The sequence below is a fragment of the Perognathus longimembris genome, chromosome 21, assembly GCF_023159225.1.
Source record: "Perognathus longimembris pacificus isolate PPM17 chromosome 21, ASM2315922v1, whole genome shotgun sequence".
NCBI classification, from domain to species: domain Eukaryota; kingdom Metazoa; phylum Chordata; class Mammalia; order Rodentia; family Heteromyidae; genus Perognathus; species Perognathus longimembris.
The window spans coordinates 32182516-32254604 of NC_063181.1; the positions used below are offsets into that span (position 1 = coordinate 32182516).

Sequence of the window (72089 nt, forward strand, 5' to 3'; positions counted from 1 at the left end):
GTACCTGGATGTCTGTGTGGTTTCTGGCAAAATATAATAATTCTAACAATTCCAATATTTAATTCAGGAACATTTACATTTGAGAAAACAGAGACCCCAAAAAAGGCATGTTGAATAAGGCTTTTCAGGTAGATAGTTTAAGTAATGTTTCAAAGAATGTTAAAATTGTGTGACAGTCTGCTTTCTGTCATCATAACTACCTAAAACAGTGAGCTTAGCAGGAGGAATTCTTTCATGGCTTGCGGGTTTGGAAGTTTCGTCCTGTGGTTGGTTGGCCCTGTGGCTTTGGGCCTATAGCAAGGCAGTAAATCACTCAGGAGCATGTGATAGAGCAAAGCTGCCTACCTGTGGTCAGGAATGAAACAGAAGGAGAGCAGGGTCTCAGGCCTCTAATTCACTGCAAAAGCACAGCTTCAATGACCAGCAGACCTCCTGGTAGGTCCCACCTGTTAAAAATATCCACCACCCCTGAAGAACACCCACCTGAGAGCAAGACTTTACCATGAAGCCCTTTGAGGGACATGGAAGGTCCATGCTGCAGCAAAGTCCTAAGTCAATAAATGAAAAATATTTCACAGGAACCCATGAACTTCATCTGAAAGTAGAATTGATAGGAAGATTAAAAATAAGCTATTTACCAGAAAAATGGCTTTACTTGAAAAGAAATAGTTGTTTTAGACATTCCACATCACCTGTTTTATATTGCTTTTTGCATGTCAGATTGTTTGTCCGATTAGCATGATTTATTTGGATGATTATCTTAACATTTTAAGAGAAACTGGTCCTCTGGTGTTGGAAATGCTTTGTTAATGTAATGTGTCAGAATCATAAACATCACAGGAGATTGTTTGGTTTCTATGCAACCATAGGAAAACTTAACTTCCTCTATTGTTTCTTGCAGAAAAGATTGTGGGGAAGGGTTAGACCTGAGGACAGAAACAGATGTAAACAATACGAAGGAGGAAAACCTATTCCACACCCAAGTGAAAAGAAAGCTAAGCTAACATTCTAACTACAACCAAAATGATCAGTCACCTTCATAGTACAGAGTCCCTGAAAGGGTCTGTCATTTAGTAAGGTCTGGTTTCTGGACATTTCTCTTTAAAACTCACTGTCCATTCCACCAAATACGGTTAATCATACTTCTTTGTGACTCAGGCTTTTGTCGGTGAAGCTCAGGACTTAAATTTAGAGCATATAAAACATGCAAATGATAAAATCTTTTCACATATGAAGAACTCTTAAATAACTAGATACAGATATAGCTAAAAATGGGTAGACTGCATATAAACAAATAACTTACAAAAGGAGAAACGCAACTAGCTAAATAACGTTTTAGAAAATTGTTCACCCTTATTAGCCATCAAGGAAACATGACAGATATGGTATTTAGAGATTTTTATTTCCCCAAGTGGCAAGGGTAGAAAAATAACAATATCCCCCCTTGGAGAACACTTAGCATCTTCTTACCTTGCAGAGATAACTGGATAGCAATATGTCATCTTTAAAATTTTACATATCTAAAACAGAAATACCACTTTTAAGAATTTATGTCCAGGGGCTGGGAATATGGCCTAGTGGCAAGAGCGCTTGCCTCCTACACGTGAAGCTCTGTTCGATTCCCCCGCACCACATATATGGAAAACGGCCAGCAGGGGCGCTGTGGCTCAGGTGGCAGAGTGCTAGCCTTGAGCGGGAAGAAGCCAGGGACAGTGCTCAGGCCCTGAGTCCAAGGCCCAGGACTGGCCAAAAAAAACAAAACAAAACAAAAAAATTTATGTCCCATACTGGTGATTTATGCCTGTAATCCTTGCTGCTCAGGAGGCTGAAATCTGAGGATTGCAATTCAAAGCCATCCCAAACAGGAAAGTCTGTGGGACTCTTAACCAGCAAAAAGCCAGAAGTGAAGCTGTGATTTAAGTGATAGAGTGTCACCCTTGATAGAAAAATCTATAAGGGACTGGGCTCACACCCTAAGTCCAAGCCCAAGCATACTGGCACACACACACACACACACACACACACACACACGAATGTATATTGTATAAAAGATATACAAAGATCAAAAATATTGTTGAGAAGAGATCTTCTGCATTGAGAATTTGGAAACAGTCTAACTTTCTTACTTTCTGGGACTTGCTAAATAATAGGATGTGTTTATGCTGGAAATGTATTATTCAGTGATTTGCATGGTATTTCCAGGGAACAGCCAGCATATGGAAGTATGCCTATGATATATGAAGTATAAAAGGAAGGTTTCTAAAATGAAGTAAAATTTTGGTTATAAAAATCATTTGCGTAGAAAATATGGAAATGCAAACTAAAACTTTAATACCAGATGTCTCTAGGTATGGAAATATGTTTGACTTTTATACTTTTCTTTGTTCTTTATATTATTTTTCTACTTTTATGTGGAACATGAGTTATTGTAAGAGTCAGGGAAGTTAGTGAATGATATTTAACCAAAAGAGAGGAGGGTCTGATAGGTGTATTTCATCATCATAATGCAATAATGTTTTGTTCTATTTTTGAAAGAGTATGTTTGCCATAGTCACATGTTAGTCAGCAAGTAGGATTTGTTTCATCAGCATAGGCCCAGATGTCATACAGAAGTGGGGACCTTGATAGTTTAGTTTGGGATGAAAAAGAGCACCACATTTCTAGAGGCCTGACTTGCCTCTAGGAACTGATGCCTGTGCACTCTTGCTGCTGTCTTGAGGCTGTGTAAGAAGCATCAGGAAAGACACCATTTCTGTTCAGGCACAAGTACAGAGCTCACACTGATGTTGCAGTATTTCTCTCATTTCATTTTAGCAGCACACACAATAATTTTACAAAGAAATCCATTTAACTCATTTAATAATTTCACAAAGAAACTCTCATGTAAACAAAGTTTTCATAGGAACTTGGTATGCAAGTACAGTTGAACACAGACTTACACAAATACGTTCCCTATACAGATGAAGTAAGTTTCCAACATACACACACAAAGCTACAACCTAACCACCTAGAGATAATTCTGTTGTATTTCGTTTTTCTCTTGTATCTGTACATGTAAAGTGTACAAAATAATAGTTTTGGTTATAACATTTTCCTCCATGCATATAATGGACTTTGATGATAGTCATCCCTATATCTTTTCCCGCCACTTTACACTGATTCACATTCACTTTCATATCCTTATATTTTTATAAAAATATCAAAATCATCCACATGAGAGAAAACATCTAATATTTATCTTTCTGAGTCTGGCTTATTTCACTTGAACTACAGTTTCATTCATTTTTCTGCAAAATACATTTCCTTCTCTTTTGCGGTTGAATAATGGTTCTCCATTGTATAACTAAGGTGTGTACTCTTTATTCATTACCGGTGATCACTAGGCTGATTTCAAAACTTAGCTATTGTGAACAGTGATGTAATAAAGATGAGTGTGCAGGTGGCTTTACTGTATGCAGAATTCCTTCGGTATATATCTAAGTGTGGGGGAGCAGTATCTTTTGTGTGGCTTTGTCGCTCATATTTGTTCAGAATGGTTTTGTCTACTATTTTTTTTATTTTATGCTACCATATTAATTCTAGGATTTTTTTTATTGTTTCCGGGGAGAATATCATTGGAACTTTGAGAGGGATTGCATAGAATCTAAATATTGTTTTTGTAATATAGTCATTTTCACATTAGCCTTTTGTTGATTTGTATGGAAGGCCTTTCCATCTAATAATGTCTTCAGTATTTTAGAGTTTACACTATAGAGGTCTTTCATCTCTCTAGTTAGGTCTATTTCTAAGTAATTTTTTAGGTTATTGTTAATGGAATGATTTTCATTATTTCTTTCTTATCTTGTTCATTTTTGATGTATGGAAAAGCTACTGTGTGTGTGTGTGTGTGTGTGTGTGTGTGTGTGTGTTCATCTTGTATCTTGATAATTTGTTGAAAATGTTTACCAGATTTAGAAGTTTTCTGGTGAGCTTTTAGTATCTTTTTAATATAGGATCATCATCTGCAAATAGGGTTATCTGGTTCCTTCTTTTCTATTGGTATACAGTTTCTTTCTTTCTTCTACCTGGTTGCTGAGACTGAGAATTCCAGCATCATATTAAATATGGGAGTAAAAAAATATTATTCCTTATTTTAGAGGAAATCCTTTCCATTTTCCTCAGTCAGTGCAATATTGAGTATACATTTGTACTGAACAGCCTTTGTAAATTTGTGGCATGATCTTTCTCTTCCTGATTCTAACAGTCATAGAATTTTAATTGTAATGGAAACTCAAAATACTTTGAATAAAAGGAAAAGCCAGGCATCAGTGGCTCATAACTATAATCCTAACCATGCAATAAGCTGAGGTTTAAAGATTGCAACTTGATGTCAGCTTGGGTACCAAAATTCACAAGACTCTTATCTTGAATTAACCCAGCAAAAAGCCAGAAGTTGAGTTGTGGCTCAAGAGGTAGAGCACCAGCATTAAACAAAAGTGCCGAGAAATAGCACCCCTAGCCTGAGGTCAAACTCTAGTACCAGAACACACATTAGCACACATGCACGTACAGAGAGAGAGAGAGAGAGAGAGAGAGAGAGAGAGAGAGAGAGAGAGAGAGGAAGAAGAAGAAAAGGAAGAAGAAGAAGAAGAAGAAGAAGAAGAAGAAGAAGAAGAAGAAGAAGAAGAAGAAGAAGCCAAAGATCTAGAGTCTCTATAATCGTGGTAACTAAAATGCACTTAATTTTTATTTGTATTACAATTTTTGTCAGTAGTGGGTTTGAACTCAAGGCTTCTTGCTTGCTAGGCAGGAACTCTACTATTTGAGCCCTTATTTTGTTATTTTAGCATCTATTTACGTACTTTTCTTACAGCATGGATATCAGTACTACCCATGTATAAGTATACATATGGACAATAATAGGCTTGACAGGTTTAATCTGTTCTTTCCCCTTTCCTTTGGCACAGGGCTCTATGATCAAAGAGTATGAGAACGAAGATAAGAAAAAAAAAAACTGGAACGCAAGATATCTAGTCAATCACTGGATTTGCTTTGCTGCTCTCCTGTGGAGTTTATGGCTCGGGAGAGGGTGATGAAGAAACTGTTGTTATTAGCAACAAGCTGATATGTTGAAAGATGGAAGGATCTAGCCTTCCAGTGACCCGCTCACTTCTTACCCTCACGAAGAATCTTTCATATGACTTACCAAGGGAAGACTTATGGGCTCCAGACTGGAGATTTCATAAACTGCCCAATGTTTATAAAACAAGCCTATTCCAGATAAATGACTTTGGACATCTTGTCTCCTACCCACAAGGCAGTGAGAAGTGCAGTCCAGTCATCTGAAGAGGGTGTAAATGATTGACACTCAGGTGCTCATTGCTGTGATACATGTCTTGGTTTTGTTGTCAGTGTTGCTCGCATGCATCATTCCAGGTGAAACCTTTCTGCAAGACTTGAGACTTAAGAGTGCTAGGTTGGGAAAGGATGGCTGTGAATTTCTTGCTAACTTTAGTGTGTCATTAATGTTTGGAAAGTTAGAATTATGTGGGAAGCTCATCCTTGAATGCTAGAGCAGGCAGGCACCAGGAGAAAGTTCTGAGAAATGGCTTGCAGTGGTGGAGACGTCTGTGTGTTTTCATCAGGACAGTTTCCTACAAAAGATCTGAGCCTTAAAGGTAGGTCATATTTATCCAGACATGTATAAAAGGTATCATGTAGCTGTTTGTGTCCAGAGAATTCCAAGAGAGATGAAAATCAAATTTGAAGACACAGAGCACAGGAAAAAGGGAAGAAAACATCAGGACATTCTTCTATTTGATGACTGTAGAGATACTTTTCAAGGTCTTCTGCTCCTGGTGCCTTAGGAGCTGGGGGTGGATGCCTTTCATTTGCTCCTCTAGGCTTATTCCTCCACTCATCTCCACCTTCTTAGAGCCTCGGGAAGCACATGCAGGGTTGCATGAAAGGTTCTTCTGCTTGCCTCATTGATTCGGCTTCTTCATTGGGACAGGAAGTGGAAAGTGAGTTTGTGTGTGTGCTCCCCTGCCAGTGGTTGCTGCGGCAGATGCCAAAGGCTACAGGTCATTAAGGCTGTGCCATGCACTTTAGTTCGGGATAGAGGAGACATCCATGATCCAGGTAGTTCAGACCAGAATGGTAAGGTCTTCCCCCTCCCCCATTAGCATGTTAGGCTTCCCCAAATGTGCTCAGACCTTTTAAAAGTAATTTTCTAGAATGGGAGAGAACTGCGATCTGGTATTTGGAAGCTGGGGCAGCACAGGAAAAGAGGGGGAGACAGAGAGAAAGAGAGAGAAGGAGAGAGAAACAGAGACAGAGACAGAAAAGTTAGCTGGAAATTGATTGAGGTGGTTATTGACCAAGTGCAACCCAACACAAAAGGGCCTCATGGCGGAAAGCGTTATGTGCAGATGTCCATCCAAGCCCAAGAAGAGAACAATGACAGAAAGGACACAATGGTAGTCCAAGGTTCCGAGCGGCTTCACATCTTAATCTGTAGTCAGTTTATAGCTACACAAAACAGGCAGGCCTAGAATTCTATCCTCCTGTGTATTAGAAACTCTTTATTCTTTTTCCTGGCCATACATATTTTACAAAGTGTTTTGCATGCATCATTCATTTCACAATTAAACAAGTAGGAAGAAAAAAATGAGCTGTGATAAAAAGTATCAAAGGGAAATTTTGTTAGTATGAAAGTCAATGTGTTTTGCACACTATTTTCAGTTAATTTCTTACTAGACTTATGAGGTAGAAATATTTATCCTGGACCAAGAGTAGTGGTAATCTTTTGTAAATCTAGTACTTACGAGGTGAAGACAGATTTAAGTTCAAGGCTAACCTGGGCTATATAGCAAGACCTTGTTACAAACAAACAAATAAATATCACTTCAGATAATCCTAGGCATATGGAGAATTGGCAGATCTTGACTATTTTTATGAAACTATTAATCAGGAAATATATATATATATGTATATATAACAGAATGGTACATCACTTTGCAAAATACCTTTACTTGGTATTCTTAAATAAGTGTGTGATCCAAAAGCTTTTCAAAACTAATAATTGTGTCAGGCAATGGTAGTTCATGCCTTTAATCTTAGCTACTCAGGAGGCTAAGATATGAGGATCACAGTTCAAAGCCACCATGAGCAGAAAAGTCTGTGAGACTCATCTCCAAATAACCAGCAAAAAGTCACAGGTGAAACTGTGATACCGTGTCAAATCTTGAAAGACAGGGTCCAGGCTCCAAGTTCAAGCCTTTATACTATCACAAAAGAACAAACAAAATCCCTAATAAATCTAGAATGAAACTGATTACTTTTTTTTTTCTCTTTTAGAGGCTAGGGCTGTTCTTCTTCCCTAGTTAAAGTTCAAAGGGCACATCTTTGTTTGAAACCCAGGGAAAAAATGTTAATAAATTCTCCACCTTCACTTGCTACTAATTACGAAGTTTCTTTAATAGTTCAGCGGTAAAGTAATAGAGCCCTGCTCACCTTTACTATTAATGACACCTCTGAGGTAATGATCATAAGTATATATATGCTTATAAATGTGTGTATATATATGTATGTATGTATACATGTATATATATATGTATGAGGAAATTGGAGATGACATTTGTCTATCTTACACTAGCTGAAGCCACTGACGCCTTTACTTAGACCCCGCTCCATGGATGACTTTTTGGCACCAGAGGACTAGAACCTCCAGTCACAGATCACAAGGAGGCCTCCATTTTCAGAACACATGTTTGGGTAGAGTCATGAAGTGCGATTACGCATGCACAGCCCTCATCTCCCATCACCTTTCCTCTACTGCAGACCCTGCTTTTCTATCCCACAAACACCCCTCAGCTATGTCTGCAGGGGGGCAGCTTGGAGATTGGGTGTCCCCCTGCCCCCCCACCTCCTGTGTGGCCACCCTGTGAGTAAACTCTTCTGCAAAACTTACTGCTTCAGGGGTTGGCACACAGAACAAGCTTGGTTCAGTAATCCTATCATCTTCCAAAAGTCTTTAATCATTAACAGGATATTTTAAAATTCAGTTAATGCAAAGCCAAAAACCATTGCCAGCTTGTGAAATAACCTTAAAAAATCTTTAAAATATTTACCATAATTTTATCAGTCTGGCTTTCAAGAGCCAAAGAACGTTTTCAATTTATCTCAGTTCCCACAGCAATAGAGCGTGCTTATGAAAACCTAAGTAAGATGAAGTTTGGCATTATCTGGTTTCTGAACAGAAAGTTCCTCAGTACATATGTGCAGAAAGTCCCCTTGAGACTGACCTAGCAATGGAGAGGAGTGTCAAGGATAAAAACAGAAAAGTGTTTATGGTGTTCGTTCCCTACTGAGAATATAAATGAGTAAAGACATTATTATTAAACCCCCTTTTGAATTGGATTTTCCTCCAACAACTCATATTTATTGCTGTTAGTTTCATTTTAAAGTCAACGTGAATTCAGATGTGAGGAAGGAAATGCTTTATTCATATGAAATTTCTACAGTGATTTATACTCAAGTGCTTCAAGGCAAAAAGAATGATGAAAGCACTTTATTCTCTCTTTAGAATTCTCTTCCACAGTTCATAAGTAAAATTCTTCTTAGTGGTTACTGACTCTAGAGCCATTCAAGGCCTTAGAAAGACCTTGGGATAGGCACTCTCCTAGACTGGGTCCCTGGTTCAGGAGTCATTCGGGCAGAAGGAGAGGAAACTGGCCAGAATAACCATAGCAAAATGCACCAGGTAAAAAGGCTGACATGATTTCTGCAGTGGGGACTGAGCTATAAAGGTGAAAAGATAATGCACTTACAGTCATCTCAACTCTAAGCATTTTTCACTTATAATGGTAGGCCATTATATGCTCTTTTTATTTATTTTATTTTTTGTGCTGGTAGTAGAGCTTGAACTCAGTACTTCATGCTTTTGCTTGGCTTTCCCACTTAAGACTGGCATTCTTATCAGATGAGGCACTGCTCCACTTCTGGCTTTTTGAGGGAAGATTCTCATGGACTTTTTCTGCCCAGGCTGGCTTTGATCTATGATCCTCAGATCTCAGCCTCCTGAGCAGCTAGGAGTACAGACATGAACCACCAGCTCCCAGCTTATAATATGTTCTTGAGAAACAGAATAGTCTAATATACGTTATACTGCAATGTTGGGGACCGTTTTGGTCTTGGTGGAAGAAGGGCACCAAGAGCGAGACGCTGCCCTTCCCCCAGCCCTGGGACAATGGGAGGGAGCCCCTCCCACCTTCCAGCCTCAACCGGAAGAGAAGCCCCCCTGCCCCTTGGGGGGTGAGCGTGTGTGTGCCACCATGATGGTTGCCCGGCCCAGAAAGGAAGTTCCAGGATCACTTGAGTGACAGCACAGTCAGCCAATCAGGCAGTCACCCCAAGTCCTTCCCCTTCCGCCTTTGTCATCCTAATAAATTTCTCTGCCCCGCCCTCTGGGGGCGGAGACATATCCCACCATAGCAGCGTGTCCCTGATGCTTTCTTTTCCGCCCCTGCTCCTGGTAACATGTGAGGGAACTGGGGGGAGGGGAGGCTTCAGCAACCTTTCCTCAACTTAGCGCAAGTCCATGAGAGTACACCTCTGGCCTTCTGCCGGTGGAAGGCAAGGCCGAGTGCTCTTTCATAGATTTTAGGGTTCAAGCATTCTCCCCGGGAGATGGGGGAGAAAGGGATCTTTCCGATCCCGACACTGCAAGAAACTTATTATTACTGCAAAAGGTAACTTAACAGATGCTTTTGCTGGTGGGTCCCCTGAATTAACTAAAAATCCCCCATGTGGATCTGAACTGTCCTCTGCTGCAATCATTGTAGGTTCCAAGAGAAGTATTTCCTAATAGGCATTTTGGAGAAAGGCAAGTGCTCAGGCAATGCCTTTTTCTTATCATATTTTAAAAAGCACCTAGAAACACAGTAGATGCTTGTTTCTGTTCTGTTCTAGTGATAAAGTGATAACAATACTCTGGAACGTTTCCAAAAACAAAAACTGAGATAAGGGCCAACCATTGTTTTAACAATGCAGACCATTCTCACACTGTGCCCTCTGTGCTCTCTATTTAAACAGAGGTCAATGTCTATACCTCAGACAACACTGAAGACATATCAAACTATCATCTTCCCAGGACTGCCATATAATGAATCTCCTTTCTCCACCCTTTTCCATGTCTCTTTGCTTGGCATCTGAGGGTGCCAGATCTAACCTGGGACTTCTGGGCTTAGGACGTGGGGTCTAAAAACCCAGAATTATTACCACTTGGATCATGTGCAGAGAAGACAAAGGAATTAGAATGAGCAAAAAGAGCTAAGAGACTAAGAAAGCTATTGAGTGAAGAGACAATCCTGCCATGAAAGCAGAGAGAAGGAAGAGGAGGAAGAGGAGCAGGAACAGGATAGTTGGTTGCTATGGAAACAGATGTTCTAAGGCTTAGATTGATGGGGGAAATCTAACATATTACCAATGTTAAGGACATGGACTTGAGAAAAAGCTCACTGCAATGGACTTAATAGGCAGTGAACATTGCACCATAGCTACTGATTTTGAAGGAAGGCTAAGGCAGGAGGCAAAATGAAGATGTTGAAGGTAGACCACAGTCAGAAATGGGTATAGGCAAGAAGGAACCAAAGGTGTGGGATACAACTGCACCTTTAGAGAAAGCAGTGTCAACTCCAAAGGAGTTTTTCTTTCTTCTATGTGTATGACATGAGATTCTATAGACCTTGGAAAAATGTTTGAGCCTGAGATTAAGAGGACATAGTCTTAAGACATTAGGTGTTCAAAGGAGCCTTGTTGGCAATTTCCAGTTTTATGTTTGTGGTTTGAAATGATGGGTTTCAAAGACCAGTTCACATGAACATAAAGAAGAAATAAGAAAAGTCAAAAGAGATTTTTGTTCTCAAATGTATTGGCAAAAACAAAAAAACAAAACAGCTGCCATCTCCCAGCCAACTTTCTTCCCACTCAGGCTGTAAGAGTAGACCAGAACCAGATGTGTTCTGACCTCAGAACCTACACGCGGGCAGGAGGCCGTCACGTGCTGTCTCGGCATAGCCACAGGTCACTGAGGCAGGCTCTCCTTCCCATGCAGGGTCTCAGCCTGGCCCCTCCTGGCCCCAAAGACCTCTGCTACATGTTTACAAAGAACTGGTTACCCAGGAGGCAGGCCCTGGCTAGAGACTGATGAAGTGCCCAGTGGTCACTCTCCCTGCATGGACTTCCTCTAAGGGCAGAGTTTAAGCCACTTAGGGAGTCTGTACATCACTTGGGCCCTTTTCCATTTTCTCATCATTGGAAGAAATGGAAATGTGTCTCTAGAATATCAACTGTCACAACCCAGAAAAAGCAAACCAATTTTATGAGCATTGATGTTTATGTTTGCCTGGTGTTTTTTTTTTTTTTCAACAAGTCATGAGTTAAAATATTTAAAAAAACAAAAAACTCCTGCTACTTCCCCTGTGGTTCAGCTCTACTATCCATTCTATCACTACTTGGAATGTTAGCTTTTAAGTTCAGATCTGACATTTTTCTTAATTTGTTTCTATTGCTCCTTTTAGACCACCCTGAAAGTACTTTTCTTTTACTTTCTGAACTTTTCCTCTTTTATAGACACACACAGATACATACACATGCTTAGCCACAACAACTTCTTGCCCTGACCCTGCTCCAACTCTATCTATCCCATTACGTTTGTTAATCTGTGGCTATCTGTGACATTGTCTGTATCATTGTCCCTTTGTCTGTCTCTGACTTTCTCATAAACACATACACATAGACACTACAATTCTCTCTGTCTCTGTCTCTCTCTTTCTCTCTCCCCTCTTTCTCCTGATCTAACAGAAATTAGGAAATGTTTCGTTTTCCCCTTCAAGTTTCAATCCAACAAATTGTACTGCTCACAAATTGGCATTAAGGACTATTTCATCTTGTTTTAGCTGGAATAAAGGGTTCCTGTGGAAAATGAAAGAGTTTTTAAAAATTCAGACATAACCATCCAGATATAATGACCCTCAATTATCCATTATCCCTTCATGCATATTTAGAAAAATGGATATGTACATGTATTCTTATGATTTTTATAAAATGGCTTATAAAATATTAAATTAGCAGCTTTTTTACTCCATATGCCAGAAATATCTTCATGGTCAAAATGTATCATTCCATCTTCATTTTAATAGTTGTATTATAAGACATGATAAATGAAAGGATATGTCCCGGCCATCCCAGAGAACCATGCGGAGATAATCACAAGCAGGAGAAGGTTCATGAGGAGGTTTATTAGTGGGGCCATAGTTCCCATGGGACAGGGAGCTACATGGCGTCCGCACCTTATCCAGGTGGCAGCTTCTCTCTCTGGGAATAAAAGGGAAGTAGGTAGGTAGTGAGTAGGAGTGGCTCATAGGTAGGGGTGGATCTGGGGGCTAGTGGGAGGAGCTGAGGACCTGAGGCTAGGGAAATGCTAACAATAAACGTGCTGTCATTTTTAACTAACCTCCCAGTGGTAGTAATCAGGTTACTGTGATCTTTTGAATTTTGCTTTTCATTCAAACGTCAAGAAATCTTTTAATGTTTACTTTTTCCTGTTCACTCACTTTCTGTCAGTAGGGAGCACATCTCCTCACTTTGATATGCCCAATCCCCACTGGCTAAATAGCTTGCATTGGGTCTGAATGTAGGAAGAGCTTTCCAGGAAACCACATTTTCTGTGCTCCAACCAATGAGATAAGAGCATGAGTGCAGCATGTATGGATTTTGGGTCAACAAACAGAAGTGTGCTTCAACAGAGCTATATTAAGTAAGTAAAATAGATGAAAAGTGTGTCGCAAGTAGTATACCACGCCGAGTATTGTGTACGCACTCTAGAAGCTGCTGCCAGAGGATAATGAGTTCAAGGCTGGCCTGGGATACAGCGGCAGACCTTGATTCCAAAAAGAAATGGTTTAGCAAAATAATTGCTAAAAACAAAAAAGCATGATTACATTGTAATTAGGGACAGAACTGCTTCATGAAGGGATGAATTCCTAGCTCTTGACGATGCTGGTGGTGAGGCTGGAGGAATAGTTTCAGCAGTTACCAGCCATGTTGCTGTTAGGGGAAATTTGAGAAGGCTGACCTCTTCTTTTGCTATTTCTGTTATTTTGAATTGCCTAAGATTTCAAAAGTGCAGCTAGTATCAACTTGACCCTTAACTTCACCAAGTCTTTGTCCCGAAAAGATATTTTCCAAAGAGACTTTTGAAAATTTGAACCTTGCCAGATTTTTAACAAATTTTACAGAGGGAGACAGTTGGTGGCAAGGGGCCTTTCATGACTTCCACTTAGATGGGAATTTTCTAGTTTCTACTCACAAGTTCCAAATTCAAATGTCACAAATTTGATTAACCGTCTTTACCCTCTTCCCTAGTACCCACTCAGTTTCAGCCCATGACGTTTGCTAGGTTAAGGTTGCTGGATGAACACAGAAGCAATAGCATTGAGAAGAAACTTGAGCATTCCAGTATTCTATTATATCCCCAGCTGAACAGCAAGATAAGATAGAATACAGAGAGCACCAAGACATATGGAAATGAACAAGCTGCCAATCACAAGGGGGTGGGGAGGGCATGTGGATGGTATTTTAACAGCCACTTTCTCATAGGAGCTTCAGGTGCAGCTGTACTGCCAAGAGGCAGAGGGACCCAGAGCAGCTACCTACACTCGGGTCTCCACCGCAGCATTCTCAGCCCATCTCATCCAAGTAGCTAATAGGAAATGCCACTGCCCACCTAGCAAGAAAGGTGCATTGCTGCAGCATGAACACCCGTGCCTGAACACTTACAGGGTCTTAAGACTTTAATAAACAAAGAGCAGTCTCGGATAAGACGCACACTGCATATATTCTCCTCATGGACTACTTGCTCAGCCCTCTGCTTGTCTGAGGACTACTCAGTCCATTGGGATAATATGCTAAAATAAAAATAAAATAATGTATGTGCTGGTGCTTTGAAGAGGAAGACTGTTTAGTTGCCTTTTCTGTCCTTTGAAGTCATAAGGCATGGGGAAGAGCTTAGGAAAGGAAAGGAATTCCAAGAACAAAAGCAGTTTTCATTTGCCTGGAGCTCTTATCTTTGTTGTTTTTTTAAAGTGTGTGATTCTCTTTTCAAAATATTTACAATGGTTCCATGTAGCCTAAGGCTGATGCTTTTTAGTTGGAGGACATTTACCTCAAAGAATCAAGGATTCTTTGCTCAGAAGCCTGGGGTATTGAAAATTCTGTGAGATGACATCTTCCCACAACTCAGATTTTTCTGGAAGTTTTGGTAAAGGAAAATCATCATATCTGCTACAGTGCAATAAACATAAGCATTATGGAGTAGAATGAACATGTATGTATGTTTTGTTTTCACATATATATGTATGTATGTATGTATCTATCTCTATCTATCTATCTATATCTATCTCTATCTCTATCTCTATCTCTATCTATCTATCTATCTATCTATCTATCTGGCTTGGGAAAAGCTTCAGAACGTTTCCTCTTGCAATCAAGTGAGAACACAAGTATTCAAATATTCTCAACACCTTTAGAAACACATGCATGGAAATTTTTGAGGGGTACTAACTAGAAAGTAGCATAGTCACTCCATTTTTAGCCTGGTATTGAAAATCCTTCATTTCCTGGTCTCAGTATTTCTGTTTAAACTTTACCATGATTTTTACCTGAAATATGAATTCCGGATTCCAGCTGGCAAATTTTCCAGGAGTTCCAAGTCCTTTACCACGCCTCAGCCGAATTTTCCTCCTGGGTCATCCTCTCCCTTTCCTCATTTGGTTCTCAAAATTTATCTCAAGTAAGACCTTTGACACACACACACACACACACACACACACACACACATGCGTGCACACGCGCTTGCATATGCTTTCTGGTTTTTCTCTCCACTCTTCTTCCCATTCTATAGTTCTCTAGTCTTAGCTAAATTTATTTTCTATTTAAAAACACAGTTTCTTGTATTACTTAGATACATCATGTTTCCAGCTTAGAGTGAATATTTGTGCCTGACTCCTGATATGGTGTCAGGCCTGTAGTAACATTTAGTCTTTAGCATCCCCTAAGGCCCATCCATGTGTGAGAGGCTTGGTCCCCAATGTGGGAGGCCTCTCAGCTTGGGAAATGACCTTTAAGAAGTATAGCCTAGAGCTGGGTGCTGGTGGCTCACACATGTTGTAATCCTAGCAACTCAGAAGGCTGAGAGCTGAGGAGTGTAGTTCGAAGCCAACTTGAGCAGGAATGCCCATGAGACTCTTATCTCCCATTCTACCCAAAAGAGCCAAAAACGGAGGTATGGCTCAACTGGTAGAGCACTATCCTTGGGCAAAAATGCTCAGGGACAGCACCCAGGTCCTGGGTCCAAGGGCTAGAACTGATACAAGAAAGGGTTGGGGGAGCCTAGGGGAACCTAGGAGGAGGTCATATGTCACTATGGGTGTGTCCTGGAAGGAGATTCCCACTCTCACTCCCTTCTTCTCTCTCACTTCCTGGCCTTGTGGTAAGCAGCTTTCCTTTGTGTTACCCATGATGCCTTGCATCACTACAGGCCCAAAAGCAATGCAGCACACAGACACACCATGAACTGAGGCCTCCAAAACTGTGAACTGAAGTAAAGATTTTCTCTAAGTTGACTGTGACAGAAAGATGGATCATCACATGATGACAGTATTTTAAAGGTTATGAGAGCTGGATTTCTCATTGTAGAGATTTAGGAAAATGACCACCAAATAAATAATCACACAAAAAAAGAAGGAGAAGTGGAAAATCTGGATAAAGAGACAGAAGTGTGATTTTTACTGAGTGTTTGTTTGTTTTTTCAGAGATTCATGTTACATAAAGCTCTTTAAAAATTCAGTAGTGAGACAAAGAAGAAAGCATTCGAATGGCTTTCCCTGTTGCCCTTGGTACATAGATTAGGTTAGAAATGTGGAATCTTGTACGATAGAAAGGTTCTCTGTCTAGCTACTCTTTCATATTGATCAGAAAGAAGTCTAATGTTTCTTTTTCTTTATTTATTTTATCTGATTTGATGTTATTCTACCAGTCTTCTTTTCCATTTTTGAAATTTAGTTGTACAAAGGGGTTTAAAGTCAACAAATCAATTTATAAGTACAATACATCTTGATCAATGTCAACCCTTCCTCACTCCTCCCCCTCCCCCCGCCATCTCGCCTGAACCCACCCATGCCCTCGCATTATCCGGTTCCATTTTCACATATGTACATTAAATGTCAACGATAAGTCTACCCAGGAGAACAGCTCCTCCCCTTCTTCTTCACCTGCCGGAAACCAGTCATCACCTGACTGTCAATCACCTGAATGTGAGTCAGCAAAGGACCCCAGACTCTGAGGTCCCTTCCCAAACCACCCTAGTCACTCCTCCCTCCGACAGTGAGGCACTGAGATCACTTCCACATCCACTGTGGGCCCAACTTTCCCTATAGAATCTGGCTCCACACAAGTCTCTCTCTCTCTCTCTCTCTCTCTCTCTCTCTCTCTCTCTCTCTCTCTCTCTCTCTCTCTCTCTCTCCTACCTGCCTTCCCCTCTCTCTCTGTGCACCTCCATCTTTTGCAGACTGGCACTTTGCTCTCCCCCCATAAACTCTTCTGCCTGAACATGACGTGGCAGATTACTCTTGGCGAACCTTACAGTTAGGACAATATTCCCACCCTTTCTCTTTTTATTGAAGTCTAGTATTTCAAAACCAGGAGGAATCACCTCTTTAAGACCACTCTCTTCCATACCAAGCTCTAGGTTGGCCTTCATTTCTAGTGTGGGTTTATTTTTTGAATTTTACTGGTTAACATACAAAACTATAAAGCAAGGCCTACACTGACACCCTGAAGCTATCTTTATCATCGTCTCTGTTCTGCCATCACCACTGATTTATTTTCAGGTGTGCTGAGGCTCTTTTGTCATTTGTTATTTGAAGGGTTGGTAGTAGGTGAGAACTGAAAGATTATTAGTGACAATAGGAGGTGAAGCTTGTTGCTACTAGCTCATAAATCAAGAGGGCAGATGAGATAGAACTTCCTTATTTATTCCTTGTTCTTTTTAGAAGAATAACTAACTGTACACATTTAGATTATCAAAGGTATTGATATAGGAGCCTCACATTTATTAGCCTGTGTCATCCCCAGATATTAGTTGTCATAACCAGAAACTGGTGACCACTTTCTGTAAATCAGCTTCATATGTATCTTTTAGTGTTTGAATAGAGCTGATTTTGACATCCAGAGCCTATGATTCCATCTGTACACTACTGCAAAGGAGTATTTCTTAAAGGAGAAATTTACTTCCAAACAAAAATTAGTTCAGAAGTAACTTTACAATACATATAAGGGGGTTAAAAAGCTCCTACTCATTGCCAGTCCAAACTATTTCTAGGATCTGCATTGGGAATTTGTGAGTCTGTGGAAACAACACACAGTTGGAGCATTTACCTAAATCCAAATTTGAATCATCCTTGCTAGCCTAATATGACAGTTTGAAGAAGACTTGGTGTGAAGACATAGCATTAATCAATGAGAGACCATTGCTGTTCATTCACAGGTGAAGCTTTGCCAATATTGAAAGTACAAATACAAAATTTCCTCTTGTGTAACTCAGACACCAGTCATATTAGATCAGGACCACCCTCATAACGTCATTTCCCCTTGGTCACCACTGGTAAGCACTTATCTCCAAATATGCTCATCTTTTGAGGGACCTGGGGTTAGGATTATAACATATGAGTGGAGAGAGGAGGGACATATTACAGCACATAATATGACTTTCTAAACTGATATCCTATTAGCAACTGGAAAATTAAGATTACCATAGGAGAGTGGACCAGGCAGGCTAAACAAAACTGTTTGAAGATTTTGTGATGGATGCTGAAGCCATGAACAGCTTGCTCCAAAAGAAAGAGAAGAAAGGGAGAAAAAAAACAAATAAGAGTATTTGTCAGATGAAACTTTCCCAGTGACTGAATCTAGGTGGGTCTAGGAAGTAGCAGAGTGAATGAAGTCATTTCTCAGGTGAGAAACACTGACTATTTAAGGAGCTTCCCATCTCTGATCTCTGCGGAGTGGAGTTGAAGATAGTGACTCAACTGACCGACACCATTTTGAATTCCAGGCAAAGACTCATGTGGCATTTAAATTGTGAGTTCTCTGCTGTGATAGGGTGTGGTAGGTTTATGGTTGTCATTTTCATTCTTTCTGGGAACAAGTTTGTCACTCTCCAGTGACACATTTCATTGCTCACAGTTGAGCCTACTGTAGTAATATTTGGTACATATTTAATATTATCTTTAAGTACTTTTATTAAGGTGTTTCAATTCAACATGTCAGTTTATGAGTATAATGCACCTTCTTCAATATCATGACAAAAGAAACTTGTGTCTCTCCAATTCCCTTGTGTTGAACTGCATTAGAAGGGCTGGGTCTATGTGGTAGAACTACATTAATAGTGTTCTCAGAGAAATGAACTCTAGGATTTGTGCCCAGTAAAGGCTATTGTACTGCTGGTATTATAAAGATAAATTCAGGGAGTGCTAGATAGTCTTAGGGAAAAAGAAAACGAAAACCCACCCATATTTGCTTTTCATCCCTAAGAGAAGCCATCAGCCTCTCAGAAGCTGTGGATAAGGACTGAACATAATATCTATACCTTTTAAGGGCTTCACCTCAACACAAAGCCTTCCCATTAGTTACACACAAAGACCTTCCAAAGATTCCCCAGGCTCTTCATGATAAGACCCCCTGCTCACCTCCCCAGCTGGGCTTCCAGCACTGGATGCTCCACTTGTGACCAGCCATGCTCCGGCTCCAGCTCTCCCACCTCTGCCGTGCCCTGGCATGGAGCCCTCACTTCTGTCTGGGTCTTTATATTCACATGTTATTTTTTTCACTTACCACACTTTGGATTAGTACAAAGACTCAGCCTCTCTAGGCAGAGTGTCTACAATGAGCAGATCAATGCAGCTGTGAAGCAACATCTTGTACTACCCAGGCATACATTTCTGTATTGGTGCTTGAATGTCTTTGCAGCACCTCTTCATCTGTTTGCTTGTTGTAATAGCAGGCAGTGAGGAAAGTATCACAGGTTGTGGAGTGAGAATCCTCTGAGAATAAATTAGGCTAGCAAGCTTTCTGTCCAGAGTGGCACTGAAGAGCTGTCAGTTATAAATGTATTAAACCCAGGTTTCAGCCTCTTTTGTTTCTTAATTGAAACTGGCTGCTGTTTGAAATTGTTCCCTTTACTCTGTCTGAGCCCTCCTCGATTGTCTTTCTTTTGCCCCGTAAGTCCTATTCTTCAAACCTGTGCATCACACATTGCATATATAACTCTTATAGATCTATCCTTGCACCCCATGGTTTCACCTGCTCAAACCTGAGTTCTCAGGAGTTCTCAACTTCTCACTAATATGGCCTCAAGGACACAGTGACGAAGGATGGCCAGCACAACACTCAACATGCCAAGACCCAATACAGGAATCTCTTTGTCTCCATCTCTATCTCTATCTCTCTCTCTCTCTCTCTCTCTCTCTCTCTCTCTCTCTCTCTCTCTCTCTCTGTATGTATATTATAATACAGACCATATATTATATAATATGTTTTTATATTGACCTTGCTCAAATTCAGTTTGCTTGCTCATGTGGTGCTCTAGCACTTGATACACACATCTGGCCCTGATTTTTGCTGGTTAATTGGAGTAACAGTCTCACAGAATCTTCTGTTTGGGGTGGTGGTGAACTGAGATTCTCAGATCTCGACCTCCTCAGTAACTAGGGGGACAGTGTGCCTGAGTCACCGCACCTGTGTTTTGGATCTTTCTGAATTTTGATGCATAAGAGAATTTTTTTAGTATTATAGTTTACTCCTAATTGCTGAGTGTATTTGTCACAATAGCTGTTCCAGTGTACTTATTTACTTTCTTTGTCCTTTTTTGGTTGTACTGGGATTTGAACTCAGAGCCTCATGCTTACCAAACATATGCTCTATTGCTTGAGCCATAACTCTCTTTTTTCTTTAGTTGTTATTAAAGTTGACTGAACTGGCTTCAGACCAAGATCCTCCTACCTAAAGACCCCTACACACCTGTGACCACAGACAAGCAAAACCATACCCCCGTACTTGTTGAGATAGGATCTTGCTAACGTTTTGCCCTTTCTTCTAGTCTATCCAAGCCACTATCCTGCAGATTACTACCTCCTGAGAAGCTGGAATGACAGAGTGAACCACCACATTTGGACCTCAGATATATTGATTTTTCTAAGAAAATGTTTTCTGTAAATGTGAAATCTGCACTGTACAGCCGCGTATGTCACAAATTACAACTACATCTTATTTTCTACTGAATGGTGTGAAATATCAGGGAACCCTGCTACTCCATGCATACAAATTATTTAGATGAATCTCAGTATTCCACAATCCAATGTCTAGAAGACTTCTTGAGATGATGAAACAGGGATAGAGGGAGATCTGTACCCTAACATTAACTTGCAAAAAAAGGCTCAGATACTGGGATAAGAAACATGTTAGGCAAACATATTTCAGTGCTGAAAATCTCTTCTCCTAAATTACTTCACAATCTGAAATTGAGGCCAACTGGTAGCTCAAGGTTGTAATCCATAGCTACTCAGGAGTCTGAGATCTAAGGATTGTGATTTGAAGCCAGCCACAGCAAAAAAAAAAAAAAAAAAAAAAAGTCCATGATCCCTTTATTCAAATTAACTAGCACAAATCTGAAAGTGAAAGTGTGACTAAAGTGGTAGAGCATCCACCTTGAGTGAAAAAGCCAAGTGCCAGGCCCTGAGTTCGGGCATCAGTCCCACACACTCAGATACAACACATCTGAAATGTAGTGCCCTTCCTTAAGAGGGACAATAAAAATGTGACTGGTAATAAAACAGCAGGATTCAGTTTTGCCTTTCTTCAAAGAGAAATAATTTCTCTTTTAGCTTGATAGCCATGGATAAACCATGACATTTTCATTCCTGACAATATGACAGGTACATTTGAGCTTCACGTTATGAGGTTTTGAATGTTGCATACATTATGTTGAAAAATGTTCTAAGTTACTACCACCAGGCACTGCTGATTGGGTGCAAATGGATGAGACTTATCATTGAGACTTGCACGTCAAGATCCCTTTGCCAAACCATGCCCTGTCACTTGGCAGTCAACCACTGCTTTGAACATACCTGTTGTCTTACATGTGGTCTTCTATACATCCAGCTATTCTAACTATCCTTGGGCTAATATAAGTTTCTTCAAAACAAAACCTTCTTTCCTAAGTAAAAAAGAAAGCAACCTACTGAGAATTTCCACACTACCACTCTCTCAATCCCTATGTCATGCTTAATCACCCAGGATGTAGAAGCAAAGTTTCACCTGACCCTGCCTATGAAACAATCACCTCACTGGACTTCACACTTCAGGAACTTATTCAAGCACAGCTGCTGATATTTCAGGCAATTTTAAAGTTTTCATATTTTATTGTTGAACTTCAAAATACAAGAATGCAAATACATGATTAGCTCATCAAATAAATTCACCAAATCAGTACTATCTCACAAAATAAAAAATCCAGAACATTTGATTTTGGAGTATGATCATGCGATATTAAGAAAAATCAGAAAGTAGCAATGCACACACTGGGAATCAGCTACTTGAGGGATAGAGGTAGGAGATTTGCAATTCAAGGACAGCCTAGGGGTAAGCACAACAGGCTATCAGAAAACAACTAAAAGTAAGAATTTGGAATGGCTTAAATGGCAAAAGGTTGACCAGGAAGAAAGAGGCCCTGAGATAAGACCTAGGTACCACCAAAGCAAACTAACAACAGAAGCAAAAAACAAATATAGAAACTTCCACAAAGAAGAGTCCAAATGGTTATATTTGTATAAAATAAATGCTGTGTGAATTTTGTCTAAGGGAATCTTTAGTCATTATTTTTACAGAGCTACTTATTTGTGATCCTCTTTCATCTTCTCTCCTCATTCTCTGGATACAGGAGGCCCCGGGAGAAAGAGTGAAACGTGCTCTCCTGATCTTCAATATTACCAGCATCTCTTGTCAGCCCCGGTAATTCGGGTAGCACTTACTGGAGCTGAGCCTTTTGTAAGTTCTTGATTCACAAATGGTAAGAAGATTTCAGTGCCTACTGTTTTGTACCATTAAGCTTTGGGAAAACGTCTTAATATAGCGATCAAAATCAGAACCCTGGAGGTTCTTTTTTATTTGTCCTCTTCAAAATAATATTTGCTCAAATGCTATTGAATAAAAGACATGTAGAGAAGCTAGAAAACTAGACCATAGAGGGAGTGGGAAGATACAAGTGCATATTCATATTCTACTTTCTTCCTAAATTGTGTCAAACCGGCCCTAGAATGAAGGAACGATGTAGAAACCACTGAGAAGATGCATCTCATTATATGGAGCTCTCTTACTTGTTTCTCTTTGGTGCATGTGTTACCAGCTCCTTCCAGGGGATACTGTGACAGCAGGGGGGGGGGGCGGGGAAGGATTACTGTAGACACACAGAGTCAAGAGAGGTAGGAAGCTCTTTGGAACAGAACAACAACAGCAAAAACGCCCAGTTTCCTCCATTCTCCATTTTTAATGAGGAAGAAAGTACTTGTTATCTTGGTGTGGTTTCAGTGTACAGATTAGAACAGATTGGCACATGCCATGGTAGATCACAGGATACCAGATAGAAGTGAAGAACACTATAGAATGGGCATTCATGCAGTCTTTGGTCAGAATTGCTGGGTAGTGTCAAATACTCAGAGTTCCATGCCTTTGCTCAAACAAAGGGTGAGACACACAACCCACACCAGCACATCCCTATGGCGTCAGACATTTGCTGCACACACCACTCAATCATATTTCCTCTGCCCAGTTACAGCTCCCATGGGGCTTTAGGCTCCCCACAAACAGTGTGGGTATTTTTTACCTTGTTGTTTATGTTGTCAGTGCTGGGGATCAAGCCCAAGACTTTGCACATGCTAGCGCTCTATCCCTAAGTCATCCTCCCAGACCTCACATTTTTGAGACAAGGTATTGTGTTGAAGCCAGCTGGCCTCCAACGCAGAGTACTTTTGCCCTCAACTCCCCAGGCCTGAGACTACAGGGGTGCCTAGAATATTTTTATTGTATAATCAAGGGAATCTGCTTGAATACTGACACAAAATAGTGACGGTTGCAATTTCTACACTGCCCTGCAAACTCCTTTATTCTCACACATGGCCAGAGAGGTCAATAGATTTTTGTCGTGTTATTTCAACCATTTGAGGAAGTGATGTTAAAAAAAAAAGCCTATATTGTCTGAAATCCCACAAATCAGCACACCCCTATAGGGTGCATTTCTAACAAGTTGGCATAGAAACCCCATACAAAACTCATATTTGAGCATTAACATAAACAGCATAGCTGTGATGAGTGAGCACGTTTACCCGCCAAGTCGCTGCTTCTAACGGAAGTTTGTAGTGGGAGAAATCAGGGTTACTCAGAGAAATGTCAGGGGTCAGAGGCATGGCTCAGTTGTCAGAGCACTAGCCAATTAGCAAAAGGGTTCAGTACCAAGTTCAAATTCCTGTCTCAGACCAAAAAGTAAAGAGAAATGTTAGATGATGTGATTGACATAGGAAATCTAAGGAGGAATTTACTTCCTGAGTGCCAGAGTGTAAGAAGTTTTCTAAAAATTGAAAGGCATGTCTGGATGGGACTTCTCCACTGGAGCAAATGAAAGACCTCCATCTGCCCAAAGCTAGAGCAATATGAGCTGGCCAGTCCATGAAATAATGCTGGATTACAGCCAGACATCTAAACTGAATATCCATGAATCTATGCATGTGTAAATGCATTACTAAAAATAAACAAATGGAGAAAACGTATAAAATATCCCATGCAGATGGATTCCACATAGATCATGTAGATGTTCTGCTCTTAAGGAAGTGTACTCTAACTATGCAAACACTAAACGCGGACTGTACATTTACAGTCACTTCTGTCCCAGAGGACGTGGCAGTAAAAGCAGGAGGTAAAGGTGTTGACAGAGGATCAGAGCAGAGCAATGTCCCAGTGGAGAAACCATCAAGTACTGGCTCAACCCAGGTGATCAGGACTGACATGACAGTCCCAAGCACTGCAGTCCTCCAGCAGGAGGAGCAGGGCACTTTGTGGTTTGCCTTCACTCTGCAGGCTTTATTCCTAAAACACATAACCTAGGTCAAGTTCCAAGAAAACCAACCAACAAATTCTACAGAAGGGACCATATACAAAATCCCTGACAACTGCTTCACCAAACAAGCACGATGATTTTTTAAAAAAGCAATGTTCTAGAATGGTCACAAGCCAAAAGGTGCCCAAAGACACATGGCTACTAAATTTTACGTATGTCCTGCATGGGACTCTGGGATATTAAAAGAATATTAGGGTAAAATTACAGAAAGTTTGAATTGAATATTGACTTTTAATTAATAATAAAGTATCCATATTGGAAAACAGCATAAAAATTTCTCAAAAAGCTCAAAGACAGAAAACCATATAATCTAGCAATTCCACTATATCCAAATAAGATGAAATTTCCTTCCTTTTCTTTTTTTTCTTTGTTCCAATACTACAGCTTGCACTCAGACTGGGTGCTTTCCCTTAGCTTGTTTGCTCAGGGCTAGTGATGTAAAGCTTGAGCCACAGCTCTACTTCCAGCTTTTGCGGCTCATTGGAGATATGATTTTTACAGACTTTCCTGCCTGGGCTGGCTTTGAAATGTGATCATCAGTTCTCAGCCTCCTAAGAAGCTAGGATTATAGGCTTGAGCACCTGGCTAGAGATGAAATCTTATACTAAAATGCTATTTGCATCCCTAGACTATGTTGGTTTTCTAGCCAATTCAGGGGGTTTAAAATCAGGGCCTCACATTTACTGGGCTGGTGTTTTACCATTTAGCCATGTTTTCAGCCTTGCTTTTTGTTGGTTATATTGGAGATGGAGTCTTATGGCCCTTTCTGACTGAACTGGGTTCCAACCATAATCCTTTGGAGCTCGGCTTCCTGAGTAGCTAGGATCCCAAGGCTAAACTACTGGTGCCTCAACAAGTTCTGTGTTTATTGCAGTATTAGTCATAGTAGCCAAAATGTAAAACCAACCCAATTCCCCCTTAGCTGTTGAAAGATAAGGAAAATGTGGTTTGTACGATGGAATACTACTTAGCCATAAAGAGGAAAAAAATTGTCATTTACAGCTACATGGATAGAATTGGGAATCCTCATTAAGTAAAACAAGCCAGATATAGAAAGCTAGTAAAACCAATAAGTAAACCATGGAGAAGTACAGATGGAATAGTGGTCACAAAAGATGTGATGAGTGCCTCATCTTTTTTTAATTTTTATTGTCAAACTGATGCACAGAGTAGTTACAGTTTCATAAGTTAGGCATTGGATACATTTCTTGTACTGTTTGTTACCTCCTCCCTCATTCCCCCCCTCCCCGATCCCCCTTTCCCTCCCCCCCCCCCCATGAGTTGTTCAGTTCATTACACCAAACAGTTTTGCAAGTATTGCTTTTGTAGTCATTTGTCTTTTTTACCCTGTGTCTCTCGATTTTGGTATTCCCTTTCATTTTCCTAGTTCTAATACCAGTATACATACGGTTTCCAATGTACTCAAATAAGATACAGAGATAGTGCAGGTACACCACAGGAAGGGGATACAAGAAGATCATCAATAATAGAAGCTACAGTTATACATAGCACATTGAAAGTAGTTACAACAGTAATAGAACAATCGTTTCCATAACATGGAGTTCATTTCACTTAGCATCATCTTATGTGTTTGTTCATAAGGGCATAGCTATTGGGCTCTTGTGATCCTCTGCTGTGACTTGCCTAAACCTGTGCTAATTATTCCCTATGAGGGATACCATAGAGTCCATGTTTCTTTGGGTCTGGCTCACTTCACTTAGTACAATTTTTTCCAAGTCCTTCCATTTCCTTACGAATGAAGCAATGTCATTCTTTCTGATAGAGGCATAAAAGTCTATTGCATATATGTACCACATTTTCCTGGTCCATTCATCTACTGAGGGGCATCTGGGTTGTCCATATTCTAGCTATGACAAATTGTGCTGCGATGAACATTGTTGTGCTGGTGGCTTTAGTGTGTTCTTATTTGTAGTCTTTTGGGTAGATGCCCAAAAGTGGGGCTGCTGGGTCATAGAGGAGCTGTATGTTTAGCCTTCTGAGGAATCTCCATACCGCTTTCCAGAGTGGCTATTGTTGTTTTGTTTTTTGTTTTTTTTTTTTTTGCCAGTCCTGGGACTCAGACTCAGGGCCTGAGCACTGTCCCTAGCTTCTTTTTGCTCAAGGCTAGCACTCTGCCACTTGAGCCATAGCACCACTTCTGGCTGTTTTCTATATATGTGGTGCTGGGGAATCGAACCCAGGGCTTCATGTATAGGAGGCAAGCACTCTTGCCACTAGGTTATATTCCCAGCCCGAGTGCCTCATCTTTAAGGTCCCTAATCTTCACCTCTAGTTGATAGCCTGTTATCTACCTCTTGGCATGTGCCCTTTAGTCTGCACACTGAAACCACCCCAAGCTAAAGAATCATGCCAGCACACAGAGGCATTGGTTAAGTTGAAGTCTTGTGAATTTCTTTCTGTTGGGGCTGGCCTCAAACTGCGATCTCGTGATCTCAACCTCCGAAGTCACCAGAATTTCAGGCTTAAGTGACTGTGTGTCAAGCCCAATTTAGCTACAATGCTTGACTGCTTTCTTACTTGACACCTGATGTCTGAAACCTTTCTTAAGAAGAACACTGTGACCTTTCAGTTATAAAACGAAAGAGGGATTGATTTAGTACAGTAGCAAGTATGATCCTTCTCTGGGGCCAGCAGTACCTCTAAGTTCTTTAGACTAAGCTCCCACCTTTCAGGATGACAGTGTGAATTCCTGGATAGCATCACTGTCCTCTATGTACTGTGTATAAGAAGGGAGGGGCAGCAAGGAAGAGAGAGGGAGAAAGGGGAGCCCTTTGTCTGACACTCTTTGGACATGGCCAACTTGGAGCCAAGGTAGGGACAGCAAGACACCATTTTCCCAAGAGCAATCTCCTCCCTGTGTTCGTGGACTTGCTGCCCCTGTGCCAGACCCCTTTCCCTGGAGTAGCTATCCTCACTCCTCTCTCACTTGCAAGGAGCCCGCAGAATATCCCCTCCCTACACCTCCCCAGCTGCTCAATCTGCCTGTCCTACAAATTTACACTCGCCTGAGAAATGAAACTTACCTGAAGTTGAAAAAAAAAACCTTTTTTGCATTTTTATGACTAAGAAATTTAAGGAGTAATACATGAACAGCATTTTCCTAGTGTGTGAGAACACTCCTCCCATTTGTATCCATCTCTCCCTGCTTCCTTTCAAAGATTGCAGCCTCAATGGACTCACTGCTGGTGCTCTACAAATGCTTCACTGGTGAACATAAGAATGAATAAACGAACCAGCAAATGAGTGCTCTGACACAGCAAATGAGAGCAGACATGAAGGAAGAAGTGCTCTGGAGAACCAAGCACCCAGGCAAGGAAGTAGGTCAGAGCAGCTTTCCTGGGTCAGCTCTTGCTATTTCCCACAGAGCTCTCAGCTTTCCTTAGATTCACTCAACTGTTTGGAAATCATCAAGGTTAAGAAAGTGAGAGAAGACATTTGTTGTTGTTCTTGTTGGCCCTGGGGCTTGAACTCTGAGGCTGGAAGCTGTCCCTGAGCTCTTCAAGGCTAGCGCTCTGCCACTTGAGCCACAGCACCACTTCCCATTTTCTTGTGGTCAATTGGAGATAAGATTCTCATGGACTTTTCCTGACCAGGCTAGCTTTGAACTGAGATACTCAGATCTCAGCCTCCTGAGTAGCTAGGATTACAGCTAGGATTGAGCCACCAGCGCAAAAGGCTTTTTTAAAAAGTCAATGTTTTCATAAACATGGAAGCCTATATTAACAGCCTATAGAGACAATAAAGGTCCTAGGAGGCAAACCTAAATAATTTTCCTTTCTCAGAGCCCAAGGGAGAAATAATCAGTGAACATCTTACTTCAATCAAATCTACATTTCCAGTAATGAGAAAGCTCACACAACTCCATTTCCTGTTTATGTAAAACTTTTAGTCCCTGGATGTAAGAAAAAAAAAATCATCTGGTTGCCTTGCTACTAAGAGTATCTCCCCAGGGCCCTGCCCTTCTAAAGCAAGATCTTTCATGTGACAGCTACCCTGTGACTCCTCTAAGTAAACTTCATGTTTTCTTGTTGTCTTGCAAATCCATAAAGGAAGGAACTTCATTTGCTTCATACTTATAGCATTTAAAAGCAGAAAGTAGCATTTTGAATCAGCCCTGGGCTCTGTGTGAATGGCCCTTGGGGCTGTCTGTGTGGGTTGGGAACTTCTGCTGTACATGGAGCCAAGACGCAGAACTACTTGCATGGCTTTGCTTGCCTGTTTTCTGGTAAATGCCCAAACTACGCATTTGTTCCAACTCTAGCCTTGTTCTGCCAACACACTGTGGCGATCGTATCACTGAAAGCGACCCCATTGTTCCTGCTGACTCCATCATTCTGTGGAAGGGGACAGCGTGTAATTATGCCTCTGGTGATAGGAGTTTTACAGCCTAAGTATTTTGCTTACTGTGCCCAGATGTGGGGCATTTTGCCAATAATGCATATTTTAAGGAATTTTAACAATTTGCTTTAAAATAATTTTATGTTCTTGTCACATTCATTTCATCATGTTCCCTCTCAATGTGCACATAAAAGTTTTTGAGCCTTTCTATGGTACTGGGGATCAATCCCAGGGCTTCACACATGCTATGCAGGCAGTCAGCTGTATACCCTGCTCTTGGTTTCTTGCAGACAGCAGCTCACTAAGTAGCACAGCTGGACTCAAACACTGGATGCTATGCTTCCCCTTCCCCAGGCTTCCATTACAGGACTTACCTTTACAAGTGACTTGATGAACTATTCGAGTGGAGGTTACAAAAAGAATGTTCTATTCCCTCGGTATACAATATAAAGCACTACAACCAACAATGTTTTTGTTTTTGCTTTTTACAAAACCAGGATCTGATTTCTAAGTTAAGAAATTGGCATTAGTACCCTTCTGTCTATTTTGGGTGGTGCTGAGGATTAAAACACAAAGGCCTCACACATGCTAGGCAAGACCTCTACCACTGAGTTATATCCATGGCTCTGCAGCTCCATTTTTCAATTTCTTTTTCTCATTCAGGATCCCATCCAAAAATTCTCAGTGCATTCGTTCTTTGTGTTATAGTAATTAAGAGTAGTTCTTTATTCTTCTTTGCCTTTATGATCTTTCTTTTTTTAAGAATAGAGCACATTTATCTTGTAGATACTATCCATGGCGGGGTGGGGGGAGGGGTCTGAAGCCTGTCTGTGGTTTAATTCACAGCTGTGTCTTCGGTGGGACCCTCATAAAAGTCCTGTCATTATCCTCAGTGCATCCTATTAGAAACCACACGCTTCCATGCCACTAATGGTCACATGAACTTTATCCACTTTGTTAAGATTTCTCACTCAATTTGATCTATTGATGAAGATTTATTTCATCATCATCACCACTGGTTCCTGACTAAAGCAATCATTGTAGTGGTTGTTGAATGCTGATAAGATTTTTAAAATTACATTTTATTGGTTTTACATAGTTGTACAAAGGAGTTGCTATCCAACAAAACAGTTTATGAACACAGTGCCTCCTGGTCAGTGTCACCCTTCCCATCATGTACCAACTCTCCTACCCCACCCCTCCCTTCAATTTGCTTAATTTTGTAGAATATATATTGAATTTTCTGACTGTAATCTCCCTACCTTTCCTCTTTGCTTACTTACCTCCTCCCCTTGATCCTATCCTTTAACTTTTGAGTACCCATTTCCTACTGTTTCCTTAGACTGTAAGTTATCCTTTCTAAGGATTTACACCGCTTGAATTCTCTGAATCTACCATGTTTCAGTTAGTACATTTGTATACACTTGCAAACCATCCCAAAGTTTTTATTTTATAAATTAATTCTAGCTTTCACATGTAAGAGAAAACATTCATTCTTTGTCTGTCTGGGCCTGACTTGTTCACTTAATATTTTTCCAGGTCCTTCTACTTCTTTGCATATGACGCAATGTCATTCTTTCTAATGGATGAATAATATTCCATTGTGTATATATACCACATTTTCTTGGTTCACTCATCTAATGAGGAGCAAATGGTGATGTTTTGAATATAGCTCATATTGCTATTCAGCAAAGAAGACTTTCCAATCTCATTGAATGATTCATTCATTTCGTTCTCATCTTCAAATCTAATGCAGATTTGGAGACTCTCATTCTAGTTAAAAGACAATTATTATTTACCAAAACTACTTTAAATTTCCTAGGAGGGACCTGTTTCAGTTGGGTTTTGTGTTATTTCAACATCTGTTGGTTAACCAATTGATTCTGACCTATGTATTCAGAGAAGGTAGGGCTTGGTTGAAGGAAGCAGTTCACTGAGGCTATGCCTTTAAATGGTGTCTTGTCCCTGGTGCTCCCTTCCTATCTCTCTTTCTGTCTCCCACACTCAGAGCTACTCTCTCCTCCTCCTCCTTTTCTCTCTGTTTTCTGGCCTCTATGAGGTAAACATCTCTGCTTCTCCATACTCTTGTCTCCATGATGCCCGCGGACCACAGAGCCACAGCAATGGAGCAGCTAACCCGAGATGGACACACCTGAAACCATGAGCCAGAGTGAACCTTTCCTGCTCAGAGTTGCTCGCTATTTGATTACAGAGACAGAAGACTAACCCAATTGCTTTCTTTTTTCGGAAAATGGTACTTTTGGATCTTGGTTCTCCAAGATCTTGAGGTAAAGGGTGAAGGTTACTATCGACAATGTCAGTGTTGCAAGAAGTTGTCTTAGGAATGAATCAGCATCAACACAGAAATCTGACCACAGAAAACAGTGACAAACATGTGGAAAGTGATCGTTACAGGTAGGAATGTGAATGCAGATGGTCATTTTCACTGAAAGAAAAACTGCAATTAATCTCAGCAATTCTGTTCTCAACATCTGCTCCGAGGAATCACTTGCTGTATCAGAAACAATACACACAATGGGATAAATTGTTCATTTACTTGATAAAATATTACAAACGTTGGAAAAGTCATTACAGAAATTACTACCAACTCATATGTGTATCTCTAAGATATATTTTTTGGTGGAAAACTTGAGTGTATATAAATAAATATATGTATTGGAAATCATATATTGCATATATTTAAAATTATATATCATAGATTGTATATAATCATAAGTATATAATTATAATTGTAATTATATATTTATGTATAATTTAAAATTTTAAATATATGTACTATATATTTATTTGGAATAATACACATATATATACATACCTTTAGCCCAAAAATGATAGATCTACAGAACCCCAAGCAAAATAAATAAAAGTAAACATTTTAAGACCTATTTATCCACATTTAGAAACATTTAAACACACCAAGGAGTTAAAGAAAATCCTAAATGAGATTTGATGGAATACTTTTTAAAACTTAAAGTGTCCTAATAAAACAGGAAGGTATTAGAGGAAGAAAATAAAATCCTGGGCTTGTAAATATTGTAATTTTTAGATCCATAATATAAATAAATTCTTGAAATTATGGTCAAGGAAAAAAAGGTGTTCATCATGTGAAAAGGAGAAAATTTTCATGGAACTCAGTAAACTAGTTTTACACTTCAAGTAAAAGAAAAATGTGCAAGAATAACCAAGACATATTTGAAAGTAAAAAGAAAAGTAATTACTGTTCTAGCAAATGTCAAGACCTACTAACTCTTAAATATTGAAACTGAGTGAAACAAGGACAAGCACTGACAGGGCCCCAGAGCTGACGACCACTGAAAGTAGAGCCCATGCACCCATCAGAGAAGCTTGGGTGGTAACTATGTACAGAACCACCCCAACACAATAAATGGTGCTAGAAAAACTGGTCCCTTATTTCCTACCTGCAACAAGCTTTAACACTTTTAGAAGACAAAGCACAAGGTAAAATATTAAACTAAGTCATAGACTGTAGGAAAAACATAAACGGCCATGAAATATAATAACTGTGTTTAGTCTCTCTAGTGAACGAGAGATAGACGAGCCAATATAAAAGTCCTTTTCACTCAGTGCCTTGGTATCAACATAGAAATCGGACCATAGAAAATACTGACATTCATGTAGGAAGTGATGCACAGATGGGAATATGAATGCAGATGGTCATTCTCATTAAAAGAATAAACTGCAATTAAGCCTCAGCATTTCTGCTTTCAACATCTGATCTGGGGAATCACTTGTAATATTCCAAGCAGTGAACACAATATTACTTGTAAATTTATTTGATAATAAGGAAATATTGGAAACACCTGAAGAGTCCATCCATCAGTATGGAAATGACTACCAATTCCTATGAAATAGTTATCATGTATCTCCAAGGCATATTGTTTGGTGGAAGAATTTTCTGAAATTTCTAATTTATGGCACTAAAAGACAACAAATGAAAATTGAATGGCATAAATGGATGCTTAGAATATATAAAAACACATTTCAAATATACTTGACATGAGATTAAAATGTCTAAATAAATGAAGGTGTATCACATACCAATAGTGTAACATCCAAGAAAAGCTTTCACTTGAACAGAAAAGGCTCCAGTGGAAAAGAGACTGAAATACTGAAATAGAAGGCTCTCAAATATCCTGGAAACTATTGATGAAATACATAGGACTATGAAACAAGTAATAGCTCCAATGAGAATGTCCACTTATGTGTGATCTATGTTATCTAGTCACCATCTGTTTTCCTCATCAACCCCTAAATGGCCTGTTGAGGTCATGGGCTCTTTTCTTCCCCAGACCCAAACCTGGCCTCTCCTCTAGGAATATCTAAAGGACAAAGATTTTTGCCTAAATTTCCAGAGACAGTAAATTTTTGAAGAAAGGCAATTCTCCTTTGGTGGTCATTTTTCAGGTGATTAGTTTTTCCGAAATCACATGAAAGAACATTTCTCTCAAGATATAAAAAATAAATTATGTGATGATAAAGACATGAGTGTCAGCCACTGTCCTTGTCTTTTGGGGGAGGGAGGTTATGGGAAGAACAGGTGAGCCAGGTAGTATAATCAATGAGCAACAAGGATAGGCAATATATGTTCTTGTACCATCCAACTATCCACCTTTCAAAAGGAGAGTCACAGTAAATGGAGCCAAAAATTCAATTATCCTGCAAGATGAGTCACAGTAATAAAGAAAATTACACACAGAAAGAGAGATTTTTGAGAAACTTGACAATGGGTTCCATGTAACAGTAATACAGAAAGCCATTTGAGATTATAATATGACATGTAAGAGGCAGGATGCTTGTTCAAGGACACTACCCATCTTTTACTAGCATCTTACTAGTAATTCCCAGCCAATAGCTACACAGGTGAAATCAAACATTCATATTTAATAATCATCATGTCAAATCTTCTAAAATTAACCTTCATGTCAAATTTTCTGAAATTAATAAATGAAGCACTGAAACTTTTCCTTTTTTAAAAAATTATTTATTTATTTATTTATTTATTGTCAAGGTGATGTACAGAGGGATTACAGTTTTATACGTAAGGCAGTGAGTACATTTCTTAACAAACTTATTGCCTCCTCCCTCATTTTTCTCCCACCTTCTTGGCTCCCCAAGTCCCTCTCCTCCCCCCACCAAGTTGTACAGTTGGTTTACAGCATATTGTCTTGTAAGTATTGCTGTTGCATTGGTTCGCCTTTTACCCCTTGTCTGTCCATTTTGGTGTTCCCCTTCCGTAGTTCCAATAAACATAATACAATACCCAGTGTACCAGCATCAGTTACAGTGACATCAGGGGTAAAACTATGGGGAAGAAAGTCAAAAGAAAAAGGTGGAATTCATATGTTACATTGAAAATAACAACAACAAGGATAAACCCCTTATTTCCAAATCTTGTAGTTAATTTCACTTAGCATCATCTTATGTGATCATATGTAAGTTGCTATTGAGCTGTTTTGAAACTTTTTAAAATTTAATTTTGTTGTCAAAAGAAACATCTATGGGCCAGTGGCTCACATCTGTAAACTTAGCCACTTAGAGGCTGAGATCTGAGCATCACAGTTTGACGCCAGCTTGGGCAGAAAAGTCAGAGAGACTCATCTACAATTACCCACCAAAAAAAGCCGGAAGTAGAGCTTTGGTTCATGTGGTAGAGCACTAGCCTTGAGCCAAATAAGCTCAATGACAGTGCCCAGGCCCTAAGTTCAAACCCCAAGACCAGCACCAAAAGAGAAAAAGAGAGAGACCGAGACAGGAAGACATCTATGGAATAACAGTAGACTGGAAGGGTGAGGAAAGAAGAGAAGGAAGTAAGAGAGGATGAGAGGGGAATAAAGGAGCAAAGGAGACTGTTAAAGTTTGACATTCACCATGGCCTCCTCACTGCAGTCAAAGAGGGCACATTCCCCAGTGCCTTCTTAGATGGGAGTCCAGGAGGGTAAGGGCTAAGAATTTCCCTAGTTTACTGTATGCCTCACTCTCCTCTTTAAGAAAAAGGGCATATGGCAGGGGAGGGGGGAGCTTTCTTCTAGTACAATATTGGGAAGTGACAGGAAAATGTGCCTTTTAATCATGAGTCTCCACTCCAACAGAGTCCATAATTGGGTCTGAAGAAGAAACTCTCTTACACATCTTCCCTCGTGAAGAAACCACACTGCATTCTACAGAGCTTGGACGTCCAGTTTGATGCCATGACTGGACCTGCGGCTGACTTCATGGTTTCCTATGTAGAAAAGAGAATAGGCAAAAAGCATGTTGAAGAGAGAACTGTGATGGGTCATTGAGCATTCTCATAAATATTCAGCTTCTCATTTACCCACAGGTAGAGTAGGGATTAATTTTCCCCTCACTCTTGTGCTTGTTAAAAGTGCCTTGAGCCTGAAGACCAATGGAACAGAATTGAAGACCCAGAAATGAACCCACAGAACTATGCCTACTTAATCTTTGATAAAGGAGCTAAAACAATAGTTTGGAAGAAAGATAGCCTCTTTAACAAGTGGTGCTGGCAAAACTGGCTCAACACATGCAACAAACTAAAACTAGATCCTTATATATCACCCAGCACCAAAATCAATTCCAAATGGATTAAAGACCTTGAAATCAAAACAGACACCCTGAAAACACTAAAGGAAGGAGTAGGAGAAACACTTGGGCTCCTTGGCGCAGGACGGAACTTCCTTAACAAAGACAGAGAAAGGCTACAAATCAAAGAAAGGTTGGATAAATGGGACTGCATCAAACTGCAGAGCTTCTGCACAGCAAAGGACATAGCTTGCAAGATAAACGGAAAGCCCACAGACTGGGAGAAGATCTTTACCGGACATTCAACAGACAAAGGCCTCATCTCTAAAATATATGCAGAACTAAAAAAACTACCTTCTCCCAAAACAAAACCGCAAAGAACCAATAGCCCCCTCATCAAGTGGGCTAAAGACCTACAAAGAGACTTCTCTGATGATGAAATGAGAATGGCCAAGAGACATATGAAAAAATGCTCTACAACACTGGCCATAAAGGAAATGCAAATCAAAACAACATTGAGATTCCATCTCACCCCAGCAAGAATGTCATATATCAAGAAAACTAATAATAACAATTGTTGGAGGGGATGTGGCCAAAAGGGAACCCTACTTCATTGTTGGTGGGAATGTAAACTGGTTCAGCCACTCTGGCAAACAGTATGGAGATCTCAGAAGGCTAAATATAGAACTCCCCTATGACCCAGCAGCCCCACTTTTGGTTATCTATCCAAAAGACCACAAACAAAATCACAGTAAGCCACCAGCACAACAATGTTCATTGCAGCACAATTTGTCATAGCGAGAATCTGGAACCAACCCAGATGCCCCTCAGTAGACGAATGGATCAGGAAAATGTGGTACATATACACAATGGAATTTTATGCCTCTATCAGAAAGAATGACATTGCCCCATTTGTAAGGAAATGGAAGGACTTGGAAAAAATTATACTAAGTGAAGTGAACCAGACCCAAAGAAACATGGACTCTATGGTCTCCCTTATTGGGAATAATTAGTACAGGTTTAGGCAATTCATAACAGCATCACAAGGCCAAATAGCTATACCCTTATGAACACATAAGATGATGCTAAGAGAAATGAACTCCATGTTGTGGAAACAATTGTTATATCACAGTTGTAACTACTTTCAACGTCCTATGTTTATCTGTAGCTTCTATTATTGATGATGTTCTTGTATCACCTTCCAGTGGTTGTACCTACACTATCGCTGTAATATTATCTGAGTATATTGGAAACAGTGTTTATGGGTATTGGAAGTAGGAAATTCAAAGGGAATACCAAATTTGAGAGACACAGGGTAAAAAAAGAGAAACAACTACAAAAGCAATACTTGCAAAACTGTTTGGTGTAAGTGAACTGAACACCTGGGTGGGGGAAGGGAAAGGGGTGAGGGAGGGGGGTATGAGGGACAAGGTAACAAACAGTACAAGAAATGTATCCAACGCCTAACGTATGAAACTGTAACCTCTATGTACATCAGTTTTATAATAAAAACTTAAAAAAATAAATAAATAAAAGTGCCTTGGATTATCCAGTGAAAGAAAGGCAGTGCGCGTGACTGTGCTCCCACGCGGGAAAGCTTCAAAGGCCAGAGCACTGTGGCCGCATGCTGCTTCTCGCTGTTGTGACACACTGCCTGCCATGCATAGGCTCAGTCCTTCAAAGGCCTCTGCTAAGGGTTTGATTCGAGACCGTGTAGCTGAAGAAGAAGTCATGAAGCCACAGGGAGGTGGATGCTAGCAGGAAGAAGTTACCCCATCGGGGGTGGGCCCCTGAGGGGGACTGCAGAAGCCTGGCCTCTTCTTTCTACTTTTGCTTCTCAGATACAATGAGCTGAGCATCTTCCTCCATTATGTGTTTCCACCATGAAGTGCTTACCTTCTTACAGACCCAACAACGTAGGACCAACTGGAGGGGTCAGTGAAACTTTAGCCACACAAACCTCTCCTCTTTATAAGACATAGAAACCTGAGAAAACACTACAGATGCTGTTACGTATGGCTGCTCCCTTCTAGAATAAGAGAACCCAAGACCCACCTCCACTGGGCTATATTAGGAAGAAGAAATAAGCCTTGTATAAAACCATTGAGATTTGAGGTATTGTTATTAATACAACTTAGCTTGCTTTACACCAACTATTAAGGAGTGATACCTTTTAAAAATAAAAGTGCAATTAAATATTACCTGCACAGTTATACTTTTATAGAAATAAGCAAAAATCAAGGAGAGGTTTAGAAGTGTTTGAAGGAAGATTCAGACCACTGCCTTCTAGGGAAGGAGCAGCCAGTATGGCGGTGTTCCTTGGAGAATGGAATACAGCAATAGCTTTCTTGTTATTCTTTCCTGTTCCTCCAGAAAGAACTAATTTAGGCCTCAGTACAGCAGGTCGCGTAATTGGGGACTTCCTATAACCCATCAAGCTGGTAAGATGGAAAACAAAATACCAGGCAACCCTCAGAATAGCAATTAGCTCTCAGACTTCATTTTGATTTAATAGCTCCTTGTGCTTTCAAAGTTAGAGTGAAGAAAAATGGGTGTTCTCTCTTTTCTCTGTGCTTGTCAGCAAAGTCTTTTTCATGGAACAAGTAGGTCTTAATTATGTTTCCCTGTAGTAGATCTCAATGAGATAGATAGATAGATAGATAGATAGATAGATAGATAGATAGATAGATAGATAGATAATAGATGATAAACAGATATCTGTATATAAACAATATGTCAGTTTTATGTATGCTATATAAGTGATGTATAATATGTACATATATAGTATTATATATGTAAATATGAATAATATGTTTGGGGGGGAGACTTGAACTCATAATTCTCCTGTCTCAGCCTCCAAAATGTGGGGTTTCCACTAGTACATCACTATTCCCAGCTTAAATAAATGCATTAAATTGAAGAATAAATGAATTCAGAGACCATTAAATGGAATCTATAGCAAAGATGTGAACCTGATCACACCATTGCAAGTATGCACAGCATTTTGGGGGCAGCTAGTAGAGGCAGATGCAATGCCTCTTCTCCCACTCACATCACACACATTTAGTTCTTGCCAAAGACCACTCACTCTGCTATTTAGCTAGCCCACATCTGTCTCCAGGCCCCCATTCCAGAGGCCTAATTTGGGACTTCATTATTTTCTGCCTCGATACTTGCCAAATCCTCCTAATTGGACAACAACTCCCCCTCATCTTCAGGCTGAAATCCATCTGCACACAGCTTTCTGAATGCCAAGCAGGCCATGGTGCTTTAGTTAGAGAAGAATCAGCTCAACATTTCAGCCAGGTAAAGAAAAACTCATTTGATCGACTTTTTTTCCTCGTGGAATATAAATCATTCTTTGCCAAGCACTAAGTTCCTTTATTTGCAAGCATATTTTCTTCTGCTCAGCATGTCATAAATAGGCATGGACTGTTTCTGTATGGAACTATTTCTCTAGTTAAGCCCTGGCCATCAGTCTAAAGGTCACCTACATATGCCCAACATAATGTGGCTCTTCTACTCCTGTCTAGCAAGTGTGCCAGGCCCTTTGCTTTACACTACGTGAATTCTTGAATTCTGACAGCATATTCAGGACAACTGGGCAGTGAGAAAACTAAATTTCAGAGATCAAAGAAATTTGCCTAAGTTTACACACACTCACACAGAACAACAAACACAAGAACAGACTTGGGAGTTCTAGTGGATCCAAAACCCATCTCTCTCCAAAATCCATGAACTTTACTTCTATCTCAGACTAAAGTCAGACATGCATAAAGTGCCTTTCCTTACACCTTGACAAGAAGTCATGGTTCCATGGTTTGTGCAAAATTCTGCTGCAGAATTTTACACATTCGTAGTCATTTTTCATACATCTCTCCACGGTCAATGCATTCATGGAAGGTAGAGAGCTGTCTTATTCAACTTGAATTTTCTGATATTGTCAAGCACAGTGATTATACAAGACAACTTACAAACATGAAAAAAAGGAGATAGGGACATTGAAAGAAAAAAGTGCTCTAATTGCATACACATACACACACACACACACACACACACACAGAAGAGTTAGACAGAAACAGAGGCAATAACAAAGAGAGAAAAATGAGTGAGAAAAAACTAGCATTCTGATTGTGAAGGCAATGTAATAAAGAAATATTCTTCTATTCCCAAAGGATTGAAATACAAAGCAGAATGTTCTGTTGTGAGAAGTGTAATAGTAAAGAGGAGGGGAAGGTAGAGGAATGGAGAAAGGAAGGATGTGTTAATACAGTCATAATACTCAAAGTACATACACATGTGAAAATGGAACAAGGTAACTTGAGGAGATGAGTGGGATTGGGAGCAATGGGGGACAACAATGGAAGGAGTGACATTGATCAAGATATACTATAGTCACACTGACATGTTGAACTGAAACCCCTTTATACAAATACTTAAAGGTAATAATTGAAAAAAAACAAACCAACGTAAATGTCAGGTGCTGGTGGCTTACACCTGTAACCATAGCTACTCTAGGAAGCTGAGAACTTAGGATCATGGTTCAAAGCCAGCACAGGCAGGAAAGTCCATATGACTCTTATCTCCAGATAGTTAACCACCAGAAAACCAAAAGTGGTGCTGTGGCTCAAAGTGGTAGAGCCACAGGCTCTCAAGCCACAGGGACAGCATGCAGGCCCTGAGTTCAAGCCCCATGGCCAGCAAAAACAAAACAGAAACATGACGTTATTAAGTGGATGTAAACAAAAATAATTGGGTGTTTTTATTTTACTCATTTTTATAAGTTCATCTTGATAAATATCACAACCTTCATGATTTTCTCGGCAAAGACAGCACAGTGGTAAACATGGTAAGAAGAATCAGTTCAGATTTAAGAAGAAAAGACTGTAGATGCCATGAGGTAAAAATAAAATTAAATGTGAATTAATAGTTTCAAGAACTTTCAGAGGTAAATGATAATATATTGAGTGTGAGCAAATATTATTTGGATAAAAATAATAATCCAGTGGAAATCCATTGAATTTTAGAATGATACCAGAAGATTGTTGGATATTTAAGGAAAATTGGCCAAGGAATATTTTCATAACTACAAAACACTTTTGAACTTCTAGGAACTTGGCCAAATAGGATATCTATTAATATTAAGGGACAAGATAGAAGACAAAAAGTACCAAAATAAACCTACTTTTTAAGCTAGGACAGAAGTCCCTGAGCACAATTTTCTGAAAATCAACACAGCAACCAACACTTGGAATATCTGTTTGACCAGGTGTTAGGAAAGCTGGGATGTATCTAGAGCAGGGGTGTCTCCAGAAAGTTCCATTTCAAAACTGAGGAACATAAAGGCACAGCCTTGCTGCCCTATCCACCACAGCCAAGTTACAGGAAACAGTCTGGATGTCCTTCAATGGACAAGTGCACCGAGAAAATGTGGTATTAGTATATTAAAAAATGGAATTGTACTCATCCATCAGGAAGAAAGATGTGGTGTCCTTTGCAAGGAACTGGATAGTCCTGGAAAATATCATGTGAAGTGAAGTTACTCAGGCTCAGAGAGACAAAGGATATATGTTTTCTTTATAAATGGAAGTATGTGAATATTTAGAGAGTCGTGTGCATATGCACACAAACATATGAATTGAAGTATAGCATATGCAGTGGAGAATTCCACTGGTGTAATTGCTCTGAACGGCTAGCATACAGTTTAGCAAAATGAAAAGCAGAAAGCTAGAACATGTATTATCAGTAGGGGTGACGTCAGGGAATGGGAACAGGTGAATGGAGAGAGGAAGGGTGAATGAGTGCAATCATTTTATTTAGTGTACATAGCTGAAAATGGATCTAGGTAAACTGAGGGAATGTGAGGGGTTGGGAGAGGTGGGGGAGAATAATGAGAAAATTGACAAAGATACATTATATTCATAAATTATCATGTTGAATTAAAACTTGCTGGTCAAGTACTTAACGAAAATAAAAATAAGCACAATTGACTGAAATGCCAGTAGGCCTTGAAATAGCAACACAAAGCAAAAAGAAGGCAAAAGCAGAGAGCAGGAGGAATGAGTCCTGCTGAGCAGTCTGGCCTGGGGACTTGCAGACACAAATACCCCCAGGGTGAAACTGTACAGAAACTGTGGCAACAGCAGGGGCTGTGCTGGAAATGAAAATTTATCTTTGTGGAATTCTAAACAAGAGAAAGGTCATTCAAGGTTAGCCCAAGCTGGCTGAGGAGACATAGTGGCCCAGTGGGTGAGGAAAGAGAGAAATGTTTGCAGAGAAAAGGAACATCTAGGAGTTTCCAAAGAAGCCTTTTGAAACACATTTCTCACAGCCTTCCTAATCATTTACTGCCTAGCAGAAGGAGTGAAATCTAGCGGCATACCCAGGAAATCCGTTTGGAGTCAAATTGACACCGATCAGGCATTTTCTGAATTAACATGGATTAATTTGGTTTTTAACTTGATGCCAGATTGTAAAGTACTCAGCTCAGTCCATAACTATTTGCTGAGAGCCTACACTGGGAAAGACACCAGATAACAATCTGAGCTGGACACAGTCAGAGAATGGACTGTTGTGTGTGGTGTCTTCATGTTTAATGTCCATCTGGAAGAAGGTAAAAGAGACAGAATGATAGGAGTACATCATCTAGATTGCAAGCTTGCCTCATAAGCTTGCAAACGTGGGGTCTAAGTGAGTTCCTGCTCATTGAGTTCATATTTTGTCTCCAGCTGACTCAATAATTGTAATTCTTTATGTTTAAGAGTAGTTGTTCAAAGAAGTTACAATTCAACATGTCAGTCTTGAACACATGTCCAAAATCAATGAACAAAATGATACCTGCACAACAATGTTGACTGCAGCTCTGTTCAAAATATCCAAACTGTGCATCAGCTGAGGTGCTCAACAACCAATGAACAGATGATGAGAATACGGCCCATGTATGCCAGGAAATATTACTCAGCCATATATGCCAGGAAATATTACTCAGCCATAAAAAGTCCATTTCAGGAAAATGGATGGCTCTGGAGATCATTATGTTGAGCAAGATAAGCCATGCTCAAACATTAAAATATTGCATTGTTTCTGCTCATTTGTTGAATCTACATCTAAACATGTATGGCTCACAGATTATTACTTTTTAAGTACAGAAAGACATAAAAAGTCTCTCCCACCTCCCTTCCTTCTAAGATGTAACCATTATTTTCTGGCTGCTACATAACATTTCAATTTATATAATAAATTTACTAAGTACAAATATCAAATTTTTTCCTAGCATAATGTCACAAGTCCTAAATTGTTTCTTATACGATTTCTTGTTTTTCATTATCTGTTTGTTTCACAGTACTAGGGATAAAGATGCAAGGCTACCGAGATCCATCCCAGCCATGCTCCTTGAAGTTCAAAGCTGGTTTGATCCCAGAATGGTCCTGTGTTTTGTTTCCCTTGGTAGGACACCACAATGAGTGCTTTCCAGAGAGAAGGTCCAGCGGTTCTACAGGGGTGTGCAGTATGACTGCCCACATTCCACCTCCTTCTGAGACGGGTGCACCTCTGTAAAATACTTACTGGCATGGGCCAAGACTAAACGAGTTAACATATAAATCATGTATTAGTCTAGTCCTTGGGATGAAATGAGCACTTACTATATGTTACTCATTGCTTTTTGTTATACTTACATTATTACAAAGTAAAGTAAAAATTTAAGTTAATGTAGTATAGATAATTATTCCATGTGTATTTATTGTATATTTTCCTATTTATATATATTATGGTGATTTACAAAATGCATTAAAAGACCAGCCTCTACATGCAACACACACCCCACTGTCTCTATGCTCCGTGTGTGTGTGTTGTCTCCGCCTCTCCACTACCAGTATAACTAGCCATGTGATAAACCTTATGGATTCTTGAGAAAGGCCAGTCTACCCTCCTCCTATCTCTCTTTAAAATGGTCTTGATGCCAGATACTGGTGACTCATGTATATAATCATAGCTGCTCAGGAGGTTGTGATACAAAATAGAAGCCAGCTGAGGCAGAATAATCTCCAACTAACCAGCAAAAACAAACGGAAGTGGAGCTGTTATTGAGGTGGTAGAGCATCAGATGTGAGCAAAAAAGCCAAGATAGAACATGATGTTCTGAGTTCAAGCCCCAGTAAGGGCATAAATAGACAGAGAGACAGACAGACAGACGGATATGTTCCTGGTTGGTATCTTCCTTTGTTTTTAATATTATTTTTAGCTTCCTTTACTCAAATTCTTTTCACGAACAGGCCCGCTTTGTAGGCTGGTGATCACAGTTACCCTCAAGAAAGCTAGTCTCAAATGTCAACATGATTTACATTCCAAGTTATCTTGTCCTTTTTGAAATATCCTTCAGTAAGTTTTTATGGGTTTTTTAAAAAATATGTTTCCTACTTAAAATTAATACATTCCTAGATTCTCTTACTGCTATCCCAGAAAAGACTTGCTGTCATATTTAAAACTTTTTATAGTCTTCAGAAAACATTGTTATGTTTAGTAAATGTTACACTTTTATAAATTCTAAATTTTGTGCATTTTCTTTCTTTCCTAGAGATAGCCATACCATTTTTTTCAGAGAACAATGTCTCTTTTGTTTCTTATAAATACCACAACTTTTAAAATTTCCTGCCTTTGAGGACCAGCAAAGGCTTAGGTACAATGGCAGGCATTTGTATATTTTTCTTTTGATGTTTTTTTCTTTTCTGTTGTTGTATTTCAATTTCGCTTTTGTTTATTTGTTTGAAATGAACTCATTTGTAGCACATACCCTCCAACTTGTGATCCTCCTGCCTCATTCTCCTGAGTGCTTTATCTTTGACCATTAAGTAAAATGGAGGATTTTGACTTATGATAAGCCTTATAATATGAGTTTCATGCCTACTTTAAGAGATTTTTATAAAAAAAAAACCAACAAGTTAAACTGATGAAAACTGAACTTTCACTAATGTTTTGCATCTTTAATTATCTCCTTCAAACATTTATTTTTTAAATTGCAGTTTTAGTTTTTCTAATCTTAAATTATCAACTCCCCGAATGTACCCTACTTGTTCAGTGAAAAATGTGCTAGAATTCACTGAAGCTTCTGTGAAAATTAAAGCAAATTTGCTCATTTTGCTTGGAATCATCTTATATGATCATATGTACATAGCTAATGAAATCCAAAATATGGAAACAAGTTTTTCACTGTTGTTGTTATTTTTAATGTGCTACATGAAATTATTTCTTTTTTCTTTCAGTTTTCTTTCCTATGGTTTATCCCCTGTTGTCACTGTATTTGATTTTGGTACCCTGAGTATTGTATATACGTTTATCTGAATTAAGGAAGAGGAACATAAAAAATGGTGAGACAAAGGATAAAGGGTGAACCAGTGCAACAGCGAAATTCACAAGACAATATGTTGGTAATTAGTTATACAACTCTGGGGGGGAGGTGGGAGAAAAATGAAGGAGGGGGTAACAAGTTTGACAAGAAATGTACCCACTACCTTATGCATGTAACTGTAACCCCTCTGTATATCACCTTGACAATAAAATTAAATTAAAAAATAAGTAAAGCAAATTTATTCATTGTGAACATTGAGAATTTTTCATTGTTTTTCCCAGGTAAGCTAAAAGCTTCACTGTGAGTTTATTTGATCAATTTCTCTTACAATTTTGTGTTTTATTTCTTGCTTTAGGCACTTTGAAGTAATGCTGTTGGAGATGGATAGATTGAGTATTACCATATCATGTTGCTTTATCACCTGGGATCTTTATGATTATCATTAATATTCCTTTATTCTTTTAAATCTAATAGGTTCAAAGGAATGTTGCTACACCATTAAACCACTTTATTCAGATACACTTTTGCCTATTATCTTTTCTTTTTCATAAAATCGGTGTTCTTTATGAATAGCTTATCCAACTACATAATATTTATTTTTAACTAAGGTTATTGAGATTATATTTGTGTTTGCAATTACTTGTAAATAGATTTTGATTGTTCTTGCAAGTTCTTGATCCCCATTTACTTCTTTTAAGTAATCATTCTTCTTTTAGATGACTAGAACTTTTTTCTACTTTCCTTCTCTTCTACAAAATTAAAAGACACATCACTTGGGGAAAAATGATCCTCTCAATCTCTGCTTCTGCATAGCTAGGATCACAAGTACGAGTCACCAACACCTGACTAGTGGGAAGTTTTGGTTTGGTTGAATTTTCTGGGGCTGGTCCTACCATGGAAGTGGTTTCCACTGGAATCACTTCAGCATTTCTTGATTATTAATAAGTTTGACCAGAACAAATTTTCAAGTGTTGATTCAACGTTTTTATTTTAACTTTTGTTAAATACTTGCTTTTATTTTTTACCATATTTTTAAACCGGGTTTTCTGAATGCTACCTACAGCTTTTTATAGAAGTTCTTTATACATTTCAGAAAGTAACTATTTGATTTCAAAGTAACTCGATTAGCCAATCATTTCTTTTTAGACTCCTTTTATAAATATTCCTGTGGTGTTAGGTGATACATACAGATCTTTTATATCAAGATGTTTATAATCTGCCTTTTATGTTTGGGTTGTTGATGCTTTGTGTGTTATATAGCAAGAGTCAAATTTATCTTGTTCAGATGAAAAACTGATCTTCTCTAAAGCCACAAGTTACAGTTCTGTCATAGAGAGTTGTGAATCACATATTCATGTTGTAGTGCAGTGTTCAGCTCTGGCCTAGTGTACTACCCAGTGCAAATACAAAGCTGTTTTCTTATTGCAGTTTTATGAGAAGACCTGACATGTGAACAAGCATCTTCCTTGGGAAAAAAAATATATATCCTTAGAGTGTCTTGGCATTTTTTTCTGACAACACATTTCCATTTTATTTTTGTACCATACTGGCATTTGAACTCAGGGCCTTGAGCTCTTGCTTAACTAATTCACTAAAGCCTGATGCTCTACCATTTGAGCCACACATCCACCTCTGGCTTTTTTCTGCTTAATTGGAGATTCATCTGTTTGGTCTAGATTAAAAACATGATCCTAAGATTTCAGCCTTCTGAGTAGCTAGGATTACAAACATAAGCCACTAGCATTTATTTCCTTTTTTTTTTTTAACGGTAAGTTCATAGCATTTCAAAAGACAGCCTCACTACCTTCTGCACAGTGGCTTCCGGTAAGTCTTCAAGACGCTGAGAGGAAGTGCAGCTTTGGTTAAATGAAGATTCTCTGCTTTGTGTCTCTCAGAAAGGGAACCCCAGCCTTTCTCCATGAAGCCAAGCACATCTCCAGTGAAACGTTTATCCTTAAGTCCTTCACATTACATATAAGTGAAATATTTTAAAGATTTTGTTATAATTATTTTCTAAATTTGATCTTTTTTTATTTGTTGATATAACAGATAGGAATTGTTGTTTTATAAGGCTTCAATATCATGAGTTCAATAGGAAAACAAAGTTGTATTATTTCTGTGGAGATGCTTGTCACTTTCTTGCGTGTCATTCTCTATCCTGCTGTCTTCTCCCAGTGTAATGCTGACTAGGTGGTAATCCTGTATTTTTATCACAACCTGCTCTTAAGGGGAAGTTTATTATTATTACTATTACTATTATTGAAATGGTAGGATCTTATGTTTTCAGAGAGTTACTGCATGCTTGTAATGAGGAATTTTTCTTCTACTTTAGCTTGTGAGTTCTATCACAAATAAAGGGTAGATTTTGTCCAATGGTATTTTGCAAATATTATTTAAAATCATAAGCATTTTCTCCCTTAATCTGCTAATATGATGAAGTCAAATTTGGAGCCGATATTTTAGTGATCATTAGCATATTAATTGTTCTTTTGGGGAGCAGTAATAGGGCTTGAACTCAGAACTTTGTGCTCGTTCGACAAGTTCTCTATCACTTGAGCCATAGCCTTTCTGTCTTTAGTTTATTCTTCTGGTAGGGTTTCATGTTTTGGCCAATGGACTAGCCTCAAACCACAATCCCCCTATCTCTACCTCCCACATGGTTGAGATCACAAACTTGTGCCACCATGCTCCTCTTGTTTGTTAAGTTAGGATCTAACTAATTTTCTGCTTGAGCTAGCTATAAACAGTAATCTTCCCAGTTATACCTCCTGCATACCTGAGATGACAGGGATCCGTCACTATGCCTGACCTCTCCCTGTCCCCCTCTTTAGTGGTGCTCTGGATTCTGGACCTTGTACTTGCTAGACAAATACACTATTACATGAACTACACCCCACTGGACTGTTTTAAAGCCAAAAGAATTAAAACATCAAAAGACTTAGCCTTGGGGAAATTCAAGGTTTTACAAAGTAGAGAGCTGGTATACAATATTGAGAGAAAATATCTGCTGATGGAGAAGAAATATGAGCAAATAGAGCAGTCAAATAAAATATGCACTGGTTGGCAACATGAAGGTCTTTGGTCACCTTCATAATAAATGACAGAACTGGTAAGGAGCTGAAGGTTGGGGGTTGCAAAGGCGAAGTGGAAAGAATTCAAATTGGATTCTGAAATAAGGTCACTGGGATCAGTACGCTCAATAAAAGAAGCTGCAAATCTAGGGTAAAATACTTTCAAGATCTCTTTTAAAAGCTATAAAGTGTGCCAGATGCAGAAAATGTCCTGGAAAAGTTCAGGAGGAGAGCTGGAATGCAGAGTTTTAAGTGGAACTTAAGCGTGACCACGCCAGCTTTCTCAAGATAGTATCATGGTCTGGGCCTATTCTCAAAGCTAAGGCAGGTCACCTCCTCCTCTCAACTCTGGGCTTCCCATCACTCCTCACACCAGAACCACAATGACAACAACAGGAATCATTAGGCTCGGTTGTCATCACTTCCTGGAATCTCACTCAGAACTACTCCTGATCACTGACAGTTGCTCTTCAATTCCCACATGGCAGGGAAATACTGCCCCATCTCTGCACTTACCCACTTGAAAGAAAAGACCATCTAAAAGTCCTGCTAACGTTCTGCAAAGATTTGGATTGTGCCCTGCTGACATCAGCAAAGGTCGCAGCTTCGCAATGTAAGGTGGATTGGATGGAATAACGGCTTAGATAAGAAAAAAGAGCGATTGTTTACTTGTCAAATGCATCATATTTTTCTATTTTCCAGAAAAGGCTAGTGCTCAGATTCTTATTTCTCTTGTGTTCCAATTGTAATCTTTATGATACAAGCAAACAAGGCATATAGTACAGGCAACTACAAGTCAGGCACCAGGGGCTTACACCTATAATGGTAGCTACTCAAGGTACTGAGAGTCTAAGGATCACGGTTCAAGGTTAGCCAAGGCAGAAAAATAGTCTAAGACTCAAACTCCAAAAATAATTGAAAAAGTTAAGCTGGATCCATAGCTCAAATGGTAGAGCAAGCAAGCATAGCAAACAAAAGGCCCTGAATTCAAACCACTAAAACTCAAAGAAGAGAAAAATAAGGTGGGCAGAACAGTTTGAATGTTTGATAAACTGTATTGCTCCTGAATTTAGGTATTATTCTCAGAGGTAAAGTGAAATGACATGGAGAGTAAATGCCAGAACTCTGAATTGTCACACATTCACACAGTTATTTAATCAGATTTATCACATGTGAAAGAAGGCATTAAAATTTTACCTTGAGCTATGTGATTTGCATTTATAAGCCTGAATTATATGGGTATTTTTCAGCTAACTCTGTAAACGCTCACAGTAGATGGGTAAGTCAAGAGGCTTTGGCAGACAGACAGGATGGCCTGGCTTATTCTTTAGGAGAGAAAACTGAGTGGGTTTTGAAGAAGAGTAACATTAGCTAGCTTCAAATTAATAGAATGATTTAATACTAAATGGAAGATATTTTTCATTTTTAAAAATTATTTTTAAGTAATTGTACAAAAGGGTTTCTTTTCAACACATCAGATTGTGGTTGCAATGCATTTTAATTAATTAATTAAATTAATTAAATAAAAATATTTCATCAATATTTAATCATCAAATAAAGATTGAATATATTTCAACTCTTCACAGGATCACTTGGTACAGGTGATAGTGTGTGACGATTATCACAATGCAGTTAATCAGTTCTTCCATCCCCATCCATCCTCAGAACTTGTTCAGCTTTGTGCCTTCTGCCCGGCATCTCTCCACTTCCTTCACCCTATTTCTGATGGCAACCATTGGTCTAGCTCTATGCTTCTGTGAAAACAACTTCTTTAAAACAACTTCTACATTGGTAGAAGTGGGGCCATACAGCATTTCACTTTGTATTCCCCAGTATTTCTGTGTCTGGTTTACTTTCCCAAGCATAAGGTACTCCAGTCTATCTATTCGGTTACAAATGGCAGAATGTCCTTCCTTATGAGTGAAGAGTATGCCACAATAGATGTGATCACAATGTCTTTATCTATTCATCTGTCCACACGCATCAAGGTTCATTCCACTCCTTGACTATTGTGAGTAAAGATATTTCTCTGTCCCACTGGTTGCATTGCCTTTGGATATATACTCTCTAGTAGACTACTCAATCACATGGTAGTTCTTGTCTTTTTGAGGAGCCTGACTGCTGTCTGTCATGACTGTACTAATGAACATTGTCATCTAATCTCAGCTTCCCCAACACTTGCTATCTCTACTGTTTTCATAGAAAAATTAATAAACTACCTATTGCAGAAAGACAAGAGAAAATCAGTACTAAGAGACTCCCAGCTCCTTGGTAGCATGGAGAGACAGGCAAGACAAGAGTCTACAGAGGTCAGGTATAGCCCACTGGTAGAGCACTTAGTATGTAAAAGACTTGGGGTCCAATCTTTGGCTGCCCATCCTCCTCACAGAGCACAACAGACAAGGCCAAGTCTGACAGTCTCTGGGGCACACACTGTGTTTGCGACAATGTGACAGTGACAATCTCTGTACCTTTATTCTTCTACCTAGTCCATTTGTGTTTTGTAAACTTTGAATGAGTTATTCAAGTCACAACATGATGACTAAGCCTCAGCACATGTTTTCTGAAGGAAAACATTTTGGTAAGTATACAAAAAAAGATTAAATGGAGATGAAGGAACTTTAAAATATTTTATCTCAAGTAACAGGATGAATGGTGGCCCCGTTTAGTGAGACGCACCTCCTGGGAGACTGGGAGACTGCACTTTAGTTGAAAGGACAGTCAAGAATCCAGCTTTGGGTGTATTGAATGTCTGATTTATTTTAGATATCCAGGTGGAGATGTTGAGGTTCTACTAGGCTATGAGGCAGTGAACTTGTGTGGTATGTGTATTGCGTGCGTGCGTGTGTGTGTGTGTATGTGTATAGGAGTGAATACAGATTTTAAAAAGAAGGGAGCTGTCAGAAAGAACCTTGTGAAACTGTGAAATTTGGGAGCTAGGGAGAAGAGGGGACCCAGTGAAGGGCATGAGAAGGAGCAAGTCAGCATTCTGGAAGTAAGAATGGAATCACAGGAAGTTGAAAAGGAAAAACAAAAACACCCTGAGGAAGAATGTGAGAATGGTTCTTATAATAAGCTTCCAGGAAGCAGGTGAGGGAATAGGGACTTGATGACTGGATTTCATTCTGGGGAGATCCTGCTCTACCTGGAAGAAATCCCTGCAAAGATGTGATGAGGATTATAGAACAGACGTAAGAGGGCAAATTGAAACTTAATATAAACATACATTTGAATTGGTTTCTGCTGGGACTTTCCATTCTAAATTTATACCTCCTGTCTGCAGTAAATAAGTAATTTGTGGGAAGTAGCTTTGATGTGATATAAACATTCTGTTTCAAATCAAAGATTCAGGAGAGGAGTCCAGTGAAACAGGCAAGGCTAAGCTCAGGTAATTGGTGCTCCCTGACTACTCCTGTTGACAGTGATTGTCATGGTTATTTGGTATCAGGCTGTTACAATCTTAGTCATTCTGCATATTTCATTTACTTGTTTATAACAGAGTAAGTCTTGTGGCTTCCTGTTTTACTCACTGGATTACAGTTTGTGTTGTCGTCATTTATTTTAATGCCCAGATTGTTCTTTATTTGGCCAGCTGGATTCTATGTCTCATTGATCTGCTTGCCCTTTCCACCCAGCTTGGCTCTGCCATCTCATACCAGGCTGGCTTCCTGTTTGGAGTGCTTCTTTACCTAGCTTGAAATGTCTGCTGTGAGTCTCTATGGTCAAAATCCCATCTGTAGAGGGCCGGCTTGCTCTGCTCAGATGAGCTTGGAGGGTCTTCTCCCTCTGACTTGGACACCCCTCATATTTAAACCACCTGGGGAGCTATGAACTGAGCAGAACTAGCCCCGTCGTTGATCTTTCTAGCCCACTCACATCCCTTTATTAGCTTCACAAAATAGCTGGACATTTTGTTTATTCAGATGGCCTGAATTACGGCCTTCTGTTGATTTCTCCATCTTCGTTGGCTCTCCTCTCCCCACACTGAGGCGATGCTCGTCCTGTGTGCCTAAGTCACTCTGAGACTCTTCCAGCTTCCCATGCCGTTCAGCGAGTTCCTTCCTCTGGTCATCAGCACATGGACCCTTGCATCTGGAAGGTTTCCCTCCTTTCCTGTTTCCTGCCTAACTCTCACCTGCCTGTCTGCCTCAGGGTGAACAGAACTTTCTCAAAATACCTCCTTTTATTTCCTCTCATTCATTCTAGGGCCCCACTTCATTACCCTTAGCACAAGAAATACTTGGGTATCCTTTATTTAAATTTTTTAGTTTCACTCAATAGGGATAAGGCCTACTTTATTCATTACTACATATGCATACTTAACATATACTAGGCATTTAATAACTGCCTGTCACCAAATGAATGTCAAAATAAATAATGGGTGGCTGACTTCAAGCCCAAGTGAGGCAGCTGATCATCTATGCCTTCATTCCTGGCAATGCTGCTTTCATAGTCTTTTTGACTCTGCCATATTTGACCCTTGATGATGCTCGGAGAAGATGAAGTGAATCTGAACTATTCTCATTCTTTTTGTTCTCCTGTCATCTTTTATTTTTTTGTGACAACTCTTAGAGAAGCCACGTGGTTGGATTCCTAATTCCAAGATTTTAGAGTGGACAGGATTAAATCCTATCACAAAACAGGAAAGGTCACTTCACAGACCTTATGGAAGGGTCACTTCAGACCATGGTTCAGGCCAGCAAATACACACAGACACACTGCTGGTCCTTCAAGTACTGATGGTACAATAATAGCAACATTTTAATGTATGGAGTCCTCACTATAAGCTGGTCAATTTTCACACCATACAAGTTCATTCATTTGCTTCTTTTCCTTGTTTTCAACTGAGCTACATGATATGGTAGATGGTGTTGTTATCAGTGTTACTACCTAAAAAAATGATAGACGTTATATCAGACATCTCCTGACAAATGCCATGTCTGAGCCTGGACCGGTGCATCGGTGGATACAAGGCTGGGATTTGAACCCAGACAACCTGACTTCAGAAAAGTCATAGCCATGATGCAGAGCCTTCTCCAGGTCACACTCCAGCAGCCCGCTTTCCATACAGGGCCATGTAATACAATCACAAGAAGGCCAAAGGTTATTAAGCCCTCTATCGAGTTATCTGCCATATCTACTGCCAAGGGAATCCCTGAGAAACATGAGGAAGGAATGGCTGGACACCCTTTGCCCTTGCTGCCCTTTTCTTGTCTTCAAGTTTGAAATCACAGCTAACTTCAGACAGGGAACTTGACACCAAACGGGCACTCGCATACTTGAGACCCTTAAGGAAGGCCCACTTTCAAAGGTTCTTTCTAAAGAAGGCACCTATACTAATACTCAAGAACAAAAACGACAAGACTGCTATGAGCCGAGATAGAATTGGCCCTTCCTGATGTGAAAGGTGCAAGTGTGTGAGACATCGGAGGGCTGAGTCACCTTCTGAACGGAAGTGTTTAGGTAGACAAGTGCCTTTGCACGCAGAACCTCTCCCTGTTTGCTTTGGACACTTTTTGTCCCAGCAACTGATCAAAGTACGCGTCGAAGGATCCACTCTCTAATGACTTGCCGTAGTCCCTGGCTCACTATTGGCCTGGAAGACTGAGACTTTGTTTTGTGTGTGGAAATCTAAGTTGCGGAAGTGACACGATGTTTCTGTTTTGTTCCATGATATTCCTGATCAGTGCACGGCCCCTCTCCTTTGTTCTTTGCTTTCCACACTTAGGGCTGACGGCCTACAGGAAGTTTTCCTATCCACTCGTCCACACCAGCATTGGCCTTGCAGGATGCCCAGCCATTGCTAAGTAATAATTGCCAGCCAGGTAGGATGTTGAGCTGGAGCTTTTGTCTGACACCATCCACAGACTGGCTTTCACATTTCAAAATGACAAGTCTGTACCCATTGGTGCTTCATCCCTTCCTTCACCCTCTGCACCTTCTCATTTTCTCCACAAGTCTTGATTGTCCCTTTAGGTACCTCAATAAATGGAGTAATGTTTGCTCTTTTGAGATGAGTTCATAATTGATTTACTTCATGTCACACACAGTTCTCAATGTTGATCCATGTGGTAACGTGGGTCATAATTTCTTAACTTTTTAGGTCTGCACAGTATTCCATGATGTACAGATGTACCACGTGCAGGTACCATGGACACCTGATTTGCTTCTGTCTCAGGACCATTGAGTTAGTGCTGCCAGGAGTACAGGAACACAGATTTCTCTGAGTCCTCACAAGTTCAAGCCTCAGGACCAGCACACACACACACACACACACACACACACACACACACACACACACACAATTGAAACAGTAAAAGTTGCCATATGCATTTTATCACAACTAGAAAACTGAGATCCTTCAGAATTCAATTTGCACAATCCTCTCTCCAGGAAGCTTTCTTTGACCCTACAGTAACCTGCACCTACTGAGCCTGTACTTCCGCCATCCCTGCACGTGAACGTCATTGAAGCTGGCTGGTATTTGCTTCTAGCCTACAAAGACTGTCACTTCAGCAAGAAAGAGATCTTCTTAGTACATGCACTGCCTAGCACAGTGCCTCACACATATTGGGCAAACTTTCAATATTATCTATTGAATAATAAATGCTTAATAATATTTAATTTTGTATAAATCTCCTCTCTCTCTCTCTCTCTCTCTCTCTCACACACACACACACACACACACATACACACGCACCTATATTGGAACTTGAATTCAAAGCTTTGTGCTCTCAATTTTTTTCATTGCTTTTAAAAAAATCCCACTTGATTCTCTACCACTTGAAGCATGCCTCTAATTCCTCACCTCCTTTTTTAAAAAGTCAATGAGAAAGATTCAGTAAACCTTAGTCTTCCATTTTACAGATGTGGAAACTGAAGCCTAAAAATGCTAAGGCAACAATGAAGTCTCACAGATAGAAAGTGGTGGACCCACCTGGTGTTAGACCTTCATCTTGACTTCCTATTTCACCCTAGGTGTCTTCTCACTTATTTCCCTCCAAATGTGAATTGTGCTTGCGTGGGTCCCCAATTCCTCTGCCCACTGACACAGCCCCATGTCCTCTGAGCTCAAATATTTCCATAGCACTTTTCAGATGGTTGGAAACTTCTCCTATTATAGCCTGCATTTCATTTCTTCTCCCCTGTGAGCTTGCTGACTACAAACAGGCACAATTCAAAAGTGTACGGAAGGAGAGCCTCCCAGCCAGTAAGAATGTCAGTCGGATAGGGAACACGGTCTCTGGTGGATGTTTCATCCTGATTTCCTTCACTGAGATTGAATCCTACCTACCTGCAGAGTTAGCTGAGGCAAGAACACAGCATTTCCAGGCTTTACTCCCTCCCAGAATCATCGTCACAGATCTCCACTTTGTGCTTTCAAGAAACACTTTACAAATCAAGTTCCTGCACCCAAATTTTTCTCTCAAGGTCTCCTTTGGAAAAGGAGGAAACAAGTCCAAGAGATTGACAAGTCCATCTGTGGAAGGCCCAGGAGCAAAGAACAGGGCTTTGTCCTGCCATGGTGTCCTTGGAAACCATCTCTCACGGTCACTTCAGTTGCTGAGAAGTCAGGCTACTTGAGTGTAGGCTTGTTTATCAAGTGCCAAGTTTGGAGGTGTTCTTCTCTACCTGGCCTTCCCAAAGCTCCCCTTCTTCCCCCAGGGCACTGACCTGGGGCAAGCTGGCAACTGGCACAGAATGAGCAATTTCCAAACCCCGTGCCAGTTCTTTCTGTCCTTTGTTTATCAGAACTAGCTGAAATTACTGACTAGAGCCCCGGGGGGGGGGGGGGGAACAGACGTTGCAGACAACCATGGCCGTCTACACTCCATTAGCTGAGGCAGACTGAGCCAGCTGCACAATAGGGCATTAACTTCCAGACATACACATTTCGTCTTAGACAGCCCATGAGAAAGGGGTGGGGAGGATGTGGAACAGAACATACCCACGCAGCAAAATGCAAACGAGAGGCAACACCAAGTGCCCTTTGTCAACTATTACATAAGAGGTTTCAGAAACCAGTTCTCCCAGACTTGCTGAAATATTTGTTTGTTCAAGAGACCTTTCTCTAAATCCAAAGGTCAATTCTGTTGACTGCTGCCAGTGCCACCTCAACAAAAGGTGCCCATCTGACTTTTGTCCTCCTTTTACCTCTCCCAGGAGACAGTGGGAACCGCCTCATTGGGACCACCTGGTCCCTAACTTACTGCTTTCTTTGCCCCAACTGCTTTGACTTGGTGACTTTTCTACCCTAGAAGAAATCTCTGGTGCAGTAGTAGGTGTGAGCCATGGCTCACACTTGAACACATATGGACACCTCAGTGAGTCTACCTTTATTTATCTTCACATCCCATATTTAAGTAGAGTGGCTGTTAGGAGACATTCATTAAATATTGGGATATATGAATAGATGAATATTTCTTCCAGCTTGGAGAGCAAGGCTTTTGCTAGGAATATATTTCCAGACTGAAGAGCTCTGGGCATAGTGGGTACTCAATAAGCATGAATTAATGGCTCAGTAATGTGCCTGAAAGGGATTTGCAGGAGATAAACATCACTATGGAGGCCCATGGATGTGCCTCTCTACTCTGCTGTTGGAAGAATTGTGCATGTATCAGTGAGCAATTGTTGCCTCGTGATAGAGAGCAGTGCTGAGATTGGGAAGACATCATTTGACCCAAGGTTCCCATCTCAGCTTATGCTTGTTACTCATGTCTGGTTTTCTACTGGGGCTGGATTATAGTGAAGCTAGACTGTAGGGAAGAATCAGGGTTGTATCTAGGTTTCATAGATCCCTTGCCTAAGTATTCCCTGTGATCTTAAGGGCAAGCACCAGACCCAGGGGAGATAGTACTCATGTTATCTATAGTATCCTGTGAATAGCAAGCAATACATTTTATATGGCCACACAGAGTAATGGCTATTGTCTTTCATTATAATATTTGTCCATTAAAAGTAGTGTTACAATACTATATCAAATAATGGGGTGGTTTTCTTAGCTTCTTTGTTTTGTTTAGGTTTTGCTTTATAATGATATTGTAGACTTCAATTTAGATTTCTCAAGTAGCCCTCAATATTTCTGGAATGGTGTACAAATAGTTTAGTTCATCTCTGTAATTATTTTATTTGTTTGTTTTATTTGTTTGTTTTATTTATTTATTTGTTTGTTTGTTTGTCGACACTGGGAGCTTGAACTAATTCAGAAAACTTTTAGAAGCTATCCATTATATGTCGTCTAAATACAATTTTAAAAAAATACTCTAGGCTGGCTCCGCGTCGGGACCTCTGCGGCTTCTGGAGACGGCGGTCATCAAGACGGCTCAGGGCGGCCTGATAGCCAACTGAGGCCGGAGATTCAAGTGGACCATTGAGTTGAGCCGGCCTGGCGTGGCAGCAGAGGCCAAAGTGTCCGGGGCAGCGGCCAGGGAGACCCACTGTACCCAGCTGGTTACTTGGACAAGCAAGTGCTGGACACCAGCATGCAGGAGACCGACCAGATCCTGGTGGAGAAGCGCTGCTGGGACCTCGCCTTGGGTCCCCTCAAACGGATTCCCATGAACCTCTTTACCATGCACATGGCAGGCAACACCATCTCCATCTTCCCTAGGCTTGGCGGCCTATCCAGGCACTCATGGCCATCTCAGCCACTTTCAAGATGCTAGAGAGTACAAGCCAGACGTTTCCTCAGGGTTTGGTCTATCGCATTGGGAACCTGATGGGTTTGGCACTGGTTGTTTTCAAGTGCCAGTCCATGGGGCTGTTACCTACACGTGCATCAGATTGGTTAGTCTTCCTCAAGCCTCCGGAGAGAATGGAGTTCAGTGGTGGAGGACTCGTTTTGTGAACGAAGCTCCTTGGACCTAAGTAAATGGGCCTCATTCGCATCCTTCTTTAAACCCAGTGGCTCCTAAGTGTACTCACTCTTAACATAAACACTCCCACTGAAAACACCCCCAAATCTCTTTTCCCATAGTGAAGAGACAAACCCAAAATGATAATATGTAACTACAAACACAAAGAAATTCTACCACAACCCCTGCCTGAAAATAATGTAAAAACCTTTATTTATGTTTCAGTACAGAGCAAAACAACAAATACAAGCAGAACTATGTAAACAAGAGTGGTTGCAACACCTCCTTTCAATAAATTAAATGCTTTTTAAAAAGTTGTGCAAATTTCCTTTAAATCTATATTTTACTGCTATTTAACATTAGCTGAAATAATTCTATTGGGGACACTTGTGGAAAAAGTGAGAAACCAATGCTGTCTGAAATCAAACATGATGAAAAGAAAAATAAACCAGAAAAAAAAATGCTCCAAGCTCTACACTTGCTAGCTATGGCCAGGTAGGAAATCTATGCTATGATAATGCTCCAATACCCAGCTCTGTTTTCAGAAAAGGCAAAGAAAGACCTAGGATGTTCATCTCTATAAGCAGCAATGAGCCTCCCATCGCCCATGCTGTCTGGGTTTCCACCAGCACCTGGCTTAGGGAGGTGAACCTACCCTGTATGCATCCAAAGGGCCCAGTGCAGAGTCACCACACAGCCACCATGAGGCCCCTCGCCTTGCTCGCCATCTACAGCAGGGACGAGGCTCGGCTCTTCTAGCAGGCTAGCCTCCATAGAGGTCTTCTGGAGACATTGGGTGAGCAGAAATAATAAGAATCACCCCTCTTCCTGGGTGGTAATAGTAAAGAGGTGGGACTTCTAGCCTCCACCTGGCAGTATGCCTAAAATGTCCAACATTGGATTACAAGATGCTTGTCCTACTAGGACCAGAAAATTCTCAACTTGAATAGAAACAAAGTACAGGTGCAAATAAGGAGATGACAGAGACATCAGAGTTATCTGACAGAGATCTTAAGCAGCCATAATAATGCTTCAATAACAATACAAACACAGATTCAACAATTGAAAGATATAAATCAATAGCAAAGAAATAGAAGATATAAAAGAGAACCCACTGGAAATGTTAGACCTGAAAATTAGAATAAACAAATATTTTTAACACTCAATGGAAGGGCTCATCGGCATAATAGAGAAGAAAGACTAAGTGAAATTGAAAATAAAACAAAAAGAGATCACGAAATCCAATACATAAATAAATAGCAGAGAAAAGATTTATAGACTATAAAACAGGTCACAGTGGCAGCTCCTGAGTCTGCACTGTGTCCCTGGCCAGTCAGCCTGTTTTTCAAGGTTACAGTTTCAGCTCCCGGGTCTGTGCTGCGTTCCTGGCCGGTCAGTTCCCTTTTTGCCTTCCCAATAAACCCATCTTTTTGCTTAAAAAAAAAACAACAACTATAAAACAGAGCCTGTCAATAACAACAATTTTTCATATGTGTTACCTTTTTGATGCCTGGAAAATGGAATCAGGAGGGAACTTAAAGCCAAAAACTATGTGAAGAAGTAATAGCAGAAAACTTCCCAGATTTTCAATAACCACACACTTATAGATTCAAGAACATTAGCCAATCACAACCAAGATACAAAAGTCCACAGACATATCACAAACTTCTGAAAATTAAAGTCAGAAAGATCATGAAAAAAGCAGGAAGTGACATTTATCCACTGGAGAAAACAATTAAGAAGAGGCGGATGTGTCATCAGAATCTAAGGTCACGGAGAAGTGGAGGACCATTTTTCAAGTGCTGAAAAGAAGAAATGGTTGACAATTGTTTTAGAAATACAGAAAACTAAAGACAGTCTGAGATGAAGGGAAATGAGATTTTTATCAGCAGCTGACCTACACTAAAAATGTGTCTAAATGGCTAAAGGTATCAGAAAGGGAGATAAAACAATACTATAATTCCTTGGCACAAGTGGCCAAAGTCTGGATACATATGATTGGTTTTCCATCTGTGTTCAGGGTAGCCTTGAACTTCTAATTCCCGTGCCTCAGGTTCCAAAGTGTTGAGATCACAGGTGTGACTCACCACTCCTATCTCCATGTACCATCGTTGATGAAATTGTTTGACATTTGCAACAATAATTTTAACACTAAACTGGGTGTGGTGGTGTATGTCCAATTCTAGCACTCAGGAGACACAGGCAGGAGAAGCCAACCTGGACCCTGGCTTAAAAACAACAACAACAAAATTAACACTGATAGAAGTAGTCCTCGAAATACAGTAAAATGTTAAACAAAAATAAATATTGTAAAGTTAGGATGATTAAAAATCAAATTCAAATGTCCCTACTTTATTTGTAGAATAATAATGTTTATATTAGTAATGATGTACAGCAGATGTAACTAGCACAATACTTAAAGCAACGGCTGAAACTATTATACAAAGAGATACATAAAATCATTACCTATAAATAAATATGAAAACAACTTATCACCAGTATGGTGACACCCTTGTGATCCTAGCTATTAGAGAGGCAGGGGTAAGGAAGGTCATAGTTTGAAGCCATTCTGGGTGAGAAGTTTGTGAAACTACCATTTCAATAAATAAACTGGATTTGGTGGCATACATCTGTGTGAAGTGACTGTAGATAGGAGAATCACAGAGCTTGAGACTAGTCTCGGGAAGGAAGCAAGCGAGAAAGGCAGGCAGGCAGGCAGGCAGGCAGGAAAGCAGGAAGGGAGGAAGGGAAGAAGGAAGGGAGGAAGGGAAGAAGGAAAGAAGGGAGGAAGAGAATGGTAGAAGAAAAAAACAAAGGGCTAGGAGTGTAGTCCATGTAATGGTAACTCTACAAAATTAGAAGAAGAGGGCTGGGGATATGGCCTAGTGGCAAGAGTGCTTGCCTCATATACATGAGGCCCTGGGTTCAATTCCCCAGCACCACATATATAGAAAACAGCCTGAAGTGGCTCTGTGGCTCAAGTGGCAGAGTGCTAGCCTTGAGCAAAAAGCAGCCAGGGACAGTGCTCAGGCCCTGAGTCCAAGCCCCAGGACTGGCCAAAAAAAAAAAAAAAAAAATAGAAGAAAAAAAAGCAGGCCAAATGCTGACACCTATAATTCCAGCCATTCGGGAGGCTAAAACCTGAAGGATGATGTTTTTAAAGCTAGCTCATACAGAAAAGTCTATGAGACTTTATTTTCAAGTAATCATAAAAAGTGCAAGGCTAGAGACATGGCTTAAGAGGTAGAGCACCAGCTATGAGCAAACAATCCAAATGAGCCTAAATCCTGAGTTCAAGCCATGGTACCAACACACACACACACACACACACACACACACACAACAGAAACACAGAATACCAAAAACAAACAAAAAAGAGCAAAAGGATATTGAGAGAAAGCAAAAAATAAATAGTAGCCTGATCATATCAATTATATTAATTGCAAATTTTCTAAATATGCCAGCTATAAAAAAAAAGTATTTGAATTTACTGTAGCCTGTACACAAAAATATATTCCAAACATAAGTCATTGACTAATAAAAAGTAATTTAAAATTAATGAACAGAAGTAGTAGTGGCTATATAAAATACAACTTCAGAATAAAGAAGATGATTAGAGACAAAGTAGCCATGGGGTAAAGGTTCAGTTTTCCCAGAGGAGTCAGAAATGCTAATTGAAAATGTATCAACTGGAGCATTTACGAAGTACATGAAGGAAAAATGAGAAATATATCAAATCATAATTACAGGTGTAGATATCAATAACTCTGTCTCAGCAATTAATTGATCAATTAGATTAAAAAAGCAAATAAATAGAACTCAACTGCATCTAACTGTGCAATCCAATTGATATTGAACTATATTGAAACATCATCAACCAGCATGCTCTGCAAGACATTTGACCCAACAGTATAATTTACTTATTTAATCATCTTCAAAACACCCTGAGGTTCATCTTGGGCCTATAAATGAACCTCAAGAAATTAAAATTTCAAAGTAGTTGAAGTTATATGGGTTATGATTTCTCAGCCAAATGAAGTTGAAGTAAAAATAACAGAAAGAAAAGAGAAAAATCTCAAAATATTTAGAAAATTTAAAAACACACACATTGTAAAAAAGCAATGGGCCAATGAAGAAGACAGGATAAATAGAATATATGTTGAAAGTATGTAAAATCTAGCATATAAAAGTGTGCTTAAACCAGCTAAAGCAAAATTAGGAGGTTATTTGCAGCACTAAAGACTTGGATTAGAAAAGGGTAAACCAGCCAGGCATCAATGGCTCATGACTAGTTTCCAATCTGCTCAGAAGATCTGAGGACTGGGGCTGGGAATATGGCCTAGTGGCAAGAGTGCTTGCCTCATATACATGAAGCCCTGGGTTCGATACCCCAGCACCACATATATAGAAAATGGCCAGAAGTGGCGCTGTGGCTCAAGTGGCAGAGTGCTAGCCTTGAACAAAAAGAAGCCAGGGACAGTGCTCAGGCCCTGAGTCCAAGCCCCAGGACTGGCAAAAAAAAAAAAAAAAGATCTGAGGATTGCAATTCGAAACCAGCCTAGGTAAGAAAGTCCATGAGATTTTTATCTCCAATTAATCACCAAAAATCTGGAAGTGGTACAGTGCCAGCTTTGAAGAAAAAGCTCAAAGACAGTACTCAGGCCCTTAGTTCAAGCCCCAGTACCAGCACACACACACACACACACACACACACTCACTCACAAGAAAACAACTCTCAAATCAGTAGTCCAAACAACCATTACTGTGGTGCATAATAAAAAGATTATAATCATGTTTATCCAAAATATGCAGAAGGATGGAAATAAAGGTAAGAGCAGAAATCAATAGATAATAATAAAATTGAATAAGAAGTTGCTGCTTCTATTATCAAGAAAACAAATAAGGAATGCTGGCATAAATGTGGGTACTAATATGTTATACAATAAATACACTGTTGGTGGGAATATAAACTAGTACAGTCAGTATGGAAGTCAGTGTGGAGATTCCGCAAAATTCTGAAAGTAGAACTACATTATGGCCAGTGGTACCACTCCTAGGTACCCATCCAAAGGAATATGAGTCATTACACAGCACTGCACAGCCGCGCTTATTGTAGCATGGCTGCCAAGCTATAGAACAAGTGTGGATGCCGTCAACTAATGACTACCTAGGAAGAAACGATGCATGTGCACAATGGAATATTATTCAGTCATAAGGGAGAATGGAATTTGCTGTGGAGGGAACTGGAGAGTGTCCCACTGCTCAAATGAAGCTACATTCCAAAAGATAAATATTCCATATTTTCTATTATGTCAAATCTAGGCCTTAATGAGCAACATGAATTTAAAACAAAGATTTGAGGGTTTGAAGGAAAGAAGCAGCGGGAATGGGAAGGAAGAAAGGAGAGGATAATGTGGAGATAAATGTAATCAAAGTATGTCATATGCCTGCATGAAAGCAGAACAGTGAAACCCATTGAATTTTATTTTTAAAAGGTAAGAGAGGGAACATAAACACTTTCATAAATTAATAGATGCCAATATAAATTTTAAATACTACTGCTTTGAAGAAAATAGATAAAATTTTAAAACAATCACTAGTCGCTCTGGGAGAAAACAAGACATAAATTCCTACCACTACAGACTTCTCAGATATCAAAGGGATAAAACAAGAGCACTCAAAAATGTGCACACAAATAAATTCTACAGCTAAGATACAGTAAGCCATTTTTTTGAAAAGCACAAACTACCACAATTCACGCAATATAAAGATAGTTGGGTACCTATATGACTAATAAGAAAATAAAATTATTACCCCTAATAAAGCAAATCCAAACTTTTTAAATATAAATCTCTAGACACAGATGGTTTAGCCAAAGAATTCTGCCAAACATGGAAGAATTAAACCAAGTTCTCCACTGTCTGTTCCAGAAAATAGAAAAAAGAATAATAACAAAATATTTCATTATTTTGGGTTCTTCCATTAACCTGAAATCAAAACAGGCCTAGTACCAGAAAGCAAAAACAAAAACAAACAAGCAAAAAAACACTACAGTATAGAACAATATATGTTTTGGATCTAGATGTAAATTTTTCTCAACAAGTTAATAGCAAATATACTGTACACACACACACACACACACACACACACACACACACACACACACACCATGGTCTCCTAGTTCTCAGACCTGCCTACTCTGAATTAAGCCCCTAGCTTTCTTGGTTATCAGCTTGAAGGTAGAAGATTGTGAGACTCCATAATTTTATAAGCCCATCCCTCATAAACCTTCTTTTATATTGTATTTCCTACCAGTTCCATTTTCTGGAGAACTTTACCTAATATCCACAGAATAAATGTTTGCTCCCAAGAAGAACAAGGCAAGGATACCTATTACAATTCAATACCATTCTGGATGTTCTGGCCTTTAGAATAAAGCAGAAGACAGACCCAAGGCATATAGGTTAAAAAGGAATTGCAAAAACTATCCATGTTTACATGCACAACTATACATAGAAATTCCAATGAATCTACAAAAGCACTAGAACTCATAAATGACATGACTTCTGCAAGTTTGTGATACAACATCAATATGCCAGATCAATTTCTTTGAATATACAGGCAATGAATTCATAAAACTAAAAATTATATCATTTGTATTTCTTCAGTCATATGAAATAGTTTTTTCAATATCAGAGTAGTTTCCAAAATAAGCCTTCCATAGATATTCAAAATCAAAATAGAGCTGAGGTTGTGGTACAGTGGTAAAACATTTGCCAAGTATGCACACGGTCCTAAATTCAATCCCCAGCATCACAGAAAAGAAAAATAAACACATAATAAAGATCATCAAAATATACACATATAACATAATATAATATAATATATATAATATAATTTTGTGTGTTCCATTCCTGGGTTTGAACTCAGAGCCTATGCACTGTTCATGTGCTTTCTTGCTCAAGGATAGCCCTTAACCACTTGAGCCACAGCTCTACGTGTGTGTGTGTGTGTGTGTGTGTGTGTGTGTGCGTGTGCGCACTCAAGTGGAGATAAGAGTCTCATGGACTTTCCTGCCTGGGCTGTCTTCTCACCACTATCCTGAGATTGCAGCCTTTAGCCACTGGTACCCAACTCAAACTATATTTTGAACCAAGATGATTGCTCATGGACTTTCTTAGCTGTCCTCTAGCGTTTCTTCTTTAGCATGAGTCAAACAGTGAACAATTCAGAATTCAGGTATCTCTGCCAGCTTTTTCTGCTTTCAGGATGGGATCTTTCAGTACAAACCATGGTCTGTTGCCTAGTAAGGACAACCAATACAGCAAGTTCACTTAGCAAAGAATGAGCAGAGCAAGAAATGATCAATCCTTTAGTCATGGTCTTGCTCTAAGAATGCTGAGAAGAGCTCAAATGTCCCTGGCCTGGCACTTGGTGGTCAACTTGAAATCTCTGCAGTCTTTTTCAGTTAGCATGTCATTAGTTTCAAAGCACACAAATACTAACAAGGACATAGTCCTTTCCTGAGGGTATTCCCTTTCTAGAGCTCCTGCTGCCACTGAATGTGATTTGTCCTCCGCCGCATACCTTAGTAGCCCTGAGCTTCCAGACCACATGGCAATGGCACAGAACATGAAAAGTGGGAGAAGAGAGAAAGAGAATCCGAGGGTGGGCTAGGATGCACTGGGATAGCTAGAAGATCAGGAGTGGCATTCCCACACACGTTTATCAGGCAAAAGCAGCCGTGGTGTGACTAACTTGAGAAGCTTACTTCACCTCAGGGAGATTACAAAATCCAGGAAGCAATGTGCATGAAAGTTTCAATGACTCTGAGGTCACAGCAGACACAGTTAAATAAGGAAGCAAGGTACAGAGGCCAAGACAGGGGCAAAGCAATAACAATTGTGCCTTGGCTATTTGTTATATATCATCTATTGGCTTAGGAAACTGGTAAATCCAAGGGCCTTATGCTGAGTGAAGTGGAAAACCTCCTCTCAGCCCCTTTGCCTCCTCATCCCTCCCTACCCTCTGACATGCTCTTGACTCCAACCTCTGTATTTCTTGGCTTTGTGTTCAGGCACATTCTTCCCCTAGTCAACTTCCACTCTGCATTTTCATGACCCTCTCTCAACACCCAGATGGCTAGAATAAGGGGGGAGCTGGCTCTGCAATGCCTCCTTTGGTGTGAGTGATGTGCCACTGGCTTCCAATGTGACCGGCGGCCCACATTTGTGAATGGGAGAACTGCCTTGGCCTTTCATGCTGATATGTAAAATGGAAGAAAAAAAGCCACCCTCATGTTGATCCTGAGATACAGAAAGGGGTGGGTGGGGAGCTGGCAGCTAAGACCGAACCAGGCATGTGGGAGTTGGGCATTGGGCTAAAAGCATTGGAATGTTCTAGAGAGGGTTGCACATAAAGAACCACAGAGGGAGGGTGCCCTGCAGGCAATCCCACTTACTTCAGCATCTTGTCCTAAAAGCATGTGGGAGGAGACCACAGGAGCAACAGCCCTGGCCTACAAATATCACAAAAGGTCAGAGGAGGGAAAACAGGAGGTCCAAATTTCCCCGGACTTCTCCATTGCCTGGGGGCTGACTTGGGTAGAGGAAGAAGTGCCATTTCTCAGAAAGAGATGAAGAACGGCCAGCCAGAGGCCAGCTCGTGCTGCGCCCTCAGGATTTAGTAAAGAAATTGAAAAATCCTGGACCCTAGAATGGCTTTTGGCTGCAGGAGTGAAGTAACAAAGAGACCGATGAGAAACACAGTTCATGTAATGAGCCCCGTTAAACACTTGGTACTTAGAGAGTGAATGATGGTGTCAGCCTGGGGTTTATGGTCTGTACCTGGCAGATGGGGCATAGATTGATCCACGCAGGGCATTATCCTTCCCTACTGCTTGGGAAGGATCAATTCCACTACACATAGCACAGGCTGTCTGATCTTCTGAAGAATAAGCTCATGAAAACAATGGCATCAGGCTATGTCTGCTGTATATGTACAGAATGTGTGTATGGATGAATATATGTATGTGCACATATACTTATATACACACATCAATATGGGTACATGGGTGGATGGGGGGAGGGCTTATCTCATGTCTGGCATAGAGAAGATGCTCCAAAGATGACCATTTGGTGACTTACAGGTAATCGCCGCAGTAACCAGGCAGCTAAAACTCATCCCAGACTGAGAAGCATAAAATCTAGTCTCCATTGTTATGTTTTGCTTGTGTTGTGCTAGTACTAAGACTTGAACTCAAGACCTGAGTGCTGTCCTTTAGCTTTGGTGCTCTACTCCTTGAGGCACCGCTCCACTTTTGGTGGTTCATTACCAATTAGAGTCTCATAGACTTTCATAGGCTAGCCAGGCTGACTTCAAACCAGGATCCTCAGATCCTGAGCGTCCTAAGCAGTCAGGTTTACACCAGCACCCAGTCTCTCTGGTTCGTAGTCCTTTAGTCAGTGACTCTGCTTCATGGGAAGGCCTCGTCATGGCCTCTCAATTGTAAGGAAAACATGCAGCAGGTAAGTGCAGTTCCTTTGTGCATTGGGTGGTCAGAATGGCGATCTCTCCTTTGCTACAACCCAGGTGCACGGCACAGTGACATCATTTAAGATGAACACTAACGCAATCCAGGTCCCCCTCTCCTGCCTCCACCCAGGGAGACCTCTTGGGAGTTTCGGGGAACCTCACACTTCCACCCCTGTGGGATGTGCCTAACATCACTGCAGAGAGCTTTGTGCTAACCCCCAGTCTGATTCACAGAAGAGGACAGATTGTAGCACCAGTCCTTCAGTAGACCCTGCTCTCCCACGAGTAAGGAGTCTGAGTCCCAACAGAAAGGGAGAGGTGACAATTCAGGGTGGCTTTTGCTCAGAACAAAGTAGGACATCAGCTTCCGCTTTCCACTCTCCCTTCTCTCTGTGAGAGGACTTCTTGCAATTGCTGTTACATTGCCCCTGGCTTTTAAATTAAAGACTTTTGAAGTCAACAGAACTGTTTATGAAATACAAATTAAAGATTAGAGTTAAATATCCTGACTCACTGGCCATGGGAGGCTGATTCACGGTGGGGGGAGTCTGTCATTAGGACCATCCTTGTGGCTTCCTGTGTCTCTAGGTTTTGACTTCTGGCTCAGCACAAAACAACACGCTGGTACCAAAGGCTTCTGTGTCCCTTAGAAGCACTGGGGGGACCCAGGCAGGCCTGTCCACCTACGTGTCTTCCCTCTATCCCCCAGAGGTTGGAATGCCTTCTCTTTAACAACAAAGTCATTTTGTATTGTACTTGGGGTCAAACCACCTGGCTGATTCCTAGTCCTGGCCCTCACCAAGCTCTGAGTCTAAGCAGGTCTCTAGGTCCCTCTCCTCTGCTGAGTCCCCTCCTCTCCCACCGCCTTCACCAGCCATCTTGAGAGGAGAAGGGCACTCTCCTTCCCAGGCTGTGCTGAAACCCAGACAGGGTATTGTATATGAAAGCATTCCATCAGTGGTATGCATTGCTATTATTATACCTGCACCAGTCCCCATGCTAGTGCTCAGGACTCCATGTTCAAAGCCTTGCTTAATATAAGATGTCACAGGCACAAGAAATATGTGGAAGACAGATAAAGCCACTTGTCAGAGGCTGTAGATTCTCCAAGGATAAGTACCCCCCTCACCCCTTCCCCCACAGGGTTCCCATTGTGGGCTGGACTTCAGGTGAGCTCTTCCCACATACACCCCTCCCCCCCAGCTCACTCACATGTTCCTCCTCCAAGCTGAGCGCACATCTGTGCCAGGCATCCAGGGATGTGCAGCCTGGTGGAGCAAGCAGTTCTATAAAGCGGCGATGAGAGGTGACACGGCCATCCATCATGGCAGCCCGGGCACCCAGGAGGGCCGGGTGGGAGGAGGCTGGATGAAGAGCTCAGGGTACAGATGATCGTGCAGGAAGGCAGGAGGGAGGGGTGGAGGGCAGCTAGGCTCTCCCTATGCAGATTACAGTGCCTTCATGCTAGTAAATTATAAGAGAATAGGATTGCATAATTAAAAATGGCCAAGTCCACTTGGAAAACATGCTGTGGTGTTGTTTGGTAAGGGAAGAAACCATAGTTTGTCCTCATACCTTTCCCTCCTGCATTAACCCTGCCACCATGTTGTTGTTTTTTACTGTACTGTTCATTTAACAATACAATTGCTTTTGTCTAAACTTATATTTGTTTTCTTTTCCTTTTGTTTCCTTTTGTTTGCTGGACCCAGACCCAGGCCTCAGGCATTCCAGGTAGATGCTGTACCCCAGGGCTAAATCCCCAGCCTGTGAATTCATTATTCCTATCTGAAGGGGTGGTTTTGATTTGTGCTGGTACTGGGGCTTGAGCTCAGAAGCTACATGCTGTCCTGCAGCTTTTTCACTCAAGGCTGACCCTCTACCATTTGAGCCACACCTCCACTTCTGGCTCTATGGTGGCTAATTGGAGATGAGAGTTTTATGACCATTTCTGCTCCAGATGGCTTTAAAAGGTGATCCTCAGATCTCAGCCTCCTGAGTAGCAAGGATTGGAGGCGTGAGCTACTGCCACCAGCACCCAGCTATACCTGAAATACAGTGCTGAAACATAATGACACAGGAGAATAATCAAAATGGAATATTTTTCTTTATGGTACACATTGACATTTCTCTGTGTGGTTTGGGGTGGAGACGGGTCTAGGGGCCATCAAACAAATCATGTTTCCCATTCAGATGAGAATTTAAAGCCTATTTCTTCTCCCCTTAGAAGGCAAGCACTTTCATTAAATGTGCAATGGAATATGCATAATGGACCGTGGTGCCCTTATTAGCAAGCAGAAGAAGGAAACACAACCCAGTGGTTCTCAGACTTCAGTCTGTAATGACAGCACCTGGGGACTTGGTAGCCAAGTGAATCTTTATGTCAAATTCAGAACAGCCTGAATTAGAAACTGAGAGTAGCCACAGCAATCTATGTTCTAGCAAGTGTTCCTGGCAATTATGACTTGAGCAGAAAAGTCTGAGACCCTCCGCTGCAAGTAGGCTGCAACCTTTTAAGGAATTCACTCCTGACTCCGTGGGAACAGGTAGGATTGCTTCCTTTCTGAGAGTAATTGGTACACAGAGCAGTGTGGACCTTGCATCCCTTACTGAGCTCCAACATGACGCACTGGCTTCCAGATGCCTTTCTAAGAAACATCTCAAAGAATCATGAAGGGTACCAAGAGACTCCAGCTGTCAGGAAGGTGTACATGGGTTTGCTTGTGTACCTCAACACTTACTCCACACCTTGTCCTCTATCACAGAAATCTATGCTTGGTGCATTGCTGTTATGTTATTTATACACATACACACTGTTAGAAGTTCACAAGAGTAAAATATACCCAATAGAACCAAAAGATAGAAAGGAAATGCAAAGGCTAGAGCTTCAGTTGCCGTTCAATCATGAAGTAGTAGAAATCTCCTAAAGATATAAGGGCAAGCAAACACACACACACACACACACACACACACACACACACACACACACACACCCTTTGGTCTCTAATGACACAATGTAGCCATGGTTCTGTCACTTTTGCCAGTCCTGGAGCTTGAACTCAGAGCCTAGTAAGCCATCTTGCTCAAGGCTAATGCTCTAGCATGTGAGCCACAGCTCTACTTCTGGCTTTTTCTGAGTCGTTTATTGGGATAGTCTCACAAGCCTTCCTGTCAGTGCTGGTTTCAAATCGTGATCCTCAGTTCTCAGCTGCTTGAATACCTAGGGCTGCAGGCATGAGCCACCAGAGCCCAGCTCCCCGTATATTTTTAAGCATGAAAGGAAAACAAACTTGGACCCTTAAGATTGTTTAGATTACACAAAATAGGACATTGTTCTGGTAGACTAGCAAGTTGGGCAGTGGCAGCACAGAAAGAGAACAGGAGCTGCCAAGTTCCCCATACTTCATACATAACCCAGGCCACCCTCACGAACAACCACACACCTTCACCCAGAAAATCCACCTCCTGCCAGTGACCCTGTGAGTCTGGCTCTGGGGTTCTGCTGCTGCTGTTCAGCATTCTGTAATATCTCCAGGATGTTTAGTTTAGGTGGAGTTGCTCAGGGTAGAACCCAGCACCTGACTCATCCTATGTGAGCACTCTACCACTGAGCCACACGCCCAGTGCTTCCAAAGATGGCTGTCCTATTGCAACGCTGACAGGATTTTAGGCACAGATTATTTATAGGGTTTGGAATTTCAGAATGGGACTGGAGATTTTCTAAAGTTACCATGACAATAATCAATTATCATTGGGTAAACGTTTTCCTAAAAACAAAACAAAAAAAAAGATGAATGTAAACACTAAAAATGTCTTTTCCCCTAAGACCTTCTTCTAAAGTCCTTAGGTTCCAGCTTTCCTTCCAAGAGAAGGCAGAGAGCACAGAAATGCACACAGTTTCTAAGCAACATTATGCCTTGGATTTAAGAAACACATGTTCCTTCCACATTGCTCAACAATGTATTTAACAATCCCAGCAACTAAAAATAGCCGTAACAACAGCAACCAGTTCCATAACATTTGCTCTGCATGGAAAGATCCGGATGCCTTCTATGGTACTCCAGTAATCGGGATGCCCTGCAGTGTCACTTCCTGTCACCCGGCAGCTGACACTCCGATATTATGAATGTGTTGAATGGAGGAACTGGAATGTGTACTCGAGCAAGTGACTTGGGAGGGAAGGCTGCTCGGGGCTTCCTTCTCTGCCCTGCAATCACCAACATTCAATTTAATTTTATCCTGTGTCAACACGGCACTGAGCCGTGCATAATGGGGATTTGCTGCTCCCCTTAGTTTCATATGAATGGAGCAGAGATAGGATGAACCAAGGCCCTGCGAATGTGTTCTCTGTTTTGTATATGAAACACGAGTTGGGTTTGGTGGCAACGAGCAGACTCAGTGAGTGCCCCTGCCTTCGTCCGCGTGGCAATGAGCTCACCCACTGCTTGGGAACGGCGTCAGTGATCGGTGCACCCGAGCACGGTGAGATGATGCTCTATTGAACGTGCCGGTGCGTCCTGGCCCCTTACGTGGTAGGCCTTCCATGCAGGTCACATATTGCTAAATATGCCACTGGTAGAGATAGGTAAGGGTTAGGAGGAGAAAGACATTTAAATTTTGTTTGTTTTTTAGATGTTTTCTTTCTTTTGGTAGGTTGTGAGCTTGAACTCCAGCCCTAGGGGTGGCGTCCCTGAGCTCTTCAGCTCAAGGCTAGCGCTCTACCACTTTGAGCCACAGCACCACTTCTGGTTTTCTGTTGGTTAATTGTAAATAAAAGTCTCACAGACTTTCCTGCCCCGGAAGGCTTTGAACCTCAACACTCAGATCTTAGCATCCTGATTAGCTAGAAATACAGGCAGTGAGCCACCAGCTCCTGGCTTTTTCAGTTGTATTTTTTTAATTTAATTTTATTGTCAAGGTGATAAACAGAGGGGTTACAGTTACATATGTAAGGTAGTAAGTGCATTTTTGTTAAACTTGGTACCCCCTCCCTCATTTTTCTCTCACCTTTCCTTCCCCTAAGTTGTACAATTAATTTCCAATATATTGTCTTGTGAGTATCACTATTGCTTTGGCTCACCTTTTGTCCTTTGTCTAAGACA

The 72089-nt window shown here is 40.4% G+C and overlaps 1 pseudogene; it reads left to right on the forward strand.

Annotated features, from left to right (window-relative positions):
* Positions 1–30938: 30938 nt before the first annotated feature.
* LOC125339383 lies at positions 30939–57911 on the forward strand (annotated as a pseudogene).
* Positions 57912–72089: the final 14178 nt, after the last annotated feature.